Source organism: Homalodisca vitripennis, chromosome 5 (assembly GCF_021130785.1).
Source record: "Homalodisca vitripennis isolate AUS2020 chromosome 5, UT_GWSS_2.1, whole genome shotgun sequence".
Lineage (NCBI taxonomy): Eukaryota > Metazoa > Arthropoda > Insecta > Hemiptera > Cicadellidae > Homalodisca > Homalodisca vitripennis.
The window spans coordinates 58,715,921-58,788,009 of NC_060211.1; the positions used below are offsets into that span (position 1 = coordinate 58,715,921).

At 32.7% G+C, this 72,089-nt stretch overlaps 2 protein-coding genes across 4 annotated transcripts; one reads left to right on the forward strand and one right to left on the reverse strand.

Moving 5' to 3' along the window:
• Window positions 1-4,221: 4,221 nt before the first annotated feature.
• LOC124362271 (endonuclease G, mitochondrial-like) lies at window positions 4,222-20,240 on the reverse strand. Of its 3 annotated transcripts, XM_046816625.1 has the most exons (5): window positions 19,801-20,236; window positions 15,792-15,985; window positions 15,029-15,265; window positions 6,248-6,428; window positions 4,222-4,687 (listed from the first exon to the last, which is right to left on the reverse strand). In XM_046816625.1, exons 1-5 carry the CDS (start codon window positions 20,032-20,034, stop codon window positions 4,583-4,585), a joined length of 951 nt encoding a protein of 316 aa, XP_046672581.1. In that variant the 5' UTR covers window positions 20,035-20,236; the 3' UTR covers window positions 4,222-4,582. The 3 variants fall into 3 exon arrangements, with proteins under 3 accessions (XP_046672581.1, XP_046672584.1, XP_046672582.1); XM_046816628.1 differs by lacking the exon at window positions 19,801-20,236 and having other exon boundaries at window positions 15,094-15,265; window positions 15,792-15,944; XM_046816626.1 differs by lacking the exon at window positions 4,222-4,687 and having other exon boundaries at window positions 6,289-6,428; window positions 15,094-15,265; window positions 19,801-20,240.
• Window positions 20,241-24,526: 4,286 nt separating this feature from the next.
• On the forward strand, window positions 24,527-39,364 carry LOC124363483 (pyrroline-5-carboxylate reductase 3-like). Its single transcript, XM_046818731.1, has 4 exons — window positions 24,527-25,782; window positions 32,655-32,750; window positions 36,185-36,330; window positions 39,137-39,364. The coding sequence occupies exons 1-4, from the start codon at window positions 25,665-25,667 to the stop codon at window positions 39,362-39,364; spliced, it is 588 nt and encodes a 195-aa protein (XP_046674687.1). The 5' UTR covers window positions 24,527-25,664.
• Window positions 39,365-72,089: the final 32,725 nt, after the last annotated feature.

Here is a 72,089-nt window from a genome sequence, read left to right on the forward strand (position 1 = left end):
AGTTGAAGATATTAAGAAATTTAAATCAATGTTAAAAGATTATTTAATTAGAAAAGCATTTTATTCATTTGAAGAATTTTATTCAACAACATGATCTACTATAATCATCCTTATGTAACTTAGTTGTAGTGACACTATTTATTGTACCCATGTACATAATGTAAATAAAGATATTTTGACTTGACTTGACTTGATACCCCAACAGCGTTATGTGACCCATCCTAGACAGTAAATATCTAATCTGTAAAGTTTTCTAGGGCCAGCCGTAAAGTGTTTGTACCATTTTATTCTAAAACCATATTGAAACTTTGAAAAATGTGATTTTCCTCCAAATAATCTCTTAAGTTTATCTGTTCAATATTTTCAATTATTTTAGAAAAAGTTGGCATTAAAGATATGGGACTGTAGTATTTTATGTCCAACACCTTTTTGAAAATTGGTACTTCAACCCTTCATGAAGTTACTTTGGCTACCTTAAGACAGTCAGGGAAGACTCCCTCAATCACTTGATGAAAATAAAGTTTTATTGATAAACAGGTTTTGCAAATAGTCCAGTGGACCATTGTGATCATATTTCAAGAAATCAAGCTGGTTTCATATAATACCTAATATGAGGCTCATTAATAAAGTAATTATTGAATTCTGTAACAACATCCATAGGATTTAAAACAAATTTGATCATTGACTGAATTTTTCGGGTCATGAACTGGTTTTGTTTTTAAGTTTATAATATTCCAAGAAGTTTTTGAAATATTTATAGAATTGTTTAATTTACTTGTAATTAGATTTTTTTAATATTAATTAACTTCTTGTGATATTTGAGATAAGCTTTGTACTCGTTCCAACTCCCCTCTGTATTGAATGATTTGGTAAACAACTCCGTTGTCACGCCAACACTTTCCCTAATCTCATCAAGTCACCCATGAAGTGAGGCTGAATTATTTATTTTCGTTCTCTTGGTAGAGAATGACAGTTCATAGAAATAAACTAGCTTTTTATAATATATGAGAAGTTTATACTATCAGATTCACATTACACCAGTCAATTCTTATTGAATTAAATATCATTAAACATTACATGTTCTTGATCAGTAAAGGCTCTATGTTTAATCGGTTGATTGTTATTTTTATTTATTGACAGGTTGTTGATACCAATTTTTAAAATTTGAGAAATATTATGGTCTGAGAAACAAAAATACTATTAAAGCTGGTTAAAAGCTTTAATGATAGGTTACTAATAATATTATCTAAACATAATACAGCATTTTGGTAACTCTAGTAAGTTTAATTTCTATAATACTTAAAATTATACAAGTTTTAAAATATTTTTAAAAGCTAAAGACATTAGTTATGTTGGTTGAAGAGCAGAGATGGCAGGCAGGAAGATGAAGAGGAGTGTGTTGCTGGACCCATATTTTTCTTGACTGCTGCCCAACTGTAATGGCACCTCATATGTTCTTTGAAGAATTTTATATTTAACAAAGAAGTTTCCAAACTGTCATCTTGTTCATTTGCAATGAATTTAATGTGGTGATTTGATGAAATTTATTTTAAATTTAGGGTATATTTTACGTTTAGATAGATAGCAGGTTTTCACTAGTGTTGTTAATGTTGTTTTCTTCGGGTGAAAAAATGAACTAATTTTTTATTTATTCTCTTATTCATAAAGCTTTCTGTTTTTAGTCTGTATTACCTTTTTTCCAAAATCTGAATCAGTTTTATGGTGCAGGTTTATCTGTTTCCTGCTGTCTATAATCAATTTGGTTTGGTCAAGTCTGTTTTCATGAAATGTTGCAGTTTTTAGTGCAGATTTGTGTTTCCTACTGTCAGTTCAAGATTTATGTCAGTTTAGTTATTATTAATCAGTATGGTTTCCAGAGATAAAATGGTACAGTTAAGATCGATTTGGCTCAGACTGCAAGGACTTTGTAAATAAGAGCAAAACATTTTTTTAAGACATACATTAGATTTTATTAGTGATTATGTCTAAATTTAGTGATGAATGTTTCAATAACCCTTTTGTTTAATATTCATTTCCAGTAGCATGGTATATATTTCTACTGATTTTATTTACAAAAAAATGTAATATAGAACTTGCCACTGGATTGTTGTTTGGACATCTTTGTACTAAGATTCTTGGAGTCTCTTTTTATGGGCGAGATGACTGTTCTTTTTTCTTCTACCACCTCCTTTACTTTTTGTGCATTTTCTAAAAGAATCTTGATTTGTATTTTCAGGGCTTGTTCTGTTTTTAAAAACATTTTAATTTGGTCCTCATGTCTAGTTTGAAGTTGGTTGATATTTTAAGTACAATCCTGGCTTACATATTCTGCTTGTTCTAGTGATAATTTTTTGAAATTTTTTATTTGTATTATTGGTGTGTTTTTACATTTACCATGATGTCATTCTTAACCTTCAAGAACAGATAGTGGAGTTATTAAACATTTTATATAAAATAATTGATTCTCCCTAGTAGTTATAAAATTATCTGTTGCAGTTTTAGTAGTGTCAGCCACTCTAGATGGGATTTTGTTTTGTATTAAAAATCATGCATCTCCAAAGTATTAACAAAATAAATTTTTCCTCCCCTCCTTCAAAACATTGATATTTATGTAAAAACAAAGAACAATTTTATAATTTAGTCCAGAAAATATGTCCAAAAATGTGTCCAAGTTTTATAAAACCTTTTATTTCTTCTGATACCAATATCAAAAAGCCCATCTCCTTTGTAACTTTTTGAAATAAATCAATTTGAGATTCTAAAACCTGTGATTTAAACTTGTCTATTTCATCAATTTGTGTTTATTTAGGACAGCAATATACTGTTTGATCTCTTGGATAGTTAATGTCAATGAATCAATTCTTGTAACCAGATGCTGTGTTTTGACGGAAGACAGTTACATAAGACGGAGGTTGCTTGTCTATATGGCAAGTCTTTCTTCTTACACTAAATTTATTAATATTTACACTGTCATTAAAAACTGCTATTAACCTTTGACATTCATTCAATCTCCGGACATCATTTTTCCATAGCACTTGGCACTAACAGTTGTGGTAAATGGGTCATAACCACTTGTTACTAGACAGGGTCTTGAGATAATGAGAATGCCATTTCACCTTGATTACACTATATTTTGTAGTCAAGGTGCCTCTGAGCGTCTTTGTCATCAACGTTTTTGGATATCTTTGTATGAAAAACATGACCCAGGGATTCCAGGAATCACGTCTGTGAGAGCATCAGATTCCAGACACTGCACTAAGAGGAAGGTGAACTGGAGCTGAACTCAACATTCACATTGAATCAACCCTTCCCACTATAGTTACATGCGTAGATGACTCCATCAGTGCCAATATCTGTACAGTACAGATATCGGCAGTTTACCTAGAATGCTGACATCAGTATAGTAATGACGCTCAGTGTTATCGAGATTATAGGCTGCATAGTTCTTAAGCTTTAACTAACTTGCCTAATATTTGGACATTACGATGTTCGATAGTCTTGTTTTCAATTGATGTATTGTTTGTAAGTTTAAGTTTTGTATTTAGGTAGTCCGTGCCCATGAATAACAAAATTGTGATGATTCGGTCTAGCATCAGTGTAGACACCTGTATTTGTTTATGTTGTGTGTAATTGTTACCTGTTTCTAGGTTATGATTACATTATTTATTCATTATTACGTTGTATTATATTCAAGTAGTGAATAAAAATTTGAGAAATAGATAGGTACTTTCGCAATAAATGAGATGTACTCCCAACCAACTTGCTTTGGTGCTTTTTTGTTTTGTCTTATAAATAGTGCATGATTATAGTTTTGAAGTAAATGCGTAATATTGTCCAAATGTTTTATTTCATGCAAAAGTAGAGTATTTGAGTTACTTTTTGAGGAAAACATATATAAAACAAATTTTGTATGTGTAAAACTGATAAAAAATGTGCAAATCTGGACCGGAGTCGAAAAATGGAAAATTTACTGTACCTTAACCCTATGATCATCCATCGGCTGTCACAATTTACAACTTAACAATTTACCAGATCGGCCTTACAATAAATGTTTCCTTTTCTATCTAAACAAATGGATTAAAAATTGAAAAAATTAATTATACGTGATTTTTTTATAAAACACTCCATTTTAAGTAAATTACTGTTAGCTTTCAAATCCAAGAGATTTATAAATTATATTTGTAGAAAATAATACAGGTTAACAAAAGAAATTCCAAGACATATCAAAATTATCATTTATTGTAAAAACACAATAAATTTACTATATTTCATGCCACTTTAAGTAGCACAATCAAGGTACATTTTACTATAATGAGATCTTGTCAAACAACAAAATAAAACTAGTTTATAACAACAAAGTGAACAATAAATTCATCTGAAATATATACATATTTTATTATTAATTCTTTGTTCGTCTTCTTTGTAGGTTACTGCCCCCATCTAAATGATTCTCTACCGATGTTACACGTAAGTTGTTTTCTTTCCATTAATGTGTATTAAAACAAGCTACTTCCATAACAACAACAATAATTAATCTGAAACAATGATTTACTACTGATTCTTGAAGTATTCCCTGTATATATCACACATAAGTTGTTTTTCTTCCATTAATTTGAACTAAATTGCTTCTGGACATTCTGTCGAAAAATAGGAGGCCTGAAGCTCTTTCTATGCTCTCTGGAGGAACCTGCAATACACAATTTGATTAAAAAACTTGATTGAACAGTCATGTATTATAATATTTACAAGCAATATCTTATCTTTATAGTTAAAGACATAAGTTGATTTATAATAAACAAACTATGTAGCTTTCTATTGGACCCACATCAGTGTGATAGATATTAACATGTTAATTGCCACCACATACATTCCCAAGATATTTCGTATTGCCAACTATATTCCTAAATTTATTATTGCTGATATTAATATTTAATTTATTTTATAATATTTTAAAAATTTGTAACTGGGGGAAGATAGAGGTAGTTTTGGACCGATCGTATCAGCACATTCTTTTTTGTCACTTGATTTGCTAGCAAATTAAGGTAACGTCCCAATCAGACCGCAATGTGCGGTACTTCGTTTTACACGGTCTTTAATGCTGCAATTATACGAGTACGAAAATACTATTGTTTACATAAACTGGATAGATAAAAGGATAGTTATAATGGTGTGTGATTAACTAAGAACCCTGTACAATTTGCAGATATTGGCAAAAAACTAAACAAGTTAACTTCTTCCTAAGCCTTTAATGGTACATGATTACAATAAGGCCAAAATCGATATCGTGTCAGACCACATGTCCTCTTATAGTACACCTGAGCAGAGATGGTTGCAGGTTCCACAAAGCAGTCGAGCAAATGCTTCTAAGTACGGCAATAGTAAACGCCTGTTAGCCTACAAAGAAAACACAGGAAGAACCACAAGGAAACTTTACTCTATCACATCATTCCAAGAAAATCTTTGTTCATGCTTCACTAAACATCCAAAATAACACCCTAAAGCCTACAAAAATGTTACGCCACCATTACTTGGCTGAATAAGAGGTCCATGTAGGTGAAGGTAAAAACAGATGTAGAGTAAGAAAAACTGTTAAGTGTGCTACCAAAAATTAGCCAATGAGGATCATCAAAAAGCTAAATACCTTGAGAAAGTGCTAACTTTTGGTGATCAGAGTCCTGGAAAGCCATATTTGTGTAAAGAGTGTTTTAAATTTTAACAAACCACATGTAATTTTATCCTACATTTATTTACCTTATTTTTTAACCTTATATGTTCCGTAAACAGTATTGTAATACACTGTTACTGCATTGTAATAAACTGACTTCTCTTTAACAATTTTGTTGTTATCATCTACCAATTAAAATCCTTTATTTTGTTATATTAATACTCCAGTATGATGTAAGAATGTTCATGCATTTCTTGATCAAGGATTCCCTAATCGATGGAATCATCATTGGATTTATTATTGAACCAAAAAAAGACATTAGTGATAGTTATTAAATTAAAACAAACATATTCTGTCAAGCATCTTTTTCCCCAACATGAGATTTTAACAGTTTACAATTTTTACATGTTGGAATGTGTAAAATACACTGAAAAATACTTAAGTATACACAAGATTTACAATTTTTGGAAAATAAGACGATCTTCTTGGGTAAGCCTCATATAAATTTAAATATGATTAAACATTTTAATTTTAAATTGCGTTTTATACACTCTCCACTATTAACTATAATTTAAATCTTACCAAGAATACGTTGAGAGGAGTCTTATCATCTATTTTCTGGTTTGGCATAACGTAAGCTTCCATGTGCAGTTTGTTATCACTGGTTTCCATTACAACTATTTTGAAAAAGTGAGTTGGCACTGCAACATGGTTTACACCAATAACTTGGTATTTCACGTAGGACTTTCCATCTGCTTCAACCCTGGAACAAAATCAAACTTTATTTTGTGATGAAGTATTTGTGTCTGTGTCTGAAGGAAAGTATTCATAAAAATATAAATGTTATTGAAGCAGAGATGCACAACTAATGTATATCCAAGACAATTTATTATTTCAGCTCTGATACTTCAGCTCAGAAACCACTAAAGACATTTCCATTCGGTGTATAAAACTAGTAAGAAGCAAGTGCAGAGGTTACAGACAATATTGTATAACCAATCATCAGATGTGTCTATTCACCAAGATGAGTTTAACCGTAGAAAGGTACCTCAGTAACAGAGTCCTATTGTGATTATACAACTAAGCTATAATTTTGATGTAAAATAACAAAAGATAACTGAATTAAGTGGTTGAATATAGGGCTATTTAGTTCGCAATACAACAATATTTATTCAACATGTCTAATAACTAAACAATGACATTGAACCTTAATTTAATTAGAATACAGTAGAACCCCTCATATCCGGCCTCGGTTTTTACCGCACCTCGGTTTATCCGGCCACTTCCCGGAAGCCAATATCGAAATTTATTTACCACGGCTTGCAGACGCGCAGTTGCACGCACTAGTCTCCCACGACTCTTGCGTTATTTTGGTGTATCTATTTGTTTACATTTTCCTGTGTTGTCCTCAGTTGAGCTAATAGGTTTAACCTGTAAACAGTTCGTTGATTATTTCCAGTGCGGTTAGTACAGTACAGTACAATTGTTTTGTTTCGTCAAGTGCTGTGTACTGTGGGTTGGTTTATCCGGCCGAATCGTTATCCGGCCAGGGGCTCGGTCCCGTGGTGGCCGGATATGAGGGGTTCTACTGTACAACTAGTCTAACTAAATTATAGTTGTTTTCTGCAGTATTAAGGTCCTCACAGGCTTTGATATATTACTTATGCTCTTAGAATGTTAATTTAATACATACTACTTTGTCTACCATTCCTTCAGTCTGTTCACAAACAATCTGGACAACTTTTTATGGATTATTTTAATTATTTAACTAACAGCAATGCTTTTTTGAATTCCGCCTGATCAAACAAAATACTATAATAAACTGTACTGTGTGTGGTTCATACACACACAGAGAAACAACAAAAATTGTTCTAAAATACTAAAGAGATTAGTCTAAAATCAAAATTCAAAAACAGGAGATCCCTCACATGTATCAAAATCATTTGTAAAGAGTGACAACAATTAACCTGTTAAGGAGTGCGGCCGTTCCAGAACGTCCTATTCAGCCTACTACAGGAGAGTAAGCAATTTTAACCCAAAAACAATATTAGCGAGTAAGAAAAAATTGCTTAAAAGTTTTTTTTATTACTAACAATGTATTATTAAATAAACATGTAGCAAAATAAACTTCAAAAAATTGACTTTACACTTGAAAATTGACTATTTCAGAAAATTTGTTTAGTATGAAATGTTTCAAAGCATAGGAATACACAAAGACCAACGTTACATTCAAATGTCGTGTTTTTTCTCTGTTTCGGTTTTGTTTTGGTGTTAGCACACACAAAGCACTTGCGTTGTAGCTTTCTTGTCTGTCCTTCTGGTGTTGGCCGGGCGAAGTGATGCGCAGTGAGACGCAGCGGATGCTAGTACTAGACATTTACTGTACAGCTATTTCTATGCAAGAAAAAAAAGTAAGAGCTGTAGCCAAGGAAAAAAAGTATTAGCTGTTTTTAAGCGGGAAACAACCACAGAGCAACCGCTCGCTTTGCCAGGATTCGCACGAGATACAGACAGCCTAAACGTTCCAGAACAGCCGCACTATAGTAGTCATAGTCAATAGTCAAACTACTTTATTCTGTAATATGTACAAGGTACAAAGAATAGCGTCACTACAATGAAACTAAATACTAATATTAATTTTAAAATATAAGTAAAAAAAAATACAATCGTAACATCTTCACAATTTATCTTCAATTCTTCTTTAAATGAATTAATTGGTTTTTTTGTATTGAAATATTCCTCAAAAGAATATAGAGACAAATTAGTTAAGTAATCTTTGACTTCTTTTTTAAATTTTAACAGATTTGTTTTCATTATAAATTTTGTTGGTAAATTATGTAGATATCTAACACCTCTGTAATATGTTTTCTTTTTGTAAAATTCAAGATTGTGTTGATCGACATGTCTATTAAAACGGGTATTATATGTATGTTTATTGGTTTGTAGTATCGGATCAAAAAATTGTTTTACATAAATTATTGATTCAAATATGTATAAACCATATACTGTCAGAATTCCAAGTTCAGAAAAAATATGTTTTAACAGAATCTGTATATCTTAAATTTTTCATGATTCTCAAAGATTTTTTTTTGTAGGACCAAAAGCCTATCTAAATTACTTATTGTTGTTGCTCCATAAATGCTTATTCCGTAAGCTAAATGTGAATGGATCAAAGAGAAATATATTAATTTAAGTGTATGTAAATTACTAATTTTTGCCATTTGTCGCAGTGCATATAGACCAGTAGACATCTTCTTAGTAACATAACATGATCTACATGTTTATCCCAAGCTAAATTTTTTATCTATTATAAGTCCTAAAAACTTTGTGTGGTCTACTTGTTTAAGTCTGTCATTGCCTAGAAAAATGTCACAGTTTAAATTTGATCTGGATTGCTTTGTAGAAAAAGAAATATAATTAGATTTATCTGAATTTAATAAAAGATTATTTTTGTCAAAAAAATCCTTAATCCTACTTAGACCAATATATGACGAGATTTCAATATTCTCAAGCTTCTGACCAGAAAACAAAACACTCACTTAGACGTCAAATAACCGGGGCCGTCCGCACTCCTTAATTGAATTACTCTTTAACAGGTTAAATAACTATGGATAAATAGCATAACAATACTAAATACGAAGATTAAAGTAGATTGCATAACAATAAACATATTCACACAAATGAGCACACGCAAATGCCCATGGCAAATAATTAAATACCGGTTTGCTTGTGTGTAGTGTTCATGGCAAATGAGTTTTGCATATATACAGTACTTTGTGGTGAACATTCGTTTTGAATAGTGATAACACTTGCAATACTTCTGAGGTCCCTACTATGTTCATTCACATTATGGGTTCTAACATAGCTCCTACCAGTTTTCTGATCAATTTGTTCAAAGATTAATTGATTTTTGGAGTCTTTTGAAGTCTTGTTATTTGCCATTTTTCTGTCAGCTCACAGTGAAAAGTAAGTAGAGTATATGAAACCCCGTCATATCCTTATGAAATAAAAAGAGAGATGTAGGAGCTTAACAATCATATTTTTTTTGATGGCCTGCAAAAGCAACTAAGGTTTGTTTTTCTTGACTGCCTCCAGTGTCTACTTCTACTTGTTTAAAAGACGCTGAACAATTGGATCGCTTGTAAACCAATTGTCTATTTTTAAATTACTATTAGAGTCCTTTACAGTTGGAACAAGTTCCTTCACAAAGAATGTCCTGGCAGCAGAATGTCTCCTCTGTAAAGCAGTATTATTTGAAGTATTAAAAAAATTCAGTTTCAATTACTAGGAACATAGACCTCCACATGATGATAAAGATAAGGCGGTAGATATCCTCACACGTACTTGGTAAAACAAACTTTAAACATCCCACTGTGATTGTTGGGGACATAAATGTGAATAATCTGTAAGAGAGCAACAACAATGTTATACTTCAAGATCACCAGAGAACCTAAATTTTAAGTTACTTTAAGTTTTACTAATAGTAACTTTAAGCGTGTATTTACTGTTGTCGACGATGTCTATTCCATTTACTGTTAAATGTTGAACGACAAATACAAATCTTGAATCTTGGTTTCTAGCTACCACCTAAAACGACTAGACCTACCACCTACAATGATCTCAAGTATGTCAAGAACATCAATTGACAGGGTTTGTACCAACTTGAAAGAAGATGAACTAAAAGAAGTTGTGCTCACAGGTTTATCCGACCATACAGCTCAACTAATCTCCATAAAGAGATATAGAAACGACTTAAATAATCAAACAACAACACGAAAAGGATGACTAATAATAATTCAATTAGTTACCAGAGAGGAACTCTTAAAATCAGGATTGTTATGAAATAGAAAAACATAAATAATGTTATGGCACATTCAATAAATTCCAAAACGCATTTCAATATGCAATGGCATAGCCTGCCCAATCAATTTAGCAAAAAACCTATGTAAATAGTAGAAATATTTTTGGGATAAAGAATGCAAAGAAAACTCTTACATTAAAGACCTGGAACTTGAAATACACACAAGGCATGAAGACCTAAGCAAACAAAAACTGACTAAAATGAAAATGAACTATGACAAAAAACAAAAGCCATGAAATAACAAGTATTTCCATAGATAATCTAATCTCCCTGATTATGAATAAAGCTTGTGATTGATTGACTGATAGATCAAGAAAGCTGAGTCAAAGCTGTATTGACTATGCTTATCTGAGGACAATGAGGAGCAAGGTTCAATCTGACATCATTCAAACAAAGATAGTAGATCATTATACTTCTGTAACTGATATCCAGCCTGGAACCCATTTCCAGTCTTATCAGGTAAACAGTAACCAAAGGACCTTTGATAGACTGTTGTTGCTAGGGCAAGTCTTGAATGCTTTTTATTGGAAATCCATAGAGGGCACAGATGATTTTGTAGAAATATATAACAAAATAAACATTAATTTTCACTTAAAATGTGATGACTTACGTGAAAAGTAGTAATAAATTAAATTAACATGGATCATGAAACAGATTATTAAAATGATTATTACGTATGACAAATTGTTTAGGACATATAAGAAATACCCTAGAAATACAGAATTAAAAACTAGTACAGATAGGTAAGAAAAAATCCTGACAGAGAAATAAGAAAGGCTAAGATGAAACATTATTACATAATGTTTGCTGCTTACAAAAATAACATTTAAGAAACATGGAATGAAATAATGGGAAAACATTAGATGAACTAAAGATTTTTGGAACATTGGAAGTATTTTCATTTAAAAGGTACCACTAGTGAATTATAACACACTAGCAGTTGCCCGCGGCTTCGCATGCAATTTCCTGTTGAAAACCAGTACACTATATTCACGTATTATTTTTCTACCATATTCTAAACATTCCTGAGATAATTGATAGTCGTGAGCCTCTTGGGAGCATTATGAAGGTATGTACCATATTTCCTGCCTCTACCTTTTGTAGTTTATTTTATTTCATTTTTTTTTTTGTTCTCTTAGGACAAGAAGCTTATAAATTGCACTTAGTCCTGTAAGAACCTTTGCGCTGCTTCCGGAGTGATAGGATATTCAGGATGGGTAAGGTTAGGGAGTAGGGGCCGCTTCCTATCGAGATCCATGAGGAAGAATTAGGGCACTACATCTCAAAGTCATCCCGAAAGAAGGGGAGGCCAGCTCTGAACCAGCCTCTCCAGTCAAAGTAGGCAGGGGGTGGTACACCCTTGTTGAGGTTAACAAGAACCTCTGAGGTAAGGGAACAAACCCCACCGACTCCAACAGTCATCTTCCACAGTAGACTAGACCTATCGAATTGCCCATGAACCCCAGAATCTCAACATTTGCGGTTAGTGATGTGCCGCTACTGGACATCCATAAGGTTGCCCAGATTGAAGTGGCACATCGGTTTTTGTTGTTTTGTAGTTTATGCTTTGATAAGTTATTCAGTACAATTAATCTATAGAGATGAACCTCGATAAACTAATTAGGTTATAAAGAATCAAATTCGGTATGTTAAAATTAGTTTTCTGTCTAAGACATTTCTAGTATTATTGTGGAGTTTGCCTTGTGGTCCAATCAAGAAAATGTATCAAAGAAAACCAATTTTGATCATAAAGCGTCTTCTTTCGGCTCTTTTCATTTACCTTCGATCTAACCAAATTCGATTACCTTATGTGCAAACACTCACTGATTTGTGCAATGAGGTGTTTTATAACAGCGTTTAATAGTATTTTCATTGCATTATATAGTTTATTGACCATTGGTGCAATCTAAACTGAAAATTAGGCAATAACTTCTTCCATGCAATCTGCATTACACTACTGATCAAGCACTTCACAATAATAATTTTTTAAATATTAAATGTTTCTGCCTCTTTGACGAACTTCAGCTGACAGTATTAACAGCTGTTAAGTATCAGTTCACTTTGCATTATGTGACGTAGCGCAGTCTGCCGGATCCAATGTAAAACACTCCAAAATCAACAACTACTTACAAATGAAAAATTAATTAAAAAAAAAAACATTTTCCAGTGGACCAAATTGTGAATCTAAACCATTCTCGGATCCACCTGAAGACACACAAAAAGTTTCATTAAAATCGGTCCACCCGTTTAGGAGGAGTTCAGCCCCATACACACGCACACAAGAAATATATATATAAAGATATACCAATATTAATTTAATTGCCTTTCAGAATCGAGGATTCCATTCATTTGTGAAGTTGCCTGAAGATGGAATCTTCAATTCTGAAAGGCCTCGCAAAATTAAATTAATATTGGAATATGTGTTATAATTCACTAGTGGTACCTATTAAATTAAACTAGATGAAATGTATGGATGGAACCATGGAACAAAACTTAGAAACAATATAACTTGGTGAAAATTAACAGGAAGTTTAGCGAGTTTATGGAGAGCATATATTCAACAATACACAACTGTAATTTAGAAACACTAATGAAGAGTCATTTAAATCATGTAATGCAACTTTACATCTTCCAGTTATTACTCAGGAAAGCATTAGTCTTATTTTAAAAAGAATGACAAAAAAAATCCCAGGAATACATCACATTTATTTGGCTGATTTAAATAATATTGAAACATTAGCCAAAACAATAGCTAATTTTACTAACACTTCTGTAAGGAAATCAAGAGTGCCAGAACAATTAAAGACGGCCATTATAAGACCAATTTATAAATCAGGAAGCCACTGTGACTTTTTTTAACTATTGCCTGATATCAATACTTGCTTCTGGGTGGAGCGTATAAAACTCTTTTGCAACCTCTGCAAGTGGTTCAGAAGGCAATCTTAAATGCCGGTTTCAAAAAATCTAGGAGATATCCTACTGACACTTTATATCAAGAAACTGCCATTCTATCAATTCGAAAAATATTCATTAAAAGTGTTTTAATTCTTGTTCATATTTATAAACATTTTTATACAATTTTCTCTACAACTTCACATTCTCATAACACACGATACTCACGGAATATTGGTGTCTCATCAATGCAAATCAGTAAATCCTTCTCATCGACAAATTCTCTTTATATATCCCTTATTCTGTATAGAAATATCTGTAAATACTTTCCTGACAACCAAATATTCAACTCACTGTCAATATACATATGTAAGAAACGCTCGAATGAATGGCTGTATCTTATCAGTGCGGAGGAGGCAGAGGCAATTACTCGTATCACGGCTGACTACAGAAGGACCTGACTTTTGACCTTGCCTCCCCCCTCTTGATGCCCCTTCAACGGCACCGATGCCTCTAGATGGATTTTTCCTATTTTATACATTTATTTTTTATTTAATAACATTTCGGCAAGAAATCTGCTAGTAATAGGTTAGGTTGTTCTGCGTGTTGACTTTTTGATCCTTAAAATACACCATTCCTTAATTGTTTTTCATCTCTTTAAATCTTTCCTTTAAACTATTGGTAGTATGTACGCTAATAAATTTCAATACCGTATTATGTAAATACGGTTTTTGGCATGTGTGTATGTGTGTGTGTGTGTGTGTGTGTGTGTGTGTGTGTGTGTGTGTGTGTTGATGTTATATGATAATTAATCACCAGATTCAATTCGTCCACAATCTCCAGGGAAGCAACTCGAGCCTACGCACAGACTTCTGCCCATGTAGGCTCATTTCCTAGGCCACTTAAGTTGATGAGCGTAATATTTTCATGTATAATGTTTTTATGTACACATTTACCTAGTATAGTAACAAGATAATATAAATTTGATGGTAAATCTGCACGCATGTAAATATTTTTTTGGAAATAAATTATGATTCAATTCAATTCAATTCTATAGACAGTTCTAGAAATATAGGTGGCTGACAGTTTGATTAAGTACTTTACACCCAAAGTTGTAAGTAAAAGCCATTATGCATATCAAAGGATACAGGGAATTAATGACCTATTAAGTGACTTCTCTAATTATGTAAATAATGAATTAAGTCATGGAAAGCAAGTGATGGTGGTTTTTATAGATTTTCTATACTCTGAAGCATGATCAATTTTTTTTGTATTAGAGAAGGCTTGAATAAAAGATTATATCAAAGATTGGTTTATAAATTATTTGGACAAAAAATTAGAAATTGTCTGCTGACAGAGGCATTTACTGGTTGTATACTATGGAGTGACAATTTACACATATTTTTTAATGTTTCATACACTTCAGATATAATTGTGTCTCTTCTCAAATATTAATGTTAAAATTTGGAAAATAGTAATGTAGAATGTGTGTAATATTATTTTAATTTTAACACATTTCAAAAAAGTGCCTATGGGTAAAATAAATTCTGAAAAGGATATCATGCAATGAACTCCTAAACTGTCTTAATTTAAAAATACTTCAAGCCTACTTCGGTAAATATAATGGTCCTGTGCAGACATATACATTTGGATAGGTGCGTGTAAGTCTTCTCACATGCTTTTCCAGCCGGTTCCAAGAGTCTCTGTTAAAACCAACACCAACTTGAGGTGCCATGTTTGACAACAGAAACGTTTGATCAACATCTTTCTGGCACACCCTGTGATTGCCAGCAGCAGCGAGGTGACCTCTGTCAAAACCGCTACCTTTATAGTCAGTATTTTTTGATCTGAAAAAAAAATCAGAAATAATAATCAATATTTTTTAAGTAAACATAATAAATAAGTGACATCATTAAAAAAGTATTATTTTTACATATTAAAAGGTACCAGTTCACTATAAAAGAGGTAAGCAATATAAAGAAAGAGTACAACTGTTGAGGTTGAATCCTTGGAATGAATAATGAATGTTTTAGAATGACAAGCAGTGCAGTAGCTAATGCCAGAATAGTCATGACAATCTACTGTTGCAGTATGCATGGTAAAAGTGTTAATTAATATCAATTACTAGAAAAAGTTCCAAAAGATCTGGAATTTAAATTTAATCAACATGTTATTGGCAGCCCACACACATACACAATTCATTCTTTTACTGGTATATTTAGACATAAAACATGTTTAAAAGGATACTGTAATATTAATAATAACAAGATCCTGTACAAGAGTATTACTATAATTGTTGTGAAATTAGATCACTGTTACATCAGCATTGGATATTTTACTCCTTAATATCAATAAATATACAATAAAACTCACCTAAAATAGTCATGAATAGATGTATCTTCTGTAAACTGACACTTTGAACGATCTACCGCGTCATTGTGTTTTACTCGCTCATATGTTAGATGTTCAAATACCCAATTTGCTACTCGGTTTCTTTTATCATATGCTAAGACATAGTCATCTAACGAGCGAACATTGTCCAAGCTAGGAAACCCATATTTCATGATCTAAAACAAAATATTACAATTTAAAATATAAAAATCTTTATATATATATATATATTTCTTGTGTTCATGTGTATGTGACTGAACTCCTCCTAAACGACTGGACCGATTCTGATGAACTTTTGTGTGTGTGTTGAAGGGGATTCAAGAATGGTTTAGATTCACAATTTGGTCCTATTTAAACCCTTTATAGGTTATGGTTGAAATATCAACCACCAAGAACTTTCCAGTAACGCACACCTGATTATATGGAATGTTTGATGGAACGCACATGGTTGAAATTTCAACCACCTGATAATAAAGGTTCATTTTTGAGTGACCTGCTGAAGGAAAATGGGTTCTATGTCCACAGTATCATTGTATTAGGTAAGGAACATCGGTGCCATTGGTTGAAAGGTTCAGGTTTGAACGTGAACCCATATTATCTCATTGGCCTGTTAAAAAGTGGTTGAAATTTTCAACCAGTGAGCGTTTGAGCCTGCAGCTGTTCTATCGAGATAAGGGTAGTTCATCAGGAAATTTTAATCTGGTTTATAACAGGTAATTATTTATAACATGATATATTTTGATACTTGTTTATGGTTAAATTGTCTGCCTTTTAACATGTATATCTAGAGTTTTATCTGAAACTGTCAGTATGAAAATTAAACTTATATATTAAAATTACTCTAACCTCAAATGCATCAAGGTTTTCAGTGGTTTATAAATTGATAGTTTCTTGATATATTTTGGCAATACATTATACCAATGAACACAGAAACATGTGTATTTACAAAATATAATAGCCAATACAAGTTACATTTTTTGGCTTGCGAGTTATTTCCCCCTAAAATAAATGTTTGATTAATTTATTTCTAGTTACAGTCCCGTAATACTTAAAGATTTTAATTAAATGTTTATTATAATATTTTATAGGAAAGTTTTTATTTAGTATAGGGAAGTTTTTAATCCAAGCAGATACTTGAGCATAGCCTAGATGAAACAAGGTTTGTTTTAAGGGACGTACTTCTTTGAAACAATACCTCCAAAATAAGCCTACCAAGTGGGGTTTCAAAATATGGGTTTTGGCTTGTAGTGTAACAGGGTCTATGCTCTGTTTTTGAAGTTTATGAAGGAAAATCAACCACAAGAGGACGTGAGGAAACTTTAGGGAGAAAGTATTATACTGAGATTATCAAAGGCTTTTGAGGGCCTGGGATACTGCCTATTTTTTGACAGATTTTTCTCAACCATCCCATTGTTACAAAAACTGCTAGCTAAATTCTCGTTTATATTGTGGTACCATTAGAAATGATAGAAAATTCTTTCCAGGAAGACATGTAAATGAGGTATTATTGGCAGATGTTGGCCTTCATTTTCCTATACCTACGCCAAATCGCCATTGTGCTCGATGTAGTACTAAAGAAAAGCCTAAGAGGTGGCAAATTGAATGCCGAGAAGTGTAAAATTGCTTTTGTGCATTAATTGTTTTGCGCTCTTCCATAAAGACCAATGCATCTGTCAGAATAATTAATTACAAAAGTGTAAAATACTACAGAACAAGTCAAAGTTTTTTATTTTTATAAAGAATTCAAAACATGTTAATTTTCTCAATTTTTAACCTTATAAAGTTGATTAGGGCTTTCTGTTTCAGTTTCTCTTTTAGTAAATAAATAATTACTATTAATCCTTCTATCATTAAAATAGGTTTTATTTTGAAAAGAATACACGAAACTACTTATCTAGCCATATTTTTTTGTATTATTATAAAACACAACTTCTTTTAGTTAATCTTTATTATATTGTATTAATATACCATTATAAGGCAATTATTATTACATTATATCATAATAAATTATGTATTTTATACACTTCATATGTGTTCTAATATAGTTATATGTACAAAATAAACAAATCATCTAACTCAAATAATTTGTTTTTTTATCCACAAAAATGTGGTCGATATTTCAACCAGTGAACACGGGGTAAAGCTATTCCCTTAAACGCTCACTGGTTGAAAAATCAACCATAGTGTTAGAGAAAAGTGAAAATATATAAGAATATTTCTAACATTTTTAAGAGTATTTGTGTATACCACTGACCACAAAAAAAAAAGTTTCAGTTCAATATTCCAAACTTTTTTAGGCGTGCACACACTATCCTCTTTCAGGTGGTTGATTTTCCAACCATGTGCGTTCCCGGTCAAAATGAGTGACCTATAAAGGGTTAAATAGTCTATTTAATTAAATTTTTATTTATAAACTGTTGTTGATATTGGAGTGTTTTACATTGGATCCGGCAGATTGCGCTACAATACGCAATATAAATTGAACTGATAACAGCTGTTAATACTTTCAGCTGAAGTTCATCAAAGAGGCAGAAACAAGTGTTTACATTTAAATTTGAGTAAATATTAAATTATTGTAAAGTGCTTAATCAGTAGTGTAATGCAGATTACAAATACGAAGTTATTTAATTTTAAATTTAGATTGCGCCAATGATCAATAATCTATCTAATACAATAGAAATGCTATTTATACGCTGATATAACAACTACCTTATTGTATAAAGCTGTGAATGTTTGCACATAACGTAATCTAATCTGGTTAGTTCCTTTAACATTGTGTATGGCCATTTTACTGTAGTTATTCAAAAGCAAATGGAGATAACATAATCTTACCCTAATACTTGAAGCATATACCCCTAATACATATTTAGTGATCGGTAAAAATATCAAAATCACTTAATCATCAAAATTTAACCTAAGTTAGATTCCGAAACCAACATATGAGACAGTTGTTTTGGTCAGTGCAACAGCATAAATTTATTGTAGAACCGTAAATAGATTAGACTGTGAGTGAATTTAAACGACCAGAACAGACCCATATTGACTGCAGCAACTTTTTAGCTGTACAATACACTTTCGTTATTTTCGTACATTTTTCCGCCACCAGTGTGGGCTTCAGCACCACCCTGCACTTGTGGCCAAATAAGAGATTAGTAACCAAATTCAAGTTCAGATCATGTGAGTACTTGTTAAGGTTATCTTTAACTTTTGATATATAATACATACGTATGTATAGCCTAATAACAAATATTCGATAAGGATTTTGTAATACCCAATAATTGTGTTGTATAATAAAATTTGAATTAACCCGTTTATAAATTTAATAGTTTATTAGTGTATGTTACATTGTAGTGAGTTAGTAACATTTTTGTACACTAACAAGTTACCAAGGAAACAGCTTAGTACTTACAACTACTTAACACATTCGGTGCGGCACGGTCACCGGTGACCGCTACGCGGTGCCACTGGGTAGCGGCGGGGTCGCCGGCGACCCCGCGCTCTAACCGCTTGTTTACCGTTTCAGTGTGGTGTAGCCACTTGCTAGAGCGGGGTGAAACTACGCCGCAGTCAATGTGTTAACAGGGTAACATGTCTGACAGCATTTAAATCATTCTTATTTATGACTCAATATTATTGATCACTTGAGTGTTGGACGCTCATTATTAAAAACAAAGTTATTAGTGATTTGCACCCCTTAAAACCATATGTGTGTGTGTGTGTGTATATATATATATATATATATATATATACAGGAGGGCAAGCAGAGTATGTTAATAACTTTGAAATTTTGGTTATCTATTCCAGCCATTAACTTCACAGATACCATAGTGAATGATATGAGTTGATTTGTAAAACGGTTATGTAAACTACAATTCACTCACAAATAAAGACCTTACTTATTAAGGAACAACCTAAATCGACTAATAAGGCTACCAAATTAGTCCTATGTTAAGCTTGTAAAGAACATTAAGAAAAATTGACAAAAACTTACTTGTCCAACTCGACTTTTAGAACTTGGAGAAATTTCTTGCACAGTGACTGGGTTACTGTTTGATATTACTGGTGTTGCGGCGGAGACAGATCCATAAAGAGGTAACCCTGGAAAATTTCTGGGAACATTTAAATCTGCAGAAGCATTACGCTTACTTCTCTCAGTTAGAATGCCCAACAGATAACCTGTACAAGTTACACTTCCAAATACTCCAATACGAGATATAATTTTCATGTTGATTGAATAAAATACTATAAAGAAAGAGAAAATAGATAAAAACTGTTGCAATGATGACCTATCTCATCCTCCCCAGATTAAGGATTCACTACTCACAACAAGAAAATAGTTTTATTATAACAGTCTCACTATGAAAGGAAAGGGGTCATTCTATGGTATGGTTATGTTATGGTGTGGTTGTGGTGAATTGGAATGAAAAATGACCGATCATCGATGATCGATGTTAAGCTTAGTTTTTTTTTAACTTGACTTAGTAGTACCCGCTGATTCACATGAAATTTTATTCTTGTTGAATAACAGGGATGTCATAGGCATAGCACGTCTTTTAGATAGAAATATATCACTCATATGATAAGCGATGGTCATAGAAGATATTATATTCCTTCAAATTTCCGTTGAAAAAATCCATGTTATTTAATAGCTCAACGGATTTTAAAAGAACTTGTTGGAGTTTGTTAATTTTCTTAATGACAGTTTTTTTAATTTAATATCAATCGTTATCAGTCATCCGATACGGAAGGTCGTGGTCACGTTGATAAGATCTCTGTTAAGATAAGTTATACCCGTACTGCCCATCTGTGTTATCCTGGGTGTGTAATCCTTATTATTACTTAACATATTTTCTAATATTTAATTTTCTCTTTTCTATATCACACATGAGTGTTTTTCACTGCGTATTCTTAATTTTTTGTGGTATCATGTGTATACATGATGTGCAGTACGTATGGTTTGAACTTTTCTTGTGCAGATTAAGTTGTAAACTGTTCAGACTGTAAACTAAAATACTACGCGAGTTGTTGTTGCATAAGGAGTGCGGAAAATTAACAACATTAATAGCAACCAAAACTACGAAACGCTGTGTTGCGTTCGCCAGTGATACGATGTCCGTCACCAGCTGCTTCGACTTCAAGGACTCGTCCATCGTCGAACTACTGAAAAATTCAGATGCAAATGGGTAGAAGTAGAAAAGCCAACAGTGAAACTTCGCAAATCTAAAGAAATCTATGAATATCATGGAGAACTCTCTTGGTGACGTCAAAGTTAGACTAGCTCTCTAGCTCTAACTTAGACCCAAAGTCTAAAGTTTTAGACCACTCTGCCACCGGCACTTCCGTTTATTTCACAGCATGAAAATAAAGTATTGTGAGGGGTGCAGTTAGCTAAAAGAAAATAATGTGTCTAAGTCCAAATCGGTGATCTTATAAAGAATCTTAAATTCTGATCATGTGAACAGAAACAATGATTGTGAACAAAAGCTTCTACTATACAAACATGTGACAATAGCCATAACAATATTATTATCAGAAATTACAAGTAGTTCTGTTTGCGGGAATTCTAAGATTAAACCTATATATAAGTAATGCCTACCACAGACTAGTCTCAAAGAGATTAATATTCTTAAAAAAAAAAAAAAAAAAAAAAAAAAAAAAAAAACTGTCGAAAGTAGATCAATTACTGGAAATGTTAATATACAGAATGATTCACAAAGAATACCACAACTTTAAACATTTGTATTTAATGGAAGAAACATAATAGAACCTTCTGTTCTACATCATTACAAAGAGTATTAAACAGAATTTTTTCACTCAAAAACAAGTTCAGAGATGTTCAGTATGACCCCCTTCAGACACTCGAGCAAAAAACCCGATACTTAAACTCATTACACAATCTCAGTAGCATATCAGGCGTAGCAGTTTGGATAGCTGTGTTATTTCTTGTTTCAAATCATTAATGGTGGCAGGTAGAAGTGGCCAAAACACCATATCCAAAACATACCCCTATAAGAAAAAAATCACAGGGGTAAGGTCAGGGCTTCTTGGAGGCCAGTGATGAAGTGCTCTGTCGCGAACTGCCTGGCGGCCGATCCATCGCCTCGGGTAGTTGACGTTCAGGTAGTGACGGGCAGATAAGTGCCAATGTGTTGGCGCTTCATCTTGCTGAAATATGAATTGTTGTGCTTCTTGTTCGAGCTGAGGGAACAGCCAATTCTTCAACATCTCCAAATACTAGTCAGCTACAGTAGCACCTTCGAAGAAAAAGGGACCAAAGACGTTATTGGCTGAAATTGCACAGAAAACGTTCACCTTAGGTGAGTCACGTTCATGCTCAATTGTTTTCTGCGGATTATCAGTGCCCCATATACGGAAATTGTGCCGGTTGACTTTCCCGTTAGTGTGGAAAGTGGTTTCATCACTAAACACAAACTTCGAAACGAAAGTTCATCTGCTTCCATTTGAGCAAGAATAAACTCACAGAAATCGATTCTTTTGATTTTATCAGCTGCAGAAAGGGCTTGAACCAATTTCAGACGATAAGGTTTCATTACTAACTTTTTCGTAGGACTCTCCATACAGTTGTTTGTGGAAGTTGCAGCTCTCTGCTAACTCTTCGAGTCGATTTACATGGGCTGCGAACAAATGCTTGCTGTATGCGTGCTACATTTCCATCACGCATGCGCGGCCGTCCAGAACTTTTCCCTTTGCACAAACACCCATTATCTATAAACTGTGTATACCAACGTTTGATACACCACCTATCAGGAGGTTGAACACCATACTTCGTTCTAAATGCACGCTGAACAACTGCCGCCGATTCACTTCTGCCGTACTCAATAACACAAAAAGTTTTCTGTTTAGCAATCGCCATCTTAGCATCAACTGGCGCTGATGCCTTGTCAAAAGCGCCTCAAGTTAACAAATGAGCAACTAAATGAAACTTTAGAGCTTCCTTAATTCGCCGACATATAATGCTTAGCTCTCCTTTTATTCTCTGCAGAGTTATACATTTCTAAAGTTGTGGTATTCTTTTTGAATCACCCTGTATTGTTTAATGTAGAGTTGTACATGAATATCGACTGCTTTTACTGAATATAGTTCTCAAAGCTCAATTTTGCAATAAGATATTTGACTTTTGTGCTTTCATATTCTCAAACAGCAACTCCGAATGAGAAGTGTTGATAGATAATCCCATAGTAGGCCGCAAGCAGAGCTTTCTTATCAATCGGAAAAGATAGCTTCTTAAAGCAAAGATTTCAAGACTGACTTTTTACAAACTTGTTCCACGCTAGAACCAACTTAAATGTATATCAAGAACAATTCGGATAAATACATTCTCGATAACCGGCTTCACTGATTGATTTCTAATAGTAAAAGAGATGGAGTCGCATTCATTGTTTTGGTAATGCAAAACTCAATAGCTTGTGTTTTCTCTCGACTGAGAAGTATGTGGTTTTCATGAAGTTACTTAAGTAGGGAATTTGTTTTCTTATATACTTATACTTCTATGGTAGCTTGGCTTTTAGCCGATACACATAAAGAGGCCTCGTCTGCTAAAAAGCATACCCCCGCAGTTATCATGGTACTAGACAAGTCGTTAATGAAATAGCAGAAAAAGCATGGGTCCAAAGACCGAACCCTGAGTACTCCCCTCACAATTTCTGTTACCGGTATGTGTAAATTGCAATGTTTATTAAAACTATATGTTTTTATTTAAGCCAAAGTTTTTTTGTTTTTTTATCTTTTTTGTAAAGATTCATATATATATATATATATATATATATATATATGAATCTTTACAAAAAAGATAAAAAAACATAAAAACTATATATATATATATATATATATATATATATATATATGAATCTTTACAAAAAAGATAAAAAAACATAAAACTTTGGCTTAAATAAAAACATATAGTTTTAATAAACAGTGCAATTTACACATACCGGTATATATATATATATAATTACTTTTTATTTTGTTTCCCCTTTTTTAAACTATTTAATTAAGTACATTAAAGTGAAGATGACTAAAAATGTTTGAAACAACTAATTTAATTTCAGAATCAAATATATTAATGCAAAGGTTATCTATAAATAGCAGAGCGAATGAAAACACGTGAGTATAATCAATCCTACAGACTCAGGCCACTGACTTCTCCCATTTTGATAAGAACGGTAAAAGATGTGAACATTATAAATATTATTCAAAAGTTTGAAAATTATTAAAAGAGGGTGTAACTGAGAGTAATGAGGACTCATAGAAAACACGGGTAAGAGTAATTTTATTAATCAACTGTCTCTCAACAAAAAAGTTGAACTTTCAAACCTTCCAAACGTCCCAAAACGTCCTTACTCACCAACTTATGACATTTTAACCAATCTGCTAAAAAACTATTTTGTCCTAAGAGTAACAATGCTACATAAATTTTTAGCCAGAGAAAAACTAGTGGGGAGAATGTAAAATATTTTCTGTTGAACTTAAATTTTGTATACCTAATGGCAAAATACTATATTTGGGTTAGTCCTACTGTATTTTTGTTGTTTTTCTGTATATAGTGCTTAAAAAAAGAAACCCCTATAAGAATTAATGATGTATTCTTGAATGTTTACAAAAGTAGATTAACAGCATTGAGTTAAATAAAACATATGGTTTTCTAGTAAACACATTGTTATTGCGACATCAAACATCAAACTTCGAAGAACTCACCAGTCTTAGACAACCAGACAACCTTCAGTGTCATGAGAGAAAACTTGGAAACATTGTGATTCAGTTTGTGTACAATAAGGCTGTGGTCGACCATGTCATAACTTAATTGAATAAAAACGCTGCAGACAAATGAAGAAAATTAAATAAATAGGCAATTGATAACACAAACTGGTAAGAGAAGGATCGTACAATCTGAGTAAAGTAAACAGGAAGGATTGCGATCAAGTACTGCTGAGGATACTAGAAGCCATGGACATCAACGAGTCATCAGCGCAGGAAAATATCGTAAGTTTGGAGATCGAGAGGTTGGATACGAAAAGGTAGGGAAGAGGATAGGAATAGCTTCTTGAGAACAAGAACAGAGTATATTTGGAGCATTAGAAAACAAAACAGATTAATGTGGTAACAACTAATAGTCGAAGAGAAAAATTATCCTTGAGGAAAAGCGTATAAGATAGCGTCACAGAGATTGAAGAAGGAAACCCTGTTAGTGAGTGTTGATAGAGGTGACGGGACGTGTACGGAAACCATAAACGAAACTGTGAAAGTGATGTTAAAAGAACTTGTGCCGGACGACAAGGAAGATGAGAAGACTGAGGGAGAGAAAGAAATCAGAAGACAAATGCCAGAAGAGATTACGGATGAAAATGAAAGAGAATATACAGAGGAAGAGTTACCTGAGCAGTGAAACAATTGAAGGACAAGAAAGCGCCCCGATAAAATATAGTTATTTAACTAAAAATGTATTTTGTTGGAATTATTTTTCAATTTGTTGATACAATTGCTTTTTAAAATTCTACAAGTACAATAGATAATGCTTTATACTTAATCAAATAGTAGTACATGTGTTAGCCGCCTTTGACGTTTACCACTGACATATTCACCATAGTTCTTTTAGTTTTATCTCGTCGACCGTCGTCTGCTTCTTCAAAGTTCAAGTTAAGGCTGATTACTGTTACTATGAATGATTAAATCATGTTGATGTCTGATTGCCTGAGAATTGTATAATACTTTTTTGTGAAGCTGTAATTTTCTGTTTAATTGAATCAGGTTAACGATATTAAGGATATAAAAAAGAATATAATTTTCTTGAATAATTTTAAAAAGTGTTTATTTTGTAGTTGTCTATTGAAAACAATCATGTCAACAAGTATTACAAATATAAATAATGTGGACAAACCTATTATAGCAAGTAAAGTTGGGTTTGTTGGAGCTGGTAATATGGCACAAGCAATAGTCACAGGAATGTTAGATGCTGGTAAGATTAATTGACTGGTTTATAAACATAATGGCTACATCTAAACTTTTTTTATTTATTTATTTATTATTATTTCAACGGCATCCGCCAATATACAATAATTTCACAACATTTTCATGCAACTTAAATATAACATCAACAAAATAAATAACAACTAATTAAATTACAGAAAGTAGTGATTATGCCAGTGGAATAATAAATAAGTATTAAGATTTGTGAAATAATGTTACAATAGTGAAAAATCACAAACATCATCTCCAACTGATATTAAGGGGAAAAAAACTCTATCACTCATTACTGTTGCAGTCTCTTTTTAAGGTGTGCGATGCTGTCATAAAACATATCACCATCGGAAGGAATGCTGTTTCCACGCCTATGAAGTCGAGCAATAGGACCGTGATAGCTGTAATTGTTTGAGTGGTGGCAGGTTGAAAACAGTTTTAATGTTAACATGAGTTCCTTGTTATACTATCGGATATTTTTTTAATAATGTCATACCAAGAAAACCTACTTCCTGAGGAGTTTAATTAAATCTACTTCTTCTCTAAAGATTTTTCTTAGTATAGCATATTAAACATGTTCCTTCTTACAGTCAGAGGTGATAGGTTCAGAAATTCAGATACTATATCATCCATATCATCCATGTAGGCCTATTCGTAGTGAAGTCTGCATATAATGACATACTGCAATCACCTCTGAAGAGGCCTAGGAAGAATTCCCTTGCAAAATAATAATAATAAAAAGATACTTTAAATTCGATCAATGTGTTCGGTGTGAAAGTAAATCCAGGTAGAAATCATACTGTTCAAACGATCTTAAGTTTACTTATCTAATACTTTTTAAGGGATAGTTATTGTTTGTTATAACAAGAACTTGGTCTGCCCTTTTATTTGGGTACAAAAGGCTGCAGTATAATAAGCATCCAACACGGGTAGAGTACGATAAGCGGACCAGGTGTTTTTATATTGAAGAATGTAATCATCGATACCTAATATTCACATCTCAAATCCTAGACTATCAATCGATATAAAAGTATCTATATTCCTCAATAACAATCATATGTTTTAAATTTAATATTTACAGTGATCAAACAAATTATTATAACCAAAATTATGAAAACTGAAGACGACCATATTTGCTCCTCTCACAGTTACAGTTGTTTCTTTTCCCACAAATTTCACATAATGGGTTTTTCAGTACGAGTCCAAAATGTTGAAGCCACTAAAATATGTTTTATCATCTTTCAAAGCAATGTCGTGTAGTTTTATAAAATTGACTGTAATTTTTAATAATAAATGTTACTTATACTTATATAATAAATTGAATTATTACCGTACGTGTATTATTTGAAAGTGTTTACAGCTGTTGATATAGGTTTTTTTTAAGTTAATTGTTCAAAATAATTGATCAGTATCGATTGATTATATCGATAGTTGTGATTAAGTAATATCGTTTGCCAATTTCGATATAAAAAACCGGGTCCGCTTATCGTACTCTACCCAATCATCAATTAGAACGATTTAAATGCTGTCAGACATGTTTGTTTACCCTGATAAGTAATTGTAACTGCCCCGAACATTGTATTAAGAAAGAGAATTTGTATTATTTTCTATAATCTAAAATGCATATATTTCTTTGACATATAAAACTAGTTTCACTGTAGTACAACCTCAAAGGTCTATAACAAAATTCAGTTTGAAATTATTGTTCCAAAGTAATTATAACAAAATTCAATTATGTGTGTGGCATTGGTCAATACATGTCTAATCAAGCTAAATATTCAAATGAAACCCATATTTTCAGAATCTTATTAATTTTTATATGTGTTCTACTTGGCATTCTTATTATTTAAACCAAATTTCAATTTGATATCTTAAATGGTTTTTGAGGTATGAATTTTTAAAGTTTGCTAAAATTCACATTTATGGTTCCAACTATTAAGGAGGAAAGGACTTTTTCGTGCAAAAATCATAACTTTGTCAATTTTTATCATATCACAATGGGATTTTCACTAAGATGGTCACAAATATATGCAGAATAATAAAAAAATACATTTTGCATCTTTTATTTTGGGTAGAGTACAACAAGTGGACCCGGTTTTTATATTGATATTTACAAACAATATTACGTAATTATAATTATCAATATAATGAACCGATACTGATTTTTGAAAAATAACTAACTTGTATCAACACTTTTTTATATGATAAATGTATTGTTATTTATATGGACGATAACTCAGGTGAATGATTGTGTAGAACCGGAAAAAGAGTTTTAAAATGTATAGCGGTACTTTGGGATTATACCGACCACACCAGTATGAAGAACACAAAAATATAAATTTATAGAAACTAAGTACTTAAAACACGTAAAAAAACCAAAAGAAAACTTACAAGACAGAAAGAATAAGTCCTTACAATTACATATATTCTAATCTTTATGAGTAAATACTTGTGACTTACAACCAATTACTCATATAACTTTGTTTGTCAAAATATATAAAAACGTTCATGCTACAGTCATTTATCACTGTATCCAAAAACAATGTAAATTAATAAATACAAATTAAGTTATGAGTATCTTAACTTTACAACCAAATTATTAATGTAATTTAATATTTAAGTAGGCCTGTTTATGATTTTATAAATACAGGTGTAAATAAAATTAAAATAAACAATTATCATTTATAATAACACCCACCTTGTATTTAAAATAAACAACATATATTTTTAATTAGTGTAGGATAATATTGCAACATACTAATAACGACTTATTTTTAATATTACACCTTGCTATCTCCAATAATTGTGTACACATTTGATTTTTTGTTTTTAATAATTTTCTGGTTATAAGTAAATAAATACAAATGCCTTTTATTTAGGAGCGACTCGCTCAGTACAAACTGCTTTACAGAGCTACCCTCCAAGTCAAACTTAACACTAAGAACTTAAACTAAGGTTGGCGTATTTCTTAATTTCAATCTATAGAATAATCGAAAGCTAAATTGGTTAAAATACGTTCAAGAGTCACTTACAACTAGTTTAAAAATAAATTAATTTAGATCTAAAACTAGATCAGTGATTTGTGTGGCTCTTCAAGCTACCGGGAAGGTCATTCGAACAATTTGGGGCCCCAAAAATAGGAAAAGCTCCGTCCTACCAGACTTCTGGGGTAAGTGAAGAACCGTTGTGGTCCTGGCGACTGCTACGTATGGGGCGAGACCTTCCCTGTCTTTGCACAGTTTATTTCACATGAGATAAAGAGGTTTCCCAGGTCCCCGCGAATGTTAAGGGAGCCTTGTGGAATTCATGCAGACCGTTAATTTATTGTGCATAACCTGTTCCATAAACACAAAATAACTGGGGCCACATCTCGATGAGAGGACACACACCATACGGTCCAAAACCTTTTTTAGAACAGAATACAAAACAAAGCAATTTTTTTTCTTGAATAATTATGAAACATAACCAAACAGTTTTGTTTGGGTACATTCTAACCACACAAGAAAAATTTTTCAAAATACTTCGAGAGTAATGTATTTTGGGTCTCCTCCCAAAAAAAATTAAACACTTTAGAAAATCTATGATGTCTGTAGACCAAAAAGTTAAACAAAAATGTTACGAGTCTGGATGGCAAAAGTGAAAATAAAGAAACTTAAAATTAGCAAATTAGCAAATGATAAATCATGAAATAAAGCAATTTTAAGAACAATCTATTCCAAAACAACAACGCACTGAAGAGCTGAATTTTATCCCTTGAAAATTTAGGGGAATCTCTTCATTTAAACTACACGACATGCACCATATAGCAAATCAAGTTTATAACACAGAAAAAGAAAAAGCTTGAGTCAGTAACTAGTAGAAATAAAATCAAATGTTAGAAAGGTAATAGAAAAATGAATTTGTGCCTTATGTTAACAAAAAAAAGCTGAACATATAGTAACGATAATAGAGCATAATTAATTAATACTCTTGAAAAAAAGAAAAACTTAATGTTACCAACTTTCACAACAGAGAAAAAAATACAAGCTTTTGATTGACGCCTAGTCCCCCCCTACTTTATGGAGCAGAAAAAAAATCAGATGAGAAAGAATTCAATGTAAGTGATGTCAGGAAAGCAATAGGACTCATAGTGCAGACAAAGGTATAATGGCCCTTGCCTATCAAAGAAAAAGGGACATAAAGTAAGTAACAAAATGTAGCTAGAGAATTTATTAAAAAACTTTTTACCAAAAATCGGTGAATATTTCAGGGAGCATTGCCAGGTGCCAAAGAACAAAGTCAGCATTTAAAAAATGAGTACATTCAAAAGTAACTGTTGTTGGGAAATTTGGAATGAGCTATATGCAGAATTTTAACTTTAATCACCTAGGGATTAAAAATTAGACTTTTCAAAGTTCCTGGTATGATTTAGCCCGAAATAGTGGTTATTGTTTTGGTACTCGCTGGCACAACACTTTGTTTGTGTTTTGTATGCAAACCTGAAAATGTTATCGCTATTTGTTAATACATATGCTCTACATCCAAAAGAGAACTAACAGTGAACTTATTGAGAGTTAGTTTTTCTTCAAAAGAGAACAGAACTGCATGTTTACTGGCAACTCCTCAAAGTGGCCCTATCAAGTGATATGTTTTAAAATAATTTATTATGGGACAAATTTAGAAAGGAGTGGGATTCTAATGACGAAGTGACATATTCCTTTCTTGGCTAAACTACGGACCAAACTCAACAGGTATTTCCACTGTGACATAACAAGACTAACCTGGAAGATCTTAACTGGAAGCTTAGAAAATTAATACCCCGAGTCATTCATTAACTAAGTCTCAGACCAAAATATTTGAAACAAAATCAAAAGCAACCTGAAAGAGATAGGGCAATAGTGTTTTTCATGATTGATTTTAAGTGAAAATTATTCTATTTTCTTACAAAAATGAAACTCAAGGATATCATTGGACTAGCAACATCTGTTCTTTTCATACAGTGGTGATATTAATACCAAACATGCGAACCCAATGAAGAACCTAATAAGTTTCCAATTTGTGCATGTATGTAATGAGTTAGACAGGCATGGCATTTTGTTCATGAAACATAACCTTAATTTGTTGAATATCTGTTAAAACCCCAGTTATCCAGACGTTAAAAGTAATGAAACAACTGTAAAACAGCTTTTGTAAATTACTATGTAAAAGAAATCCTGGTTTAAAGAGCTAATTAAGTAAATTTTTTTTCGCTAACTAGGCAATGGGGAATCTCCTTGTGATGTGTGGGTAATAGGTGTATACTGTCAAGTGCATTGTACAAAAGCTAACTTGCAATATAGTCCTAGGTAATGCCATAAATAATAGCTCTTGATTTTTTGTAGTAAAAAAGTAGAAAAAACACAAAGATTACTGTGATGCAGAAGGAACATTGATTGAGAAAAGACAAAAACTGGAGGATACGTTTCTGTAAGAGCAAAGAGCTTGGAACACATAGTTATTCACAATTTAGAACCAGAATTTGATATTTTACTGATAGGTACTATCTCGATGGATGTTTTTCTTGCGTTGACATCAACACAGAAAACATAAACGAAACTGTTGTTTTGTTTTTTATTTTTGCTTGGTTTATGTTTTTAGGGTTGCTGAACATGAATGAATCTGATGTTCCCCCCCCCCCACCCAAAAAAAGAATAATGTCGGCAAATATAAAATTGAAAAGTACACAAAAAATTTTAATTTTTATAGTTTAAAGTTTAATAATTGAAAAAATACAGTGAGCATTTTATTCAGAGAAAGGTTTTGAAGTCAAATATAGAGCGTAAAATTTCCTATAACTTTACAGGTCTTTTTGTAAGACCTATGTAACATAACGTAGCTATGGTAAGGAAGGGTTGGGTTGATGTAAATATTGAGTTTAGCTTCAGTTCACCTTCCTCTTATTACAACATCTGTAATATGATGCTGTCACAGACTTTAATCCTGGAATCTGGAGTCATGTTCGTCTGATGATATCAGATAAAAAGTTGGTGACAAAATAAACTCTTTACATCATATTGATATCAGAGACATCTAGACTTATATTTGGAAATATAGTGTAATGTAGGTGAAGAGATTAGCTCATTGTCTCATCAGGTGCACATTTGAGTTTACTACGATGTTTAAGAAACAATCTCTTAGTACGGTGAGACATCCGAGTTTTTTACGCATAATATAGCTATGATAAGAACCTTCTTGACCCTTGGGTCAATTCAATGTAAATGTCGAGTTAAGCTCCAGTTCACCTTCATCTTGCTCCAAAGTCTGGAATATGACACTGTCATAGACTTGAATCCTGGAATCTGGAATCATGTTCGTCTGATGAGATGCAAAAAAAGTCGTTGATGAAGAAGCTCAAAATGAACTGTTCACATAATTTCGATATCAGATTCAACTAAACTACAAAAATATATAAATTTTAAAATTTAAATTAAACATAATATTGGGAAGTAAGGTGTAAAAATAAACTTTGTTGAACTTTTTTCAATGACTTAAACCAATTTTACTGTTATTTGTTGTAGTTTTGGCAATTGTTGGGTAGAGGATAAAATGTTTCCTGTGATTATAGCGAAATCTTACATGAAGTTGTGATTTGTGGATCAACAGCTTGTTTATGGAATTAATGTTCTGATGTGTTGAATGAAGTATAATATTTTATGAAATATGATCTATCAATTTTAGTACGGTTACAGTGCTTGTACTTAAAAATTCTCTAATAATACAAGTGTATTTAAGTAATCATTTTTGAATGATGACAGTACACTTTTTTTAGATAAAGAGAAGACACATAATGCCATATTGATTGTTATAATACAGAATAGAAATTAAACTTATAATATGGTATTTTGATTTCAGAAATAATAATGCCAGACCAGGTCATCGTATCAGCACCTTCAGAAAATAATTTTTCTTTTTGGGAAGAGAAAGGTGTAAAAACAACAACTGTGAATGGTATGTAGCATTTTCAAAGGCAGATCAGGTTTGCTATCTGAAAATTAAAAAATGTCCAGTTTATCAACTTAATCCAGGTACAAATTCTGTCCTTGCAAAAAAATCTTTGTTTACAGGCAATGGGCCAAAGTAAATTAATATGGCGAAGTTAATAATGTTAAAATAAACTAAACTAGCAACCATTTCATTATTATCTAATCTCAGCGATCATTTTTAAAATGAACAAAATTCAGTAGTATTTCCCATACAGGAGTGAGGATTTCAATGACTGCCTAAAATTAGCCGTGCCAGATTCTAACTTAAGAGATGGCATTGTCATTGTAGAACTTGATATTGTTAGAAATTTAAATGTTTAGGTCAATATGTAAAATTATAAATATATATATATATATCTGTGGTATTTGTAAATACTAGAAATAACGTATTGACTAGATAAATAACAAAACAAATTTGATTTTCTCTTGAGCATTCATGTATTAATAAATAAATTACAAAAGGTGATTTAAAGAATGTGAAAATAATTTAATATAATTGAGGAATATTGTAATTTTGGAACTAAAAGGTATTTTAAATAATTTGTGACATAGTAAAGATAGCGCAGTCGGTTTTATGCTGAGTAAATTTTTTTTTTAATTTCATAGTTACAATCCATCAAAATAACATTCCTGAAGAAAGAAAAAGAAAGAAAAAAATTGAGTCACTTCACGAAGAATTGTAGACATTTGAAGTAGTCATTTTGGGTAATTTTATAATTAGGCCAAATGGAACTGAAGATAAGGATGTAAAAGATTTACAGTAGGTATGTGAAATATATCTGGAGGAGGGATTGACATATTTTTTATTCTAAAAAACATGAGTTAATTTTCCACCATTTATCAATGTTATATAAAAAAATGTTAATTTTATATGTTATATATATATATAAAAAATTAACATTATATATATATTAGAATTATAAGTATGTCAATTCCTCTTGGAAAAATGATATCTAAAATTTTCCGTTTTTTAAATGTAAAAGACTTATTTGTATATAATCTGCATTGATTTTTTAAAATACACCTTGTTCTTTGGATTTTCAGTCCATTTTCAGAGGGTAGGGGTGCACTCGCTTTTTCCCATCACCTCAGGCAGTCATTTTGCTTGCCCTTTCCTCTCCAACCCTTTGCCTCCATCAGTTCGTTCTTTTGCTCTGGACCTGCTGTGTCCGTTCTCGACTCTATCATAACCCAAACAAATAGTTTTACAACAAGGCTAATCTCTCTGAGTCTTTGCTCTTGTAAGTTGAGCACACTTATTTAATTAAATGTCGAATTAAGATATATAGTATGCTTAAAATTTATGTATGTATATAATGTCACAAGGTTAAGTGTAAGAGAGAGATTCTTAGCTCTAACTTTACCTGGTAAAATAAGACATCCTTTAATTTTTTGTTACCTTCATCAATTTTCACTACTGCGTTTTGTGAAGTCAAACATTTAATTGTACCCAATTCACAGTTGACCATGTTCGATGAAATTTTTGTACATTATCTGGGTATTTATCTATTTATTATTATTTAATATTATCTATTTATTATTATTTAATAGATTTGCAATCTTCTAAGTTTGTTTATAGAGGGCTCGTCTAGGATAGTATTTCCTATAACTGGTTTTAGCCTTTCTATGTTGGTATTCCGAATGATTTTATTATGTGTTTGCTATAGATTGAGGATGACTGACTTCTTATCAGTCATCATCTTTAAAAAACCGTGATCACTTTAAAAACCTTCACATATTGACTTCTGTGCTGAGCCTTGGATTTTCTTCAGGTGACCAATACTCTAATGCAATATGTAGCATTGCCTTATTATTTTTTTAGACAGGGTTCTTTTTAAACCAATAGCACTTCCATTGAGGGAAACTAAACGTTTTCAAGGGAAAATGGTCCAAACCCACTTACAAATATTTATTTACCTTCTCGGGAATTGAACCAATGACCTCTCGGTTAGAGAGAGTTGTAACCTTACCCCTATGCTATGGTGAAGGTCAACAATATATAAAAATCCCTCAAAAGATTTATTTTGATGACTTCAGTGCCATTTATTATCATTATCTATGTCAAAATGGTTTATGGTTTAATCTACTGCACTCCATTAGAAAGTATCATTTAATCTTGGTACTCTCAAATTATTACAACTTGAGGCCATATTCAGTCAAGACCCATATGTGAGGATGGGTTTAATTAAAAAGATTATTCTGTTTGTTAACCTATTTTACTAGACACCTAACATTTTGTTGGAGAATTATTAACTGGTTTGTCAGGCTTGCTCTGTCAGGGTTGAATAAAAACTTCTGGTCTATATTTTACTTTGTTGGTTGGTATGAACTAACAAAATATTTTGTAATCTTTTTAAATTGGTGTGAGTTTTATACTGGCAGAGATGTTGGAGAGTTGTTGATGCACCTGTCAGGGTTATAGAAAGGGACTATCACACTTCCTCTTGTTTCCACATTCTGTTGAGTGCAAAAATTCACACAAAACAATGTTTATGTGTAACAAATCTTTATGAGCTATTGTCTTCTTTAAGCTGTTGCACAGTGCAGATTGCTCCATCTCGGGAAAGGAGCTATCTTCATACTGGTGAAAAACAAGCTGTTATTTACATTATTATTATTTACCACCATTAGTTGATTCTTGCCTATCACCAAGCCATCTCTTATGTTTTGTTTGTGCCTGACCTTCTGAATTAGGCTTCTGACTTGTTCATTGAACTTGCAAAGATACGCTGAATAAATTATTTGTTTTTGAAATAATACATGAATTATATTAAACAAACTAGCTGTTTCCTGCGGCTTCACACGCTTTATGTAAGCCTTGGCCATGTATTTGCACTTCTGGTTCAAGTGCATTATATTTCTAACACTGATGTAGAGTTTGCCTTGTTGTCACGATCAAGAAAATCTGTGTATATGCTTATTATATAGCCATTATACACGTACATGTATTTTATTATAAAGCGGTCTAACAGTCAAGCTTTAAGTTCAACCATATATTTATCATAAAGACAAACATATATTCTAACTTAGTGCCTTCAAATAGTCTTTGGCAAATTAATATACGTAACTGTCTCATAATTGCAGTTTATAATGTGCAGGCGCTTTGAAAACTTTTATATTTTGCAGCACCACCTCGTGGTGAGTTTTATAAATGAGTATAGCATATAAACCTTCTCCGTTGAAAAAGTACATATACATTCAAATTTTCATAATGATTGGTCAAATAGTGTACCATTCCATAAAGGACAAACACGCAAACATTCATTTTTTATATATTTAGATTACTATAGAACAATCATGTGAGGTGTGCAAAAACTATTAGTATGGTAAGTATTTTGAGTAATCAACTGTCTAAAACCTTGAGAAGTGATAATTTGTCATGTCACTTGTTTGTTTCAGCTGAAGTTATAAGAGCAAGTGATGTGATAATTTTGTCTATGAAGCCACAACATTTAGATGAAGCTCTGAAAAGTTTTGATCGAGTTCCAAATAATAAACTGTACATATCAATATTGGCTGGAATTTCCATTGAGACATTAAATGAGGTGAGCTATTCAGATTTGCCCAAAAAAATAGTACTGGAAAGTGTTGAATTTATGACTTTAGAATTGTTTTTACAGCCTAAAAATAAAATAATAATTCATTTTCGAGCTAATTAATTGCTTAGTGAAGTCTATGGCATGCTATTAAAACAGTACAAGTAACCAATATTTGAAGGAATTCTGTCCTTTCTATAGTTTTGACACATGCTCAGAGACTGGTTGTAACTTCAAGAGTGTAGAATTGTTGAGTTTCACATTTCCATTAAGTGAAACAGGAAAGCTGTGTATACTTCCTAGATATGAGAGTTGAAGGGTCATTATTTAGGGTATAAAATCAAAGTTTTTTATAGTGAAAGTTTATGAATTTAAGACAAATTCCTATTTTATAATGCAGTTTTTTTAAACTTTAACCTAATGTTAAAAGTGGAGTTTTACACATGTGGTCAGCAGTTGAATAATTTATTTTGTGAATACTAATACTAATAATATTTATTTGAGAAAAATAACAATTTTGTTTAGTGCTTTTTTTAAAACAAATTTAAAAATAGACACTGTAAAGGCCGTCTGTTATTTGAATACTTTGTTTCCTTTATTTTACAATCAAATTTGGATGGTTAAAGTGCTTTTAATTAAAAATTTTTAGTAATATGAACCTTTTTCCCAGTTCCTTAATATCCCTTAAGGGATAAAGTTAAGTAATAAAGTCTGCAAAGTTCATAGCTCAAAGGGACCAATTAAAATTATCCAAGTTCCTCTACACATTGAAAATTGCAATAACTAAACGAAAAAAGAATAAATTATATTATTACATTGTTGTATAAGAAAAACCATACTAATTAAATGGACTTAGTTTTTAATATATTGTTAGCTGACTGATTACACATTGGCTTTATAGATATTTTTCAACACATATATGCTCATAAGTTATAGAGGCAACAATACTTTATTTTATTTTGAACTTAAAAAATTGAACCTTTTTGTTCATTTTAGTAAGGTTTATGAAAGGGTTTACTTATAATATTAAACACTTTTAAGGTTAATATTTGTAAATAATTAAAATATAACAAATCATATTCTCTTTTATATATAATTATTAAGTGGTAAACATGATAATATTGGGTAAATTGTTTAGGACGATAGATTCCTTTGTCAATTACATTCTGACTTTACAATTTTCTCGTACACCAGCATGACCTACACATGCTATTTTGACACTCACAGTTACTAATCGTTTCTTGTGTCAATTATCTGAATTAGAAATTATAATTTGAATCAACGTGCATTGTGCCTGCTGTAAAAAGATGGACAGTGTCAGCCTATCAGCCGTGACTTGAGACTGATTAATAGTGGTCATGTCACATTAACCAGGTAGCGACACAAGAATTGTCGACCCCATGCTTATTATCCCCCCCCACCCCCCCCCCCCCCCACCCCCCCCCCCCCCCACCCCCCCCCCCCCCCACCCCCCCCCCCCCCCACCCCCCCCCCCCCCCACCCCCCCCCCCACCAATATCAATATCTCCAACGTTTACCTTATAGAGACCTAGGACATCTGCTATAGAAGTCCGGTAGCGTGGACAAGCACAAAGCAGTCACAGCCCAGTACGTACACCGCGATTAACCAATCTCAATATCTCCAACGTTACCTTATAGAGACCTAGGACATCTGCGATAGAAGTCCGGCAGCGTGGACAAGCACAAAGCAGTCACAGCCAAGTACGTACGGCGCGATCAACCAATCTCAATTCTCCAACGTTACCTTATAGAGATCTAGGACATCTGCGATAGAAGTCCGGTAGCGGGGACAAGCACAAAGCAGTCACAGCCAAGTAAGTACACCGCGATCAACCAATCTCAATATCACCAACGTTACCTTATAGAGACCTAGGGCATCTGCGATAGAAGTCCGGTAGCGGGGAGAAGCACAAAGCAGTCACAGCCAAGTAAGTACACCGCGATCAACCAATCTCAATATCTCCAACGTTACCTTATAGAGACCTAGGGCATCTGCGATAGAAGTCCGGTAGCGTGGACAAGCACAAAGCGTCACAGCCAAGTACGTACAGCGCGATTAACCAATATCAATATCTCCAACGTTACCTTATAGAGACCTAGGACATCTGCGATAGAAGTCCGGTAGCATGGACAAAGCACAAAGCAGTCACAGCCAAGTACGTACAGCGCGATTAAACAATATCAATATCTCCAACGTTACCTTATAGAGACCTAGGACATCTGCGATAGAAGTCCGGTAGCGTCGACAAGCACAAAGCAGTCACAGCCAAGTACGTACGGCGCGATCAACCAATCTCAATTCTCCAACGTTACCTTATAGAGACCTAGGACATCTGCGATAGAAGCCCGGTAGCGTGGACAAGCACAAAGCGTCACAGCCAAGTACGTACAGCGCGATCAACCAATCTCAATATCTCCAACGTTACCTTATAGAGACCTAGGACATCTGCGATAGAAGTCCGGTAGCGTGGACAAGCACAAAGCAGTCACAGCCAAGTACGTACGGCGCGATCAACCAATCTCAATTCTCCAACGTTACCTTATAGAGACCTAGGACATCTGCGATAGAAGCCCGGTAGCGTGGACAAGCACAAAGCGTCACAGCCAAGTACGTACAGCGCGATCAACCAATCTCAATATCTCCAACGTTACCTTATAGAGACCTAGGACATCTGCGATAGAAGTCCGGTAGCGTGGACAAGCACAAAGCAGTCACAGCCAAGTACGTACGGCGCGATCAACCAATCTCAATTCTCCAACGTTACCTTATAGAGACCTAGGACATCTGCGATAGAAGTCCGGTAGCGGGGACAAGCACAAAGCAGTCACAGCCAAGCACGTACAGCGCGATCAACCAATCTCAATATCTCCAACGTTACCTTATAGAGACCTAGAACATCTGCGGTTGAAGTCCGGTAGCGTGGACAAGCACAAAGCAGTCACAGCCAAGTACGTACAGCGCGATCAACCAATCTCAATGTCTCCAACGTTACCTTATAGAGACCTGGGACATCTGCGATAGAAGTCCGGTAGCGTGGACAAGCACAAAGCAGTCACAGCCATTTACGTACAGCGCGATCAACCAATCTCAATATCTCTAACGTTTACCTTATAGAGACCTAGGACATCTGCGATAGAAGTCCGGTAGCGTGGACAAGCACAAAGCAGTCACAGCCAAGTACGTACAGCGCGATCAACCAATCTCAATGTCTCCACCGTTACCTTATAGAGACCTAAGACATCTGCGATAGAAGTCCGGTAGCGTGGACAAGCACAAAGCAGTCACAGCCAAGTACGTACAGCGCGATTTAGATTTTGCTTACTACAAGATAAAACATGTAAGTAACGTTTTATTATACATGTATTCGAAGAAATACTTTATATAGATACGTTGTGCCAAAATCTTATAGGTGGCCTTTAAGCGATAAAAAGTATCCTATAAGACCAGAGTTACTCATTATTGTGTTATATGACAAACTTAACATTTGATAGTATTAAACTAGCTCGTTGTAGTTTATTCACATTTACTTTGTTTTCCAAAGGAAGTTGTAAAATGGCCCGAAAATGCGGTTGATTAAATAATACAGGTAATGTAAGTTAGTACTTTGATACTGATACACCCAAGTTCAATATAGTATTATTCATCAGAGAGAACTGCAACTACCATGCAAGCATTTGAACGGTAAGTTTAAAAATGTAGTTGAATGTTTGTACCGACTATTCCATATAAGTAATGTACAGTATATTTTTATTCGAACAGGATTATCAGGAAATAAGTGTTGAACTTCACTAAATAATAACTTTCATCGTTGACAAGGGTCGATGATGTGTGGTTATTTAAGGAATTAATTAAGGTTTCTGCTTGCAGAACTTTGTTATCTGGAGATATTAAAGCCACTGTTTTGTCAGCGCATTACAGTGAGTACACAGGGATCCTGCGGCGTGTACATTGGCTAAATTGGGTCTAGAGCCTTATTACGTGATTCATGGTTTAATATTCCATGAACCTTATTAAATGGATGTGTTAACCAGTCAATATGGGGTATGATGCGGTGATTTCCTGCAGATAAACCTTTTATGTAGCCTATACTCGTAACTTTAATACGATTAGCTACAACTATTGTAAACCACACTTCTTTCTTATAAGGTATATTAACCACTTCTTGATCTTTTAAAAATTAGCTTTATATTACTAAACGGAAGACTTAATATAAGATATGTAAATTGAGTTACACCTAACTAACTTTACTAAAGTAGAAATCTGTACAGTATAACAAAGTATTGTTAGATACAAACATTGTTGTATTCTTAACACAGAATCGGTCAATATCTTTATTTTAGACTCCATCAGTTTTCCTTTGTGCAAGTCAAGAACCAGCTGTATTAAAACACAGTTTTACTCCATAAACAGTTTGGGAGATACATCTTATCAAAGATCTCATTTAATATCTTTGAATTCAACTAATAATGAGATTTTTATGTCAAATTTAGTATATGTCATATAAGGGTCTTAATTAGTTTTTATAGAAAATCTTTGGCATTTTGGTTATTTGCCATCATTTTGAAATACCATATATCAGTGATACTACATTTCGCGATCTGAAAACGAACTAAAAATAAACCTAAAGAATTAAAACAGAATTGAGATAACTGATAATTCAGAGAGAACTCATAGTATGTTTTAAGAAGTTCATCTAGAATGCACTAATAAAAACATCCACCTCCGTTCCTTGATCAGTTGCCGTCTTATTTCTGTCGTGACCATCGTCACTTACTGTTGGCCAGTTGTCTATTGGTCATTGCCCTCAGACCTATTGCGACCTTTATTTCTATATACCTTTTTTATTTAATTTTTATAATGAATAGTGTTTGTTTTATTACGTGCATGTCTGAGAGTTAGTGTGCATGGAGTTAATATACATGTTTGCTGGAAGTCATAACGTATGAATATCATAAAGTATAGTATAGTTTATTCATTTTAACCTTGTTGTTACTTTGGCCATCACCTGCAAAAAATATCACATTACTGTTTTTTTTTTGTATAGCTGAACAATGCCAAATTTTCTTAGAAACTCCTAGTAAATATTAAAAACTTCTATCGTCAAAAGCGAAATCTATATGTTGTCTGTTGGTAGGATCTTGAAATCCACGTGAGAATTATTCAAAATAGTTTTGTCGTTAAAGTAAGAGCTCCTCACTATCGACATTCTCACACTTCAATATTCGTAACGAATTAGTTGAAATACAAATAAAAATGCATTTTTTATATACATGTTTTGAATAAGTGCTCTATACCGAGACGCAAAAAGAACCGTTCCAGACAAAACTAAGATCGACTAATCTCAATAACATATCAAAATGTAGAAACAAAAGTTATTGCAAATCAATTTTTTTATTTTACTTTTTTACGTAGTCCTTCCTGAGTCCATCCATAGCGGTTTCCTCATCACAAACCTGTGTTCATTCACGTCACCCGCAAGACTCTTATTATTTGACGATATTATTATTACGACGATATTATTTGTTATAGTCTCATTAATAGATTCGGACACATTAATGGAATCAGGCAATTTGGTCCCTGAATCAGTTGGCGGGAATAATACGAATCCTGTGAGAAAAAAGCTTCAAATGATCATTTTCACACTCAGGTCTTAATGACAGAAAGGAGAGACCCATATGAATGTGCTGCTGGCAAGTCGTTTTCCCGGAAAAGAGAGATAAGAAATTATAGTAATAATATAACAAGTATAAGGCTTGGGCCCATATTTATATCAGTCGGAATAATTTCAAATGTGTCTCTGATAAGTGAGATTATGTTAAAGTGTGTTAATGCGTTACATCAGTGGTTCTCAACCTTTTCAACGCTACGACCCCCTTTTTAGGTTGAGAATTTAGGCGACCCCCTTCTTGTAACATCGTAAAGTAAGCCTTTGTATGCAAAAAGACAGCCAGACCATGCCACAAGTGAAAGTCTTTTTAAAGTGTTCATTGAGGCAACTGAACCATTTGAAATTGATTGGAACAAATGTGTTTCAATTTGTAGTGATGGTGCAAGAGCCCTTTCGGGTAAAAACAGCGGATTGATTGCCAGGTTGAAAACGTTAATGCCAAATGCAAACTGGGTGCATTGTTTTTTACGTAGACAAGCTTTGGCAGCTAAAGGAATGCCGGATGACTTGCGTCAAGTTTTGGCTGAGACTATCAAAGTTCTTAACTAAGTCAAGAGTCGACCATTGCAGAGTAAATTACTTGAAAACTTGTGTGAAGAGGAAGGAGCCCTGCACAAACATTTGCTATTCCACACCGAAGTGAGATAGCTGTCCCGGGGTAACGTGTTGAGTAGGCTGTTTTAATTGAGATCAGAAATGTTGCTTTTTTTAATGGACAGTAAACATGAACTTTCCCATTTTTTCAGCGATGAAAAATGGTTAATAAAGCTTGCTTACTTAGCTTATATTTTTTCTCATCTCAACATTTTGAACTCATCCCTACAAGGACCAGAAACAACTATTTTGTATACTCAAGACCGAGTAAATGAATTTGTAAGAAAACTTACTCTTTGGAATATAAGAATAAAAGATGGAGACTTTGAAAATTTCCAACTTACACAAGAATTCAAGGAGTATGTCTCAAGTATTGGTGACACATCCATTGACACATCATCTCTCTCATTACTCATATCATCACACCTTGAAGCCTTGATAAAGCAGTTGAATGATTATATTACTGTTAAAGATACAAGTGGATCTGTGTGGATAACAAAACCATTTTCCGTAAAAGCTGTTCAAAAAGCTGAATTGAATGCTGGCCTCCACGATGAACTGATAGATATATCAAGTGATCAGTCATTGAAACTACCTCTTGACGATGTTGTCCCGACAAGTTTTGGCTAAGTATAAAGAAGCAACACACAGAATTGACCAAAGTAGCATTAAAGATTTTGATACCTTTTTCTACTTCTTACAATATTGTGAAAAAGGATTTTCCACAATGGTGAATTTAAAAACCAAACCAAGAAATCGTTTGGCACTAGAAAATGATATTATTTTGTGTTTGACAAAAATCAACCCAGACATTCTACAGTTAGTTAATTGAAAGCAAGCTCAAGTTTCTCATTAAGTCATTCTGCTGGACTTTAAAAAAAAAATATTTTTTGCAATGTATTTTGTGTAGTGTGCCTTTTTTAGAATAAACAAATTTTGTCTCACAACTATAAGGCCTACGTTACGATACAAGCGGCTCGTCAGGCACCATCATTTTTAGCAGCGATGTAGAGTCATTTAAAGCTCCATTTGTTCCTTTTTGTTAATTATAGTTGTATTTTAAAATAGTATTGATTAATTGTAAATTGATTAAATATACTTATTTTATTTAACAAGCGGACTCAACCCAGTTTCTAAATAAGTACATGGGCGCTTCATTTGATATTCGCCGCTCATATGGTATATATGGCCTGAGTTTTTTTAGTTTTTTTTTTTCATTTATCACCTATCTCGCGACCCCCCCCCCAGACCCGTCCCGCGACCCCCCTGGGGGTCGCGACCCACCGGTTGAGAACCCTTGCGTTACATGATACGTGTTTATCAGGATCTGAGAGTCGAGCAGCATGCATCGATACGTGGGGTCAGAGTTTTTCAAAGTCCATTACTGACCTTATACAGGGTATACTGGATAATATTTCATAGTCTAAGTGTATGGGACTTGGATTTTATATTAAACTTTCACTTTTAAAGTCGGAAAGCCCTTTTTTGGAAGTTGAAAATTTCGAGACTAGTGTTTTCTTAAACTAATTATCGTAGAACTTATGGGTACTTGGGAATGAATATTTTGATGCTGGAGTAATGTTCGAGTGTTAAACCCCCTTTTAAAGTATATTGTTCAAAATTTATCAGTTGTCATAACTTATACACATCGACACTTTGGCTATATGGGTTCGCGGCTTTTGGTTGTTTCCAGAACAAATATATCCTTCTAAATGTTCCAAAATATAAGTCAAAACTACATTTATATAGCAAATAAACCATTATATTTAAAATAAAATAATATCTTTGGGCAAGTTTAGATTATATTATTTTTTAACCATAGTTATTTAAAAAGATGCATAATGGTGTTTAGAACTCTTATCATCTCATTTTAATTATCATTAGTTTATTTATTTAGATTTTACTGCACGAATAAGTAGTTAGAAATCACGCGTAGGAATAAGGTCTAGCAGACCGAGTGAAATCCAAGTTTTTAAAGTAATGTAATTAAAATTTTAAGAAGTATTAATAAAAGAAAATTAAACCTATACGTTTTTATGCAAATCAGAAGACAATTTTAGAACATCATAAGAAATGGCAGCATTTTACAGTTATTCTCAAGGAAGAGTGTTTTATAATAATTAAAATATGTGGAAAGCCATTATAACAGTATCCTTTTTTAACAACTACGAATAAAATTAATACGGATTTCCAAAGACAATTAAAACTTAGAGACCTGAGGTAATAGCAGTAAACATACTTCTCTAGTGTTGTGATATTTACAGTAAACATAGTTTCTAGATCTGAACGTAGAGTAGCGCTGTGTATAGGGTTGGAGTGAGAAACCTGTGTCTTGTGTTTTCTAAGCGGATTATAGTCAAGATACGAGATAATTACAGAAAGGTACTGCCCAAGATATAGTTAGTATGTAGTATATTAAATGTCTATGAATTTTTATGTGAGATGGTTCTGAAAGAAAAATAACTTTCGTGAATCAAACTGTCATTTTATTATAAACCTAAATAACAACACCACAGGTTTTAACATACAAATAAACTCCCAGAAATAAATTAAATATATGACAAATGCAATAATTTCCGATTCAAAAGCTAACGAGATAAAAGATGTAGAAATTTAATCGTGGAGCAGTCAGTTGAAGATCAAGAGAATGCAAAGATTGCCTGGGGAGAGCCACTGCCACGTCTGTATCTGAAGTGAATGAGCGCCCAACTTCCACGTCGTATTGTCAGTCCTTTAATACTGTACAGGATTAGCGTACAAATTAAACCACTGATCTGGTTACCACTTATAAACTACTTGTAGTCACTTAACATGTAGTATAGCTATCGACTTAAACTACTAATCAGGTTACAACCTAGAAAAATAACACCGCATTTAACTCTGTCTCGTAGTCACTTAACATGCTTTCAAATCTGTCTCGTAGTCACCTTAACGCTCTGGTCAACGTGCTAATTAAAGTTCAGTCCATTTTGCTCAATAACATAAGTTCCTGACAAAATAAAGATGCCATTAATTTAATTTCTCAAAAAATATGTACATTGTCGTGTTATTAAACATAAATATTTAAGTAACTACAATATTAAAGATTTTACTGCAAGGATGAGAGCTGCAGGTACGTTCACATTGAAACTTGTCAATGTTTTAAAAGACATTAACCTTAGACAGTTTTGTGATAGAACGTATGAGATTTAAAATGGGACGGAAAGAATATTTGGGAGCAGTGTCATCTATGACAGTATCCCCAAGTTTAAGATGAAAGCAGTAATTATGCTTGATGGTATTAATATAATACATATAAAGTTAAGTATAACTTATATTGATTAGAAATAGTTATCATTCTTTGTTTTGTAATAGTTATGGTACTTTCATAATAGAGATTGTTATTGATTATATTGTTTATTTAATTTATTGTTGCAAAATTCTGATATTTTATAGTTATCCTAATCCTAATTCTAATCCTAATAATATTATAGATGAGGTCACGTATAGATGAGGCCTTTGTTTGTTTGTTTTGTTTTGTTTTCACGTAGAAACTAATGAACCAATTAAATTGAAATTTGTCATGGATATTCCTAGGGTTCCTATGATGAACATAGACCTATTCTTATTTCGTAAATCTTTTCGGACTAAGCGCCAATGGTCTTTTAAGCAGCAAAAATCCCATCTTGGTCTCTAAAGTTGTGTAACATGAATTCAAAGAGCCAGTGAAATGTATTGAACTGTATAAACATTCTACTGTGACAGTACGATCACATGTTTAATTAATTTACATGTAATTTAATAACAATATTTTCAATTTGTTTACGGTTACAGAGTGAAAGCATAACGAAATTAACAACACTACGTATTTCAAATCGTGTCCTAAAGGCAAACCAATTTGCCTAGGGAATTCTAGTCCAAGAAGCAATACACGAGACAGAAAATCCTCGACGTGACATCGCATTCATTTCTCACTGATGAGTTATACAATAATTATTAGGTATATAAATACTGATATAATTCCTAGACTGGACCGAGGAAATAGCATGATATGGTGAACATGGATTGGGAAGCAAGAAATTTACTGTATCAGTATTATCTTTGCATATGGATGGCAACTGTCGGAATATTGGAATATTGGTGTTGATTTTAATTTTTTATAACAATATCTATATCCATACAATTTATAAACTATTGTGTGTGTGTGTGTGTGTGTGTGTGTTGACTGATTGACTGACAAGGGTATGAGTGCCTCCATGTATGTATGTACATTGTATCAATATAACTGTGGGATATTTAGTTTTACTAAATAACACGCAATATAATCACAGATTCAATTTTGTTGCTACATTTTTGTGTCTTAGTGTATCTGAATTTGAAAGAGCACTGCAGCCATGCACTGTCACTTATAATTGTTTGTTACTGTTTACTGCCATTGTTATATCGTTGTTACATAAATAATCTTTGTTTGTGTATAGTTATATCGCTATTGATATCTTATTATTGTATCATATTTATTATTTTTATTAGTTTTATAGTAATATATAAACACAGAACGTCAAAACTAATCTTTCATCGGCCTCTGAACAGCTGTTTGAGCAGGGAACCATAAACGAAAACGTGCAATGTTTTACAGTTTTTTTATAAATATTGCATTTTATTATTTGTACCATAACTTTTAAGCGGAGCCATATGTTGAAATCACTTCTCACGAAGCTTTTAAAGAATATTTTGACTAATGACTTATTTGTATACCCTTCCTGGGACAGAGCCCAGAGCTAGTTTTCGGTTTGTTTGAAAAGCTCTCGCATTCTAAAATATCTACTGGGCACTGAACGAGTTGTTGCACGTGTTCATACTCTGCTCAGTTGATTTTGGAGTTGACTTCTTTTCTATATCTTTTCTATAAATTTCACGTCACGTAAACGGCACGTCGCGTATGTTTGCTCTTTATCCGCTAGAGGCGGGACTGTCGTGGTAATTTTGATGTCTGCGTTTCTCCGTTTAGTTGCTATCCAGGCGTACTAGTGAGAGTTTACTGGCACTCCGTTTTATTATTTCGATTCCCAGTTGATAAATATTTTTTAATTCCTTTTTCTTAATAATAATAATATTTTCCTTGACAAAATATATCATTATAAACGTAAATTGTCCATGTAATTTGTTTGAAACATGCATATTAACTGTTGTAGAACGAGTATTCAGAAATTAAATGCTTACATTTAGTGACAGTATCCTACATGTATTTACGAAAGAAAAGTGCAATTATTTTTATTTGATAATTAAAATATAAATGAAATCAGGTTTTACAGACTTATTTATATTATAAATGTATGACATTTGATTGATTTCAGTAGGTTATAAAATTAAGTTGATTTAAAATGTTAAAAGTAATAGGACGGCAGTACTTATTTATAAAAAAATTACTATTTCAAACACAAATTCTTTTTTAGTGTTATGGAAAAAATGTATATTTATTTACATGCAAGGTTGTGGAATACTATATTCCTCGGATAACCTCAAATCGTGAACTTGACGATAATATTGTAAAAAATTCAACTGGGCTCATATTGTCAGAAACTCATATGAGCAATGACGAACCTATAGACATTCAAAAATTCAATTGCATAGTTTATTTGAAAAGATCACAGGTTTGCAGCTGCTGGAGTGGCCATTTATTACAATACGAAAAACACATTGCATATTGTCAGTTCACGTAAGGAAATTCGCTATACTCCTAACATACTTTGAAATACATACTTTTGAAATAGAAGAAATATGTATAGTTCATTGTAATGATGAAAATGGACAAAAAATCATTGCTGTTTATATTTCAGAAAGAAATAATCTACGTGAAATTATAAAATTTGTACACAGAAACTTGTTGATCTATACAGAAGAAGGTTCAAAATACTTGGTGAAAATGGGAACGAAATACCAATTAGTTTGAGTGGAGAATTAAAAATATATTTTGCTGAAGAAACGTCAAAACCATTAATTGACTTTTTAAAAGATGAATGAATTAAATTTAAAATGTAAACCGATAAAAACATAAGTACAAAGAGATACGGAACACAATAGATGCTGATTTTAGAAGATATTTAGCAGGATTTTATTCCAGAACTGTTATTTCTTATTATACATTTTTTTAGTTTCATTTTTAGAATATAGCGACAATGAGAATGAAGTAACTAATTCGGAAGTATAAAATGGTAGTGAAAATGATACTGAATAAGTTATAGAAACTAAAATAAACAGTAATCATAAAATTTTAAAAATATTTATTACTTTAATATAAAGAAGGCAGTGATAATTATACTATATGAAATGTAAAAATTATTAAAAAAATATGTACAATGATTAAAAGAAAATAGAATACTTTTTACGTTGAATAGTGAAAATGACCGAATATTTATTACTTTAATATAAAAGAAGGCAGTGATAATTTTGTACTATATGAAATGTAAACAATATTACAAAACATATGTACAAAATTAATAGAAAATAGAAAAATGTTTCATGTTGAAGAGGTTATCGTTTCATATTATTTTAAAATATAACAAATAATCATTTAATAATTAGCAATCGTACTTTTTCGGGATATATACATTCACAGCCCGTTATAAGAAGTAGTCACTTCTGCAGGTCAGTCCCGCAACTATCTTTTTATTTCTTTGGTTCATTTACATTGTTGAACAAATTTAGAGCGTGTTGATTTTGGAACAGTTTATTCGGCGTTCAGAACAAAGAATACCCAAGGCAAACAGAATATTGATGTGTGAGAGGGATCAAAGTGTAAAACATAAAAGGTTATTCTGTGTGGGGTAAGAAATGAATTGAATTGAATATTAGTTATCTCTGCATTTTCTTTAGAGACTTGTATATAGATAAGTTGAGAACACGAAACCTTGTCGCTTAAAGCACACATCAGACAAATTACTCTGCAGCCAAAGACTGCCACAAGACCAGAAGCATTCAACTGATCTTCCGCATGGTCGGTCCCACAAAGGTTGTAATTATATTAGAAGTTTGCTTATTTACTTGTTTGTAAAACTTACACAAGTAAGATCTATCCTTTGATCTCCCTGCAGCCTTCCAAGTGACTGGCTGGCAGGGGATCATATCCTTCTCATTGCTGGGGTTAAAACAAGCTTTCATAATACCCAGGTTGGAAAACCCAGATATTATTAGTTTGATATTTTATTAAAAACGTGTTACAGGAAGTTTAAACGGCATAAAACAAGGATTTAATTTTAAATTAAAAATAATATACTATATATAAAATAATATAAAATTGTGCAAAATAAAACTGAAGCATTACTATTATATAACTGCTAAAACAAATTTTTACACTATTGTAATCTCAAAATGTATGAATAGAAATCTACTTAAGTACGTATATCATTCATCATTTGTTTAAAGATCCCAAGGATATACCATTATTGAAACTCTAAAACGTTAAACTAATAGTTTGAAAGTAACTCATGTATTAAAAGGCGTAATAGATTCCTAAAATACTCAATCTATTAGTTTCATTAGACACATAATTTAGTTCTTATTCTCTGATTTAAATAAAGACACTTTGCCTGGGACGACTATTGCTAACTGACGTTCTAAAACATAATCCTAATATTCCAATCCTCAACAGTCCTTTCTGAGATCATATACTTCCCCCATTAGGTTTATACATAAAATCACATCATGACTCTTGACTCCGTAGAAGCTCTAACCACGAAATGATCCTGACTACAAAGAGACGACCACAAAATGTTATGCTGCTAAATTTCACGGCCATGAATTTTGACCACGAACTCGCCTAAACAACCCTACTGAAAGAACTAATTATATTTAAGCTGTCACTTTAATAAATGAAAGAAAATCTGCTTTTCGGAGAGGGTTAAGCACTTGTAAACATAAATACTGGCTGTAATCATTGAAATTAAACGGAAAGAACTGGATTAATTAATCATGGATTGCATAACATATTAAATTTAATATTAACAACAGTTCTCGTGTTAATAACGATTATTATAAGCAAAATAATTTATTACAGACGAAGTTTGAGGGAATGCTGAGGCAGGCTTGTATGTCTAACTTCAACCTGGTTATTTTATCATACTATACTATATTATAATTTATTATAATTGGTATAACAGGGAAATAGACCAAAAATAGTTCTTTTACCATGCGAAATATATTGTTTATCTTAATTTATATTATACTGATTCAACTTTTAATTTTATTGGCTCGCTCCAAAATTGGTTTTGTAATATTACTGTGCAATACGAATGTTTATAGTTATCCCACTAATAACATTGAGTCTATTAAGTTTATCGACATTAGATTACATTTAAATCTTACGGACTAAAGCACAATTGTTGCTTTAGCTAGAGTAAACAAATAAATGTTAAGTAAATGTTGTGCTCTATAAAATGCTTATGTGGGTAAATAAGGCTTTATTTGTAAACGACTTAATGTTAAAATTGTGAGCCAGCATGAAAAAATTTAAATTTATGCGCAGTGAATAAAAACGTTAAACGTGGAAAAAAAAACAAACAAAAAGTGTGAAATGCCGTTACCATTATTTCTACAATACTACTGCATACTACGAATATCGTATGTTTCCTCAAATTCCAGCTAAGAGGCCTAATAGCAATTACTACTTTATCAACTTAAAATAAAGGACAGACTTTTCTAAGTTAGAACAGTTTTAATGATATTCCAATTATTCAGTGTAGAATTGTAAATGCAAGTGTCAAGTGTCAGAAACCAAACTTGTATTTCTCATTCATCTGGCAAATCTGACTTGAGGTGGTTCTGACGTAAAGCAATTTCTTTTTGATTTCAGTAACTGCTGCGATGAAGTCTGCTACTCTTTTTGTATATTTTTATCCTCTCAAAAATGTACATAGAGTACATATTCAATGGAAATGAATGCTCTTCAGAATTGAAGATAGAGCTCCGATTTAGTCTCTGAAATGAAAACAAAACAATTTACAAATTTTTCACCTCGTCTTTTTAAGGATCTATAGAAAACTCAAATTTTACACTCTTATGAGTTTATTAATTATACAGGTTAGTTTTTCAATAGGCTATGTTTTTGTACTGTTTTTAAAGTCTAGTTTTTCAAAATTCCATCATTTTGTTTCAACAATTGATAGAGAGCTGAGATTTTCACAGAATATTTTTTAAACCTATTTATGAATTGTGTAGAGTTTGAAAATATTCGGTGCATAAAAAAATGGGCAAGTGTTATAAAATCAAACGTTTAAACCTCTTCGTGGGATACCCGGTATAACATTGTATCTAGTATTTCAAATCAACTGTTTTGTTACATTATTAAAAGTAGTAGAATAATTAGACACGGAAATGTGTTTATCCTTTTCCTTTTCCGTGAAAAATGTAACGTTTGTAGATTTAAGTAGCTTTGCATCTGCTTTGTTCTCTTTCTTTGTAAACTGAAGGATTTGTCAAAAATGAAAAATGAAGTTGTAATCACAAAGGCAAGTGACATCCTTTGTAGAGAGGGAAATATTTAGTGGAAAGAACTGTTACATAACGTAGCGGGAGAGAGGCGATTTTCTTCCAGTCTTTCCCAAATGCAAACCCGCCATTTTCATGTGTAAATATAAGATGCGAATTATTTGACTGATAAGTTTCACAACATTGCATCTAACAAGTAATAAGTCATAGATTATTTTCTAAATGATTATCTAAAACATGTGGTTAGTAAGAAAACTAAATTGATATATCGATATTGTGCTATTATTTTCATTGACTAACTTCGAGAATGTTCTTTGGTCTATGGTCAGATAGACACACATTTTACGCTATAATTTAAATCTCTTTTAGTATTACAAGTTAATAATATTAACATGAAGTAAGCTTGAACCTACTTCATTATCAATGTTAAACATTGAATGACACTATTGAAAGTAATAAGTTAAGATGTTTTTATTTGATATTAGAGTTTAGAGTTAAGTAAAATGATATAGCTCTTACTGAGAATTAAAAAAAACCATCAGTTTGAAGAAGAGTTCAATCCATACATTTTCACTGTCGTTGAAACTTTTATAAACACGAGAACTCTTGTATCAGAAAAAACAATGGCTAAAATTGAAACTCACAACACCTCATTTTAACTGATAGGATTTCTCCTTTACAATCGATCAGGTGTATAATGTACAGCTATTCTGGTTGTTATATGAGCTACATGGATCAAAGAATAAAAGCTCTCCTGTATATCTGAGAGTGTGTAGCAGACGCATTCTGCGTGGTATCATTTTACTCATTGAATGTTAGATATGGCTCTTCACTCACTGAACTTAAAACCCATAGAGTTAGGATATGATACTGTTTTCTGCGGGTTGTCTTCCCAGGATAAGTGCTTGTCTCTCTGAGGTGTGGTGTATCTGATATGTTGGTCTTTTACGACCGACTCTGGCTTTACTTTTTTCCCATCGTATGTTAAAAGAAGAAGTATTGTTATTAAAAAGTACATGTTTGGATTTAAGCGGAATCTTAATCCCCAACCACTTTTCTGTGTACTTGCGCGTGCGTCCGTGTGCATATCAGACCAAAGCGGAAGCTTCGATTCTGATTGAATTTTGTATGTGCGTGGAGTTAGTGGTAGTCCAAGTTTCACTATTTAATTTTTTCGGATATTTGTCACCGTTCAGTGATAGCAAACAATAAGTTAAACAGCGTTTCGAGATATGGAATCTGATATATTCCTTAGGTGAATAACTATCGTAAACACATAATTACAATCAGGATAAAATGTATTTTATGTTATGAAAGTATTTAAGTATTTGTGTACAAATAATACCAGAGCATTGTGATACACATAAGTCAGGAACCACAACAGCCATGTTTTGTGTTTATATCATGCACACTAACTCTAAAATTTGCACTTAAAATGTACACACAAATTATTACACTGAACTACAGAATACAGGTCACAATAGGTTTGCATTTACCGGGCAACCAAATAGAACTGATTGCAGAATCCTGAATTAGAAAATATTGCAGATCTCGAAAAATAGTTTTACTGATTATTTTGTATCACTGAACGATGACATAAAGAAAAACTAACATCAATAACCCAACAATTAAACAGCCGTCATCCACCAATGTGCCTTTTTAAATACTGTAAAATCCAAAAAAATCTTTGAAACTGCATATAGATGAAAATTATACGAAAGAATAACCTCGAAATTGTACAATCTCTAAAATGTTCTGTTAATTTTATATTCAATTTTATTATTTATAATCGTCAAATTAAAAAAGCAAGCTAAATTAGGAACGGTGGTGCTAAATTACTGAAACTATAAGTTAGCCCATTATACTTATAATAGATCTTGAAATTACGACATGGGCACCTAGAAAAAGATGTAAAATAATATTATCCGATAAAAACCCTTCAGCAAATGTAGTATAAACTACTCTCTGAGGTTGAAGGTTATTTAACGTAGTGAGCAGTGGTCGGCATGCAAAATAACATGCATGGCAAAGTGCATATTTAATATAGACTTTCGCATTCTCTGCGATGAAAAGTCGAGAAATAGTGGTGTATACTCGTAAAACCGTTTAAAACCATTAAAGTGACAAGTTTTAATGGTAAGTAAATGAGTAAGTTAGTACTTATTCTGATTCTATATGGAGCATGAAAACAATAGAGTTTTACTCTTGGTTGAAGTGAGAAATGCTGTGTTTTTGTTTGTTACAGAAAAATGAGTTTTTCGTGTATGTTAAGAAGAGCAGCTAGTTGGCCTTCACTCAATTATATTTTATTTATTTAAGTTGGTAGATTATTTAAAATCATTAAAATACAGGGATGATTTTCTCAGAGGGCGATGTAATAAAATTGCACCAAACTGTAATGACATTGACAAACGAGGCGTCAAGTCTGCAGCCATCCGTCATTAATATGTCCAAGGCCGCACTATACACCAGGCCGGAGCCATCCAGCTGTGACGTCACCAGTAGAAGCCGTACCGGCTTGGAGCAGCCGTTACATTCAATGCAAAATACGCAACTTACAACCTGTCATTTGACAGCTTAAAATCTGGAGTAAAATTATGTATGTTATATCCAAATTAAAGCTTACATCATCCTCTTTAAATCTGTGGCAATATTGTCTTATTTCGGCATGAATAAAAATAATAAAATTGAGTTGAAAGACATGTACTAAAATTAGAACATTTCACTTCATGCTGTTTATAAAGCTACTTGATGGCTTAAACTATCAAAAGACTTATTAATTTGTTTCAATATTGGGGAAGTTGGGGGTATAAATGAAGATTAAAAGTGAGTTCAAAAACTTATTTTAATTTATAAAAGTATGCTTATTTTGAGTAGGTATTCACAAGTTGCAAAGGTAAAAATGACATATTAGTAAAAACAGTGTATGTAGGTATCATCAGATATTACAAAGAATTATAAATACCAAATAAACATAAACAATACTTGTTACTTGTTTAGAATAAAAATTTACAAATTCAATTTTGTTTAGTGTTTTGTACATTTTAGTTTGAACTTAACTTAGAAACTTTTCTCTTTTTGTTAGATTTTGTTTTTAAACTACAATTCTTTTCAGACTGTTTTCTTTTCATTGAATCAGTTGCTGATCTGGAGTAATTATTCAAAAGAATATTACAAAATGAAAAAATGAATTGTACTGTAAGTTTACTTTTTTCTACATTACAAACTGTTACACTTTTCATTCTCATTTAAGGCCAAAAATTCTAAGATAGTCTGTTTTAATACTGCTCTCTGATTATTTCTCAGAAGAAATATTTACTTTCATATCTATCAGATAAACAAACTTTAAAAACTTTAAAAGATATAACAATAACCTGCCATAATGAAATCAGAGGGGTATTTCAAGGCACCCCCTATCAATTAAGTTTAAAGTAAACTTTATCCTTCCGTAAAGGACCGATTAGAACAATTTGAGTCAGAACCAAGGGTTAACAATTCTTTTGCACGATTTACATGATATATTCTTTAAAATAATATGGCTTACATAACCACCAATATATACTAAACTTAACATATCATTTCTCTGTAACTATAACTTCATTCAGATCTACTTGAAACTCGTCAAAAACTGGATTAAACAATTTCTTTTTTCACATTTCTCTAAATCATCGTTCTGAGAGGAATATATCTGATATACATATTTCAGAATGTTTTGCAGAGTATAATTTAATGAGACTTAATATTTTCAACTTTTTTTCAGATTGTATTACCTGATTTACTGAAATGTTATAGCAGGCCCCACTCATTTGCCTAAATTGGCCAAAACGTGCTTCCAAACTATCTGTTTGAAATTTTTCCTAGTAAGATGTAGGACCAATTTTAGGTTCTTAGTTAAGAATTCGACTATTTCTAACAGAGTTTTTGTCGTATGTAACAAAGCTTCTTGAGTTTCTTTAGATAATTTACCATTCCTACTACCTACTTTTTCTCCTTGAATCTCTATCTCATTCCACTTAAAACTAACCATGAACAAAATTTTTCTAAATATAAAACTGGTTTTGTCTGTCATTGAGTTATTGGCTTGTAATATTCATCATTAAATCTTACCCATTTATAAGCTTGTTTTACATTCACAACTTTCCACCATTTTAAAAATGATGTCCATGAAATAAGCAGTACTAGAGTTTATATCGGTATTTTTTTTAGAGCTGCAATGTTTTTTTTTCGTCAAAATAATTTACAACAAAGTAAAACATTTTGCCTTTCTATCGAAGTGGGATAGAGAAACTTTCAGAGACAAAGCAGGTGCTAATTTTACATTTTCATTTTGTTCTTTCTTGTGTAACATTTTCAAGTCAGATTACACATGCAGTTTGTTTAATATTATAATTGTCGAAATTTGGGAACGTAAATGTCTGTTTGCTATCACATTGATTCAGCCAATTGTTCCTTATACATTTAAATAAATGGACTGGATCAAAAAAAGAGTATATATATTTTTGTGGACTCACAGTATGGGTTAGAAAATTTAGACATCAACTGGCCATTACAAATCGCACAAACATATTTCTGTTTACTTTATTGTTATCGGATATTAAACATGTTATTCTAAAAACCTAAGTCAGTGAGTAAATTTTATAACTTGATTAGTTAGGGCTGAACAAAGTATCTGTATTCAAGTTTTTGACAGGAAACAGACCTACGATTTCTTTATATTTTGACAAAATAGAAGTTATCATAAAAACTTGTATAGTACTCGCAAGTTCAAGCTTATCGTCGTTTAGAACCAAAACCCCTCTATTTTACCTGCACACAGTATTTAACTTGTGGTTTTACATAAATTTCATCAAGTAACAGACAGCATACTTTTTCACTATCATTAAGAAGGCTTGCTTTCTTACATAAGTAATTAATGTGCCAGATTCTAATCCAGTGTTGTTCAGCCCTAACTTAAGCGTTGTACTTACTAAGATATTTTGGGGTGTGGCATAGTGAATATCTTTGCCGCTCGTATGTAATTATAAGCAGCAGGATAAGCAAACAATACAGTAGCAAACCACAGAAGAGTGTATTTATACAATAGCTAACTTTTTCCTTAAAAGTCAGATTAATCTGTTCCTTAAAAAACATCAGTCTCGTTGTGGTTTTTGTGTTGTCAGCATGTTCTGTAATTAAAATGTCAATTGAGTTATTTATTATTTTAATGTGTTCTTCTGTTGTGCTATTTTCTGTAACAAAATCAACATTTTCTTCAAATACACAATTCAACAGAAACGTAAGTTTTTCCCAAGAGTTTAAAATATTTAAACCACCTAAAAATTCTTGCAACCTTAGGATGAGTATTTATCACAATATTATTACAATAAACAGTGCAAGAAAGGACAATTCACTAATACTGATACACTTAGATACTTTCAAGTTACCCTTGCTTTTTATAGACACATTGAAAAAATTGTACACTATCCTTAGATTGATATAAAAATACATCGTTTTTTAATAAAATCACAACTCTTGTCATATTTATTTATTATTTCCTTAATACTAATAATATTATCTAAAGCTGCCAATTTTTTCTTTTTTTCCCTCTTGACGTTTCAAAATTTCATTTTTCTCTTGTTTCCGGGGTTTTTTCTTAGCTGGGGCAAGTTTACTGACACAAATACGAAGGCTGATTCTTAAAAATAGTTGGCACAGCATCCGGCGGTAAGTTTTAACTCGGTCTCTTTTTACTGTCAATACACTTCCGTCCGGCCTAGTTACTGAGTCTTCTCTTACAAGATAACGTTCATCAAAGTGTTTGATGCATACTACCGAGCTCTTTACTTGGTACAAAGTCTTTTCTATGAATGGAACGAAGCCATTGTTGCCTTAAACTTAACATCATTAGGGAATTTAAAAACTGCAATCCTACTGTCATCTTTGTAATTGCTGTCACATCCAGGTACACAGCAGGAAGTAGGCATATTTAATATTCACAGTTGTGTATTAAAAATCTAACGATACGATCTATTTAGATATTTTGATACATTTTTTACCTTCATACTTACACACTGTCAACTTAATAAGCACTAGGTGTATGTGGTTTAACAAGCGAAATAATACAACAGTTGCGACACTACACATATCATCCAAACTAGGAATAAATAACCACAGTCACTTAATCACGTGCAAGCGCAGGGTGGAATGGTTGGTGTTGCTTGAGCTACTCAGCCAGTGCGCCGTGCGGCTTGTTTCAGCTGATGCGGCCGGCCACTGCGATGACGTGGCGCGCTAAGTGGAGGGGGTGACTCCGGCCTGGTGTATAGTGCGGCCTTGATATGTCACCCTCTAGATCAGCCCCTCGCTAAACTGCGAGTTGACGCTGGTCGCGAAACGTGCATTTTTGTAATTTAGAATTACCTAAAGTACACTTTCATATTTGGTTACCCTAGTGTATTGTTGTGAATTCAGTTTTAATAATAAACATCTAAACGTTTTCTTATTTGTCTTGTAAAACGTGTATGTTATATGTAAATGAACAAGATTTAAAGATCTTCTATGAAAACCCAATACAAATATTTTAAAAACTAAAAAGCGTTATGATGCGCATGAAGGAGATGAGATGCTATCTTCGAAATGAGACATCTTCTATAGTTGTACGACTATAAGGAGCGACTTGCCGCATATCGGATAAACTGTCTGGTACATTATTAGTCAAAAATATACCTTCAAAAAGGAATACAATATAAAATTTACGAAAGTGTATCTCTCCAATTATAGTATAAGCACACAAATAAGTTACCCGGTATCAGTGGCGTATACGAAAAACCACTTTTGTTGAAGGGGGACTGTATAAAAATATCTCCAAAAATACGGGTTTTTGAAATCTTCCCATAGGATATTTTTGAATATTAAGATCTCATAAATGTGTTCTACTTTAAAAAACTACTGAGTGCAACTGTAATGTTTGTCGTTCAAAACTTCGGTGGGGGGGAGTCTTGAACCCCCTAACCCCCCCTGATATGCTCCCAGACCCGTGAAATTATATAAAACATCGGCGTGTCTGCAGCAAACAGGAAAATGAAAACGCCAGACTGTAAAAGTTTAATATAAATAAATTGCCATAATCAGTTTATATAATGTTATCACTTTAGTGAGTGTCAGCTTTAGTAAAGTATGACTTTGGAAATATTATAAACAGAATTAACAACAAATTACATGCGTCCTAACATTTAAAACTGTACATGAATCTGTTTTATTTCTCTTTTGTATTTTATTTCCTGTCATATACAATAATAAATATTAGTATAAACCACTGATAACCTGTATTTCCTCTATTTATTTTGCTTTATACTATGACATTTTTACGATCATCTGGTCCATTGTTTTGTGATGATCTGATGATATTGAAATTATCCAAGATCTTAACACTGATATGTGATCGAAACGTAAATAGTTTGTCAATACGTAAAATTCCATTAGGATTTGTTTCCATTTGTAATCCATGTAATCGAATTAAAGGAAATATACTGACTTGTTCACTTTGATTTAATTTTAAATTTGAAAAACTTTTATGTGTGGTCATGGAGAACAGCACAAAATTATCTGCTGTATAATAGATTTCTATGTATTATACATCTTATAATTTATCATGCATCTCACCTGTAAGCAATTTCAACATCAACGATTGAATTATAATTTTTTAACTCTCCAAATGTGGGAATCTCGATCATTCTGCTGAATTAAATTTTATCAAAAGATACAAATGTGAATGCCCCGGGCCAGTTTTTCACAACCGCTATCACTAAACTATATTTAGGGAACGTCATTCTAGTTTTGAAAGCCGATTGAATGAAACTGTCCCGTCCAATAATTGACATGTCAACGCCACAAAGTGGCGGGGATCACTCCATTCCGCACTCTCACCTTGATACCAACTGAACTCATGTACAAGATTTATTAATCCATTGTTGTGCAGACAGATTGTCAAAAAAATTTGTTGTGAATATAAAAATTATGTAAAATATTTACGATTTAGTCAAAGTAAAGCCACGACCTTCATTGTTTCGTATATAAAATTTACATTAAATCTGTTTGTGGTATTCTTTCACACTTGTTACAAGGGTGGTTTGGTAAGTCAGTGACTTTTTGAATTTCCCACGCAGCAACTTTATATGCAACAGTAACTGCAGTCAGCTGTAATCTTATTAGTGGATAAGTTTCTAATTTTGATGCCGAATGTTTGGTCGTCCAAAAGAAGTGATCACGCCAGAAATCGTTGATAAAATCCATGAAATGATATTGAACGATCGGAGAATGAAGGTGCGTGAGTTGGCTCATGCTGTAGGTATCTCAACTGAAAACGTTCATCGCATTTTACACGAATATTTGGACATGAAACAACTCTCCGCAAGGTGGGTGCCGTGATTGCTCACACTCGACTATAAGCAAAACAGTATGATCACTTCAAAAGAGTGTTTAGCGATGTTCAGCCGTAATCTGGACGGGTTTTGGAGCCGTTTTGTAACTGTGGACGTTACATGGATCCATCAAAACACCCACAGACTAAGGAACAAATGAAACAGACGGTTGCTTGGGGTGAACGTGGACTAAAGAAGGCCAGGGTGAGTCTGTCAGCCAACAGGCATTTTTGTGTGTCCAGGGTGTCATTCTCAATGATTACCCTGAGAAGAGTAAAACGATTACCAGCAAATATTATTCAGAGCTTTTTGACGTTGATTTGAAGCATAAATAGCCGCATTAGCGAAGAAAAAGGAGCTGTTCCATCAAGGCAATGCACGTGTGGCGAAAATCAATGAATTGGGCTACGAACTGCTGCTACCCCAGCATTATCTCTCTATCTAGCCCCTGCGACTATTTCCTGTTTCCAAATCTAAAGAAATGGCTGGGAGGTAGGAGATTTGGGTTAAATGAAGAAATTCCCTTAAATGAAGCAAACGCCTATTTCGGGATCCTTCAGCTATTTTTTATTTGGAGCGAATAAAAATGTTTGTAAAATGCTAAATATTTCGAGCTAAAAGGTGGTTATATTAAAAAAATAAAATGTTTATTTGAAGAAAAATGTTTTATTCAGAAATTCACTGACTTCTCAAACAACCCTCGTATCATGTAATTACTCACCTTTCTTGTGATTTATACGTCACAAAGGTTATCATCTCTCATTTTGATAACAGATGGTAACAAATTTAGTAAATTTTAGAAAGACTCGTTCCCTATACTTAAGGCTGCGCTCTACCACTCTGGTGAACGCTGATGCAAGGGTTTTGAATCTGCCTCATTGTAGGCTCATTTTTTGAGCTATTACAAACATATTGATGTTATTTAAGTAACTAAATATTTGAATACGTGCATTAGTTTTTGAAATTTCAATTTCGATTCAACTTAAGCTGCACATCAGGTGGAAAGTTTTAAACAAAAGGGTATTTTCAACGTTTCATAAAATAAAAAACGCGAATTTTTATTAAAGAATAAAAATACAGAAATTCGTAGATTGGGAATATAGTTAGAGTAAAACTGCAAACGGTTTATTAAAAAGTTCTGAAGTTAAGGTACAATAAGGCAGACATGAAAGGTCTGCAAGCGCTATTCAACGCTCTGTCAGGTGGCGCGCGTGGCGGCTACAGCCGGAAACTGTAGGCAACTCTCCCACCACTACCTGCTGGATACTTCCCCTCACCCGCTTTCGCTAGGTTATAACGTGTGGCCTTTCAGTGTTGGTGTTCCTTCAATTTGTTGATTTATAATATCTACCCCGCGCGGCGCCGGGTCTTTTCCAAAGGCCATGGACGAAACACTACTTAGCGCCACTGTTGCGCCCCCATGCTATGAATGATCGTGTCCGTGTGGAAGCTCTCATATACATCTTCATATCACCGAAATAGTGTTGGCGAACTCTTTCCGTAACAATAAATTCGTAACGTTTTAACAACTACCTCTACCTCCTGGGGAACAATAAATTATTGAATAATATCAATATTTTTCAAAATATGAGTGACATACCTCATTATGAGGTATTATGTTTAGTGCAATATTATAGTCTAACTATAATAGGTTTTATTTGACTTAATGTATGATTGCTTCATTTGATTGTTAAACAAATCTCATTACATGATCAGCAGCTATTACCCATTACAAAATAAAGGAATTAAAATTTTAACATTTTAATTAAAATTCTACTTTTTACTACAAATGCATATTGCCAAAACTAGTTAACCCAAGATACCCTCGAGGGCTTCCTGTGAGAGACAGACTATATAACAGTGCAATAAAATGCACCTTAAAAAACTCTAATGATTAGAACTTCCAACTATTTCGTACTTCAGTTATTGAGGTAAACGTGGTATTTTTGATTGAGTTAGGACAACATTATAACCCAAAAAATTTTGTCACACAAGAGCCACTCATCCTGTATATACTCAGTGTAATATACTCAGGTAAATTTTTATCCTATACAATCTGCTAAGTAAAAAACTGTAATTTCTCTCATGTTGGTCTTGTGATATTTTGCTTGATTGTAATTTTAATGTATTGTTTGTGACTTTGTTTTTTGTTGCTGAATTTTGTTTATGTTACTATTGTTCACTTCTGTAAAGTTTATTGCTGTTACAAAGTTTATAATTACATTCTAATTTGTTAGACGCACAGAGAGTGACACGCAGCTGTGTGTATTAAGTCGTAAATATATGAACTGAGCTCATAAAATATGTAATTTTTTAATATACTGTTGCTGGTAGCGTTGTTAGTTAGTCTTAAAAAATCTTATGTGATCTGATAATTCTAAAAACATGAAAGAATGATTATATTTACAAGAAAATGTGTAGGTTTACATTATGTATCAAAGAATTAATAAAATTATCTTAGGTTTGTTGATAACATTACAATTTATTTAAATTTTATATGGTTTTCATAACCATTCCTGCCTTGCCCAGTTTTTCCACGTATTCCAGATCGGTAGACACTCTGACCTGACAATATCACTGGAATGATTACGTTTCTGTTCGTTTTCAAATATTTCAGTAGACCGAATTTAAATTAACAAAAATTAAATATATTTTACTAAAACGTTTTATTGCATAATAATAAAAGTATGTTGTACCAACGAGTAACGGTAGTAAAAGTACCGGTTACAGTTTTCATACTGATTTAGCCGATCTCCACACTACGTTGGCGCGAGTGCGTTGTTACAAGCCGAACGCATTTTCTTTCGGCAAATAGCTGAGATGCTCCGTAGTCCCGATACTCGGGTCCCCTCGCTCGGCAAATGTCGGAGGCGCTCGGTAAGTTCCGATCCCTTCCACAGCAACTACTCATTGCCCTCCCTACAACCGATTTTGCCAGCGCTCCAAGCGGATTTTTGAAAACAGTCGTACTGCGATTTCTGGCCTGTGGTAGAGCGCACCCTTAAGCCATTCTACAGGTTAGAAGTTGTCAGAGGCTGGCCAGTTCGTTTGCTTCAAAACCTCAACACTGAGTCAGAGACTGTATGTAATCAAATGATCTCATAGACCGTAAGCTAGTAAAATATTTATCTGCACTATTTTTAGAGATCGATTTTTATTGTTGGAATGTTGCAAGGAACAATAAGAAACTACACACTACTACATATACTATAGATCAGAAGATTTTATCGCCTGAACATTTTTAAAAAGCTTAGTGACCCTGGAATTCGTTGACTTTGGATGGTCCATAAGCATGGAGAACCGTGGAGATCTGAGACATTATTTAGAAGCTAGTACCTCCCATAGATAAGGTATTTCAGCGTCTTTGCAAGGTTTCCAAGAGGTTCATGAAGTCAGGTAATCCTAGAATCAGTGGGTGTAACGTGGTATTTCAGCGCAAGTGGACTGCGATGAGTAGATAGGATCCAGAAGTAGGGTCTTCAAGAGTCGAATATTTTTCAAAGGTTGAATGGTTTGTTCAATATCAAAAACTCACAACAACCTAGTGGTTGTATATCTTGGCTTAGAGTTGAAGAGAGATGTCTTTATATGGAAGTTGACAAAAATCTAGTTTTAATCTAATGGGGAATAGATTTATTGAAAGAGTAACACACACAATTTTTCATTTATTTAAAATTTAAAAAAATCATAAAGAAAATAAAGTACGGTATTGTGCCTAATTTTATAATATAATAGGTTTGTGTTGCTTGATAAAGTTCCTAGTATGCCTCAGTCAGGTCCAGAGTTAACTCACATATGGAGACTTGGGCCATAATACCTTGTTTCTTCGGTTATAGGCACTATTTAAGTACCACCCGAAAGGAGCGCTAGTCATAGTACCCTGGATTGGATGAGAGATTATACCATGTACTATATTGTATAGTCTATAGTTTATATTGCAGAATTCATATCAAAATATCAGCTGTCAAAATAAATTCATATTTTTATTCATTATTTAATTTTTTACAATTATTTTTGTTGAAATAAAAATGTTTTTTAATCACATTACCATATTTATTCATGTTAACTTTGATTGAAAGAAATTGCGTTTATGATTCTAATTAAGATTTCTTAGTTCTTTAACTTATTAACACCTTTCATAACATTTTACACGATGTTGTAATTGATGTTTGTATCGTATAATTTATTGGCATGTAAAGTAGTGTAACAATAGAAGCAAAATATTTACAAATAAAAGTCAACAGAATTATTACTAGTTTGTCGTAGTATTAATATGATATTATTAAATTTGAAATGGGTGCTACGTGTGAGATTCCAGTAAGTAAGGCATCCAGTGTTCGATGAACAAGGCTGGGTACAATATAAAATATTTGCAATGACTTTTTATTAGATATAAATAATTTGCCTACATCGACAATCAAGCATATCCTGTTTTATAATCTGCAACATTTGTGAAAGGTAATTGAAACTATAAACTAATGATAATTATAATACTGATGCAAACCAAAATACTAAAAGGGGGAAAAAGTAAGTAAAGAGGGTGGTGTGTTAATTTAAGATGAAAATTTAATGTGTCTAGCGCATAAGCAAGTAAAAAAAGACACCTTTGAAGCTTTTATAGTATCGAATTACAAGTTAAAGAGCAAGCTGGTACAGCTCCCTAACCTATTAAGTCCCCTGTAAAAGATTAACTTCAGTGTCAATACAATTCAAACGCTCCCCCTTATAGCGGTAACACTAACAGTTCTTTTCATTCTTGTTATAGCCACTTATTGTTTACAGTTATGCAGATGCAAAATAATACAGTCCAGATGCAATTATTTATTAAGATTATATTTGGCGTCTTCCCCAACCATAATTATAGGTAGGTGGTTTTTGAGAAAATAATAATTATTGGGTGCAAACAAGGGTCAAACATATGTACTTATTTAAAATATCATGTGCATTGAAAATTAGAATTGTAATTCCTAGTGTTTAATAGTGTTATTCCTAGTGTTGCTTTCCTTGTCCCTTTCTTACCAAGGATGTAACAAAACTATACTATACTACCCTGTCAGTTACATTTCATTCAACTCTATGAAAAACAGTAAACTAAACAGAAATTCAGAGTTTATCTCAGATAGAATGAATCAATATACCATTAACACTTTATATCGCGTTTTGCAAGTACTCGCACAGAGACGCAAATGGATTGGGGAAAGATTGCCTTTGAAGATGAGAGTTTTCACCACGAGATTGCGGCTTTGGGACTCGGGTTTGTTTGTTTCTTGTGAGATTGTTTTCCAATAAAACCTTGCCTTTGTTTGAAGTTAAGTTATTCCATTAGTGTAAAAGATGGTAGTTTACGTGTAATTCAAACAAAATTCAAGCAATGGTCTTTTTGTTTTTTCATCTTAATCTTAATAACATTTTATGCTTTTGCCAATACCTACATAATTTTAATATAATTTTACTTATATATGCTGCAACTCAAATTAAACCTTTATTTCTGATTAGTTGCAGATGGTGATGTACATGAAAAAAGTCTAAATGCCTATTGATATCTATTAAAATCTACTCTATTCAAATTTGGATATTTTATAAAAAACAAAACTACTGTTTATCAAAACAAAGGTGATTAATGTAGGATATTAACTACCAAAAGTTTTATGGAATTTATTTTACATTATTATTTAAATAATAAATTTAAATTATACATATTATTTATTTTTTAGAAATAAAAATAAAAAAGGACAACCGTTTAAATTGTAGGTTCAAATAAAATAACTCTACTATATTTAATATTTTGAAACTTATGTAAATATAAACTATATTTTTTGAAATAATATGTTTTGGATGATATATTTGTTGAAATTTATTCAATTTAAAAACGAGTTATGTATTATAAATTGGAATATATTCATGGATAATAGATAAATTTACAATACACTTTTTTTATAACAAATTAAGACACTCGTACCCTCCTAACTGTTTTTAAGAATATATTCATGATCACAAATAGTATTACACGCAAATTTGAGTCTGATTGGTTGATAGGACAGCACAATGCTGGCTCAGAGTTTCGTGATTGAGGCGTTAACAAGTTCCGGCGTGTTACAGTACAATGGAGTGTTGTAAACTTAACAGCTCCCGTCTCTGATCTGTCTGTAGATCTGTAGATACAGATTGATGTGGTTTGTGGTGATACATAAGTAGTAAGTGTTGTTAATGTAGTGTTCATACTAACAATTTAAACTTTTATTTATTTATGGTTTTCGTCATGCCTTCACAATGAAAAGTTCATATTGTAAATATTTTTTTATTTAACCTCATGAGTTTTATTTTGGTGTTTGCGGCATTGTCCATAGAATTTTACTTATTTTTGATTCCAGACCATTTGAAGATGGAATTTGAATAAATCTATTTGTTACCAGCAAAGTGTGTGTGTGTGAAACTAATTACAAAACATACCAGATTGTTCATGTTTTGTACGTCGAAACATTTTTAGATTCATCCTTATTGGATAAACAATAATCCATAGTACAATTTTAAAATGTTAATAATCAATTACCACACAATTAAATTTACAAAATTAAAAATATTAAATTTATTGTAAAATACTATACAAACTGTTTACACTACTTGAAGGTATTGGCCTTAATTTACTTTTAGGTTAAACGCACTTAGGACAAGAGATCTATAATTTCACATTGTTTGTTCAGATGTAAGTAACATCGGTTTCAGTTTACACAAAGTATTTTCATCTGGTAGGAACCTGTCAGTCAGAAGCGAGCACTCTGGGGTTATCCGTTTTGGTTACATAACGCGACGATACTCAGCCAAAAAATAACAAAATTTATCATAATATTTACTTTACGTGCATGATAAGAAACATATGTTTTTTGAACCATTAAACATTTTACATTTTTGACTTAGTCCGACTTTAAAGATTTTTTTACATTTTTTTGGTTATGCAAAACCAAAATTAAAATTAAACATCAATCGCTATGTACAGTTTCATCCATTAATTTATGCCAAGTAGAACAACCTTTATTGCCTCTTTATTGACTATTTAAAAACATAACTCTTATAAAAGTTGTTTGACTCTCGAAAACTACAAAACAATTATTACAAAATTCTAGTTAAACATTTATCCTCAACGTAATGTGAATCATCGGTCCACAACTAAAAACATTACAATAAGGAGCTATTATAAATCAGTTGATTTAAATTAATATTTTCTTTGTAAATTGAGAACAATTTAGGTTTTACATTATTTTAAATAACCTTTATTAGCGGTTTGTACCTCAAGAATTAAAATACAAGGAAATCGCTCCATAATAAAAAAGTAAGCATCGCATAATTATGCAAAAAATGTAAATTTGTTTCCACAAATGTTTACAGATTTAAAAAAAGTAATTAATATTCTTTCAAATAATTGACATAACAAAGACATATTAAACTCTTCGCACAGGCCGGTGGCCCGAGAGGACGGGTGTATTGAGGCTTGAGAGGGAATCGGACTCTACTTTCTTTAAAACACTTTAAAGAAAAACACTCCAGTTCAAAATCGTGTAACACTTGTGGCCGTTACGTTGGTAAAATAAGAAGACAATGTCAATAAAACGTGGGAATGAATCAATTTTAAACGTTTGAAAATTAAATTGGCTGACAATAAAAACTGATCAATAACAAAATAAACTAAGTGCAAATTATTATAGAATAAAGTAGAGTACACGAATATAATAGATATACAAAAATTCATTAATATTTTATAAAAAATAAGTCAATTAAGGCAATGACCGAAATATTGCTATCCATTTAAAATAATTACTTTTTTTGTCAAATTTGAGAATGAACATAAACTTGATAAATACGTCAAAAATAATTGCCTAAGCTATGTCAAGGGTACAATTTATTTGCATAAATAAAACAGGTAGGTCCAAAGAACAATTTTGATTCAGTTGAGTAGAAACTTTTGTGAGGGTCATTTTAGACTCATAATTTATAGCATAGTTGTACTTGCATAGGGTTCCAATATAAATTTTAACAAATTTTTATTAACTAACCTTGATTTACTGCTGTAAATTGGTCTGTTTTATTAATTGTATAGTAAACAGGATATAAGTTCTTGGGGCTTACATAATTTTCAATATTTCTACAAACATAAATACACTAGAAGCTATCGTCACATTTACATGTAAGCTATTTTCAGTAGTATTACAGAAAGGGAAAATCAGTGAATGATATTTTATAACCTCCATAACTTTGGCCCAAACGCAAACCATCCTAGTGTGTAAGTGGAGATGCCTTAACCAAAAATCGTGTTGGTGTACATTGAATAGTCCTTTTAATGTAAATTAATAACACTTACAGAAGAAGTAAAATGACTTATACTTGGCAAGAACAGGTCGACTGGAGCAGTTGAAAGCAGACGCGCAGTACGTTCAACTCACAGATGACGAACGAGCCAACTACTTCCCAACTGACACAACATTGCCTACTTCATCTCTGTCACTTTTACCTAGATGTTTCACTTTCATTTTCGTGTCGAGATCTATCTCTTTTGCTTCAAAACATTTTCTAAATTACACTTGTGTAGTCGTATGGGTGTCATTATGATGTTTTCATTAATTAAATAAATTGGTGTTTCCTAATAAAAAAAATATAAGATTTACAAAACCTACAAAGCCAAATCAAAGCCTATTAAGATTTTACTCATTATATACTACTGAAACTGTGAGTAATATTTCCTTAAAATATTAGTCCTGGACGACATAATTTCGTTTTGAATTGACAACAAATTTAATACTGATGCATTTGTTATAATATCACACCCGAAGGACTTATACCCAAGATGAATGATCGGTCTCAGCGGGCATTTAACTTGATTCCATTGAACCTGCCTGACATCAAAGACAGCGTTAAAAAAGGCAGCTGGAACAGGAAACTGATATCTGGGTTGCTAAATCAACTTTGCTCTGACATTGTCTCGTATGAATTAATATTCTACAGAAGATAGGAATGTTCCTACCAAAGATAGACCCATTAAGATCATGTTAAAGAGTGCTTCAGAGGTGAACCCGCTCATGGCGAAGTTTTCTACGCTGAACACATCCACTATAAATATTACCCTTGCCAATGTTTCTCTTACTAGAGATCGTACTCCTAGACAAATGATGTATTTAAAGGATCTGCGTGAGGAGCTGACAAGGAGGAGTGAGTCAGAAAAATAAAGCCTCACAATCAAACATCGTAATGGTGTACCTGTAATTGTTAAAAAAAACGATTTAAGTCCCGTCGGACTCACAGTGTTGTACATTTTCAAAATGTAAAACACAACTAAAGCAAACGGTTTCTACTTGTATATATGACATTATTGTTTCGGTTGAAACTAACCTGGCACCTGATATTAACGGCTTCGAACTGAATCTCCAAAGTTTCTCTAAAACCAGACGTGACAGGTCCACTGCAAATAGCACCAAAGACACTAGTTCTTGTTGCTATAACCTCCTCAGTTACTTGTGCCAGCTGGTGACTTTTGTTAAAAATGTCGAATGTGTCTTTGATGAGGCAAAAATTAATAAAGCTTCGTCTTATATTCTCTGTGTAGTGTACATACCGACAAACATGCATATTTCTAGGTATGAACGGTATTGTGGCGTTGAGATGGATGTGGCATTATCAAATCCTACGGTCACAAATTTATTTATTCGGTGGGATTTCAATCAGTCTACTACTAAATGGGATGACCTATCTCTTTGCTCCCCTTACCCATCTTTGTAAAGATTGATTTGTCTAAAGATACTGAATCTATCTGGGCAAAATTAAATCAGAAACTATCTTCGTGTTATTCTTGATCTCATATTTACCTCCTTTGCGGACAGTAGAGCATGTATAGCTGATGGGGAGGTCATCTTATGGAACAATAATCATCCCCCCTTAACTTATTTAATTAATCATAAAAGTAATAACAGTGCTTACCCATAATCCCTCTTCATTGCAGTACAAATACAGGAAATGTGATACAAATTCTCTTTTTTCTTGGATACAAGTGTTAAACTAACCGATGATTTCCCAACATTTTTTTAAATTCTGCAGTAACCTTTCTGAAGTAATCAAATGTAACTCACCTGTTAAGCCGGCACAGCGTTCAAAATTTCCTGCTTCGAACTTAAGAAACTCGTGATCAAGAAGGCTAAGCACAGTCTATTTAAGGAAACTGACGTACTTTCCCAGAAAATCCTGCGAAATTTCTCCGAGCATATGTTTATATGAACTTTTTTCATACTTTGATAAGAGGAAACTACCTGAGAGGTTTGTCGGGTTAATCTTTGGACAACCTGTATATAAGTGACAGTTCAAATAAGCCTAAAATATATCCACTATGTGTATTCATCAATATACTATACATATTGTAATTTATACAAAAATGAGATTTTGGTTTTTTTCAATAATTCGCTTGGTTTTTAAACAGTTAAGTCCTTCAAAAAGCATATTGTAGGTTTTTAAGAGCTATAACCTCATCTAAATAATTTTTGTTCTCCGATGTTATTTTCAAAAAGGTTTATACTAAAAGTGCTCAAAAAAGATAAAAACCTACTATATTGTATTCTAAAAAATATTGGTTGTCATTAATAGTGTTTGAGTTATTTTGAATAAAAGGCAATTTGTCACTAAATTACAAAAATGATGATACTTGAAGTTCAACTTTTTCAAAAATACGTCCTTTAAACTGGTCACCTAACTTATTGTACCAAGCCTTTTTGCTGAACATTTTTTAAAGCATCTATTACTTCGAAACCGAAAACAAATATGCTCTTGTCTGAACAGTGACGTTGTTGCCCTCCAACTGCTTACGGACATGCGTGGCTTCCGTAACCGAGTCGAGCCCGCACCGACATTCGGCCGACTCCCTTGGGCGCGATGCGGGTATGTGTAATCCGACCTAAAGTCGAAAAGTATTGACTTTCAGAAGAGAATTCATAGAACAAAAGTTGCTTACAATCAGTCAATTTATCGATTTGTGCACATAGTTTTAATGAAAAATTAGCACCCCCGAGAGGGGAAAAACCTCTCCCAGAGGAAAAGCAAACCCCGGCACAGGGTAGACTTTAAAATAGAGGACAAGTAGAACCTAAATCCAAATTTTAATGGAAATTAGTGTTGTATGGGATAAATACACGGACAAATAGTCATTGAATGGAGTAAACGGCATGATTTAAAACAATATTTGAATTTTGTAGTACCGACTACTCCACATAAGTAATTTTTTTTATAATTATCAAAATTCTGTTTTATAATATCCTCGCAGGTGAGTAAAAGTGAACAAGGTGTTGAGCTTCACTAAGGGGTAACTTTCATCAATGGCAAGGGTCGATGATGTGATTATTTAAGGAATTAATTAAGGTTTCTGCTTGGAGAACTTTGTTATCTGGAGATATTAAAGCCACGGTTATGTCAGCACATTACAGTGAGTACACAGGGAGCCTGCGGCGTGTACATTGGCTAAATTGGGTCTAGAGCCTTATTACGTGATTCATGGTTTACTAAGTTTAATATTCCATGAAGCTTATTAAATGGAGGTGTTTAAACAGACAATATGGTGTGTGATGTGAATTCGCGCAGAAAGTATGTTCATGTT

Coding starts and splice junctions, on each gene's coding strand:
- LOC124362271 (XM_046816625.1), bottom strand. CDS start 20,034: ATGAAAATTATATCTCGTATTGGAGTATTTGGAAGTGTAACTTGTACA. Junction 15,266..15,791: donor TCTATTCATGACTATTTTAG/GTGAGTTTTATT, acceptor TTTTTTTTTCAG/ATCAAAAAATACTGACTATA. Junction 6,429..15,028: donor GGACCATTATATTTACCGAA/GTAGGCTTGAAG, acceptor ATTTTGTTCCAG/GGTTGAAGCAGATGGAAAGT.
- LOC124363483 (XM_046818731.1), top strand. CDS start 25,665: ATGTCAACAAGTATTACAAATATAAATAATGTGGACAAACCTATTATA. Junction 32,751..36,184: donor AAAAACAACAACTGTGAATG/GTATGTAGCATT, acceptor TGTTTGTTTCAG/CTGAAGTTATAAGAGCAAGT. Junction 36,331..39,136: donor CCATTGAGACATTAAATGAG/GTGAGCTATTCA, acceptor CATCTGCGATAG/AAGTCCGGTAGCGGGGACAA.